Source organism: Glycine soja, chromosome 3 (assembly GCF_004193775.1).
Source record: "Glycine soja cultivar W05 chromosome 3, ASM419377v2, whole genome shotgun sequence".
NCBI lineage: Eukaryota > Viridiplantae > Streptophyta > Magnoliopsida > Fabales > Fabaceae > Glycine > Glycine soja.
Window position 1 is genome coordinate 44611877 of NC_041004.1, and position 72089 is coordinate 44683965.

At 29.7% G+C, this 72089-nt stretch overlaps 6 protein-coding genes across 11 annotated transcripts in view; 4 read left to right on the plus strand and 2 right to left on the minus strand.

The window, feature by feature from the left end:
- Positions 1 to 20219: 20219 nt before the first annotated feature.
- LOC114407483 (transcription factor MYB61-like) lies at positions 20220 to 22225 on the plus strand. Its single transcript, XM_028370593.1, has 3 exons — positions 20220 to 20541; positions 20640 to 20769; positions 20900 to 22225. The coding sequence occupies exons 1-3, from the start codon at positions 20409 to 20411 to the stop codon at positions 21894 to 21896; spliced, it is 1260 nt and encodes a 419-aa protein (XP_028226394.1). The 5' UTR covers positions 20220 to 20408; the 3' UTR covers positions 21897 to 22225.
- A 14795-nt stretch (positions 22226 to 37020) lies between these two features.
- On the plus strand, positions 37021 to 38500 carry LOC114407484. The gene is made up of 2 exons (XM_028370594.1): positions 37021 to 37784; positions 38065 to 38500. Exons 1-2 carry the CDS (start codon positions 37148 to 37150, stop codon positions 38148 to 38150), a joined length of 723 nt encoding a protein of 240 aa, XP_028226395.1. The 5' UTR covers positions 37021 to 37147; the 3' UTR covers positions 38151 to 38500.
- A 3264-nt stretch (positions 38501 to 41764) lies between these two features.
- Positions 41765 to 47519, minus strand: LOC114407486 (pectin acetylesterase 3-like). 2 transcript variants are annotated; one of them, XM_028370595.1, is made up of 14 exons: positions 47272 to 47519; positions 46357 to 46439; positions 46024 to 46153; positions 45837 to 45910; positions 45451 to 45537; positions 45247 to 45371; positions 45100 to 45160; positions 44852 to 44905; positions 44686 to 44763; positions 44163 to 44268; positions 43912 to 44057; positions 43289 to 43392; positions 42318 to 42356; positions 41765 to 42229 (listed from the first exon to the last, which is right to left on the minus strand). In XM_028370595.1, exons 1-14 carry the CDS (start codon positions 47447 to 47449, stop codon positions 42115 to 42117), a joined length of 1380 nt encoding a protein of 459 aa, XP_028226396.1. In that variant the 5' UTR covers positions 47450 to 47519; the 3' UTR covers positions 41765 to 42114. The 2 variants fall into 2 exon arrangements, with proteins under 2 accessions (XP_028226396.1, XP_028226397.1); XM_028370596.1 differs by lacking the exons at positions 41765 to 42229; positions 42318 to 42356 and having other exon boundaries at positions 43128 to 43392; positions 47272 to 47516.
- A 5018-nt stretch (positions 47520 to 52537) lies between these two features.
- LOC114407487 (uncharacterized protein C24B11.05-like) lies at positions 52538 to 56978 on the plus strand. The gene is made up of 8 exons (XM_028370597.1): positions 52538 to 52951; positions 53442 to 53510; positions 53914 to 53979; positions 54078 to 54175; positions 55477 to 55602; positions 55681 to 55962; positions 56085 to 56150; positions 56253 to 56978. The coding sequence occupies exons 2-8, from the start codon at positions 53459 to 53461 to the stop codon at positions 56400 to 56402; spliced, it is 840 nt and encodes a 279-aa protein (XP_028226398.1). The 5' UTR covers positions 52538 to 52951; positions 53442 to 53458; the 3' UTR covers positions 56403 to 56978.
- LOC114407488 (peptidyl-prolyl cis-trans isomerase, chloroplastic-like) lies at positions 56557 to 59668 on the minus strand. Of its 3 annotated transcripts, none has more exons than XM_028370601.1 (6): positions 59513 to 59668; positions 59115 to 59306; positions 57499 to 57612; positions 57304 to 57358; positions 57128 to 57208; positions 56557 to 56918 (listed from the first exon to the last, which is right to left on the minus strand). In XM_028370601.1, exons 1-5 carry the CDS (start codon positions 59570 to 59572, stop codon positions 57165 to 57167), a joined length of 465 nt encoding a protein of 154 aa, XP_028226402.1. In that variant the 5' UTR covers positions 59573 to 59668; the 3' UTR covers positions 56557 to 56918; positions 57128 to 57164. The 3 variants fall into 3 exon arrangements, with proteins under 3 accessions (XP_028226402.1, XP_028226400.1, XP_028226401.1); XM_028370599.1 differs by having other exon boundaries at positions 57128 to 57232; XM_028370600.1 differs by lacking the exon at positions 57128 to 57208.
- An 8270-nt stretch (positions 59669 to 67938) lies between these two features.
- LOC114407489 (protein phosphatase 2C 32-like) overlaps positions 67939 to 72089 on the plus strand; it is a 7063-nt gene continuing 2912 nt past the window's right edge. Inside the window, exons 1-3 of one of the 3 annotated variants that reach the window (XM_028370603.1) lie at positions 67942 to 68291; positions 68384 to 70841; positions 71255 to 71368. In XM_028370603.1, coding sequence (XP_028226404.1) covers positions 68673 to 70841; positions 71255 to 71368 — 2283 coding nt within the window. In that variant the 5' untranslated portion in view covers positions 67942 to 68291; positions 68384 to 68672. Of the gene's footprint in view, positions 70842 to 71254; positions 71439 to 72089 lie in introns of all 3 variants that reach the window. The other 2 variants (XR_003665650.1, XM_028370602.1) reach the window with 2 other exon arrangements.

Sequence of the window (72089 nt, forward strand, 5' to 3'; positions counted from 1 at the left end):
GGCTTGAGTATGTAATTTATTAAAATTTTGACTTACTATACTGGACCAATTATTGCAGCTATTATCCATAATATATATTTGTCTTTCTTTCGACAAACTACTAAATAATGATGTTATTTTAATGTAAAAGTTAACTTTAAAATTAAAGATGAAACATTTAAAATGCTAGTATAACAAAATTGAGAGGGGGTTTACTTACGCGCATGGAGTCATAGCATGTGAAATGAATAGAAAAAGGCTTCCTTTTGTTGATGGGCAAACATTATATAAGCCCAAATCCATACCGTTTGTCAAGGGTGGGTTGAAATATAGGACGGCATTGATCAATAAGAAACAGTAGGCTTTTGCTATTTACACGTCCTACTTTACTTTTTTCATTTTATTTCATTACAACTTTTTTTCCCCATTTCTTTTTCATAATCTTGTTTGTGATATAAAGTGTGATTTATTTAAAATTAAAGATACATTTATTTTTATTACACTGTGGTAGCTGCACTAACTAGTTTATATATCCTTATTTTAAAGTGAGTCGAATTCATGAGATATTTTATTTTATTAAAGATACATATTTTGTGTCACTTTACATACTTTATTACTTTAGAACATGTTAAATCAATTTTTATCTATACTGTATCAAATTGGCTTCATCTTTAAATTGTCAATGCCCATGGCTGACCAAACATTTCACATCGATCAGAAATTAATTTAGTGTGGTTGTAATGAGTGTGCTCGATCTGCATGCATCATCGGGTTTATCTGGGTTGTTATGTTCTGGCAAGGAAGGTTAATGTATTGCTTTTGTATGCAGTAGGGTTGGTTGTTCTACCTTAATTGGCACATTTTCCTGTTCTACAAACCCATTGGTTCTTTCATACACTGTCATTATATCTTGAAGAACCGTGTGTATACATATGTGTGCATGTTTGGACATTCACTCGGTTTGGTATGCACACTTCAATTCAGAATTCAGATGGTTAATTCGTGGACAACCTTTTGCTCTCTTCATAAGTTTCAGTATAGCTAGCCACTGTTGTTTTTAGTCATATTCGGTCCCATGTACGTGAAGGGTGTGTTATTAGTTGTGTGCATTTTTCTGTTATGTTCATCTGAGTATTCAATAAATTTATTTTGAATAAAAACAGATAGAGAACGGATTAAATAAAAAAAGAGGGAGGGGGGAGGGGAACTTTTGGAAGAGAAAAGATTTCCTAGTGTTTAAAGAACATGACAATTGATAACTAATTTTAATTAATTGTGCTGATAAAGAGAGATCTTAATACTCAGATTTGACAAGAAAATAAGAACAGAAAGAACTTTGAATGTGAAGGGAGAATGAAGAGGAAAGAAAAGAGAGAGTGGGAAAAGGGACTACGAGAGTAAAGGAATCATTGGGGAGGATGCATATTAATTATTTCAATTTAATTTAGTGGATATCCCTGCATTGAATGATTGAGATTTTTTAGATGAATTGAGTGATTAAAATGCACGCGTACAAGACTTCGATACGCACATTAAATATATAAAGACTTTGATTAGTCTCCTAATATTAGCATCATCGATGTAGTTTTCATTCTCCCCACTAGAAAGCTCACAAACTCAAAAAGCAAAAGCAAGACTCACGTTAAATACCACAAAGAAGTCAATCAACTCAAGTCTATGTCTGAATACGTATTAAAAAGCACATTTCATAGAGGTCTGTAAATGTATCAAAAACATAATTTTTAATATTAAATAGCTATAATTTTTAGTAAATTAACATTTATGTATTAAATAAATATATCATATATATTAAAATAAAAATATTAAATGCATTATATTGTAAAGTTTTAAATATTACTAATTAAAAATATGTCGTAGGCTAAAATTATATACTTTATTAAAAGATTTAGGTTTTGTTGTAATTAATTAAATTTTTTAAAAAATAAGTTTTCCATAGACTAAATTGAAGTAGGTAAAAATAAATTAAATTGTAATTCCGTACGTCATAGGTCGCACATCCTATTTCCATTCCTTCTCCACAGTGAAATGGTGACGCACATTATGTATAAATCATTAGTTGATGAGACCAAACCTTGAGCATGGGAAATTAAGCCTACATCTTCAAAGTTGATATCAGTGAAAATGATGTAATGTTGATGAGAGTTGCCTATCATTTCCCACTAAACTCAAAAAAGTTAACGTGGTCGAACTTTATTTTTAATTAGTTATTGATATATATATGAATTAGGTCGTTCAATAGAACAAAAAGAAACTGAAATAAGATTAAAAAAAAAAGATTACTTAAAATAGAAAGTAAAAAAAATGTAAATTTCATCTTATTTTATTGTTTTTTTTTTCTGCAAACGAAAGAATTATTTAAAGATGCTCCAATCCTCTTTTATTAGCTTTCTTCCTTCAAATTAAAGTCATTTTGTAATAATGACTGCGTGCTATTCTCCCTCTTTTCTCGTCTAATTTTCATTTTTCCCATCAAACTTGACTTGATCGTACATACTCATGAAAAAAGTGAAATGCCTTTCTCTCCTTAAAAAGCCGAGCATTCTCCCTTACTTCTAACATATCTCACTGTAGTACATCAAAATCGGGGACGTGGGAAAATAAAATTTTGACAAGATTGTAAGAATAGCATCATTATGACAAAAAGTAATGGACAGTACGTCACTAATTATGGTGGTAATTGAGTCTATCTGCCTGATAATTAATTCGTTTAAGATTTGATACATTGAATATGACCAGGGATTTCTTTCTCTTTTTCTTAATTGCCAATTATCTTTTGTACTATAAGCATATTGCAGTTATAATTAAATTAGACAATATCAGTGACACATGCATGTGCTAAATTACCTTTAACACTAATGGGCTTATCCCAAAAAAAAAACCTTTAACACTAATGGATCGTTATTAACGAGTTATATTATAATTAGGGCTCTTGTATACAAAAGTTCAAAATCCTTAAAATGTATAATTATAAATTTAATTCCAAAATTTATGTGTATAAGGAAAATAATATTAAAAGAAAAATGTATTTTTTAAATAATCTCGTATTTATCAAATATGAATATTGTAAATAAAAAAAGGGGTTCAACTCACAACTCACAAGTTAAAGGAAGGTCTTCTTGAATAGACCCTTCTATGTGGTGGAGCTTATTAGCATTGAGGAACATGGGATGTTTCCTAAAATAAATTGTGGGATTTGAGAGAATTAGATGTTGATTTGTTGGACGTTAACATCAAGGAGTCCATAGTAGCTAGAGGCCTGGGCGATGTAAAATGTCCAATAAGGCAATGGCATGTGAAATTATTATTAGCAATATTAATAAGAACTTAGCACAATGTCTAATCCCATTATCTCAAGGTGATGGTTGATGTTTCTTGTCAATTGGTTGTCATCCTTTAGGAAAGGGATAGGTTAAAGATAATGAAACGAGGCAAATGAAGGCACCCTCACTTATATATATTCAAGGACACGTTAATGATGGTCCCTTCAGACTTCAAGTAACCTGTTGATTAGAATCTACAAAGTTAACGATTTTGTAACTTCCCCCTACTAATAACCCATCCCATCAACACCCAAATAGCACTGATTTTCTTTTCTTTTCTTCTTTCAGAGAAGAAGTTCGTGGTTCGGAATCATTAAGAAATGGTAATTACTAATTAAGGGAGAATGAAAATTTATGCTTATTATATTGTGGGTTTAATTCATTGGACTCGCGTACATATCTCATCACAACTTTAATGGTTTCAGGAATATCAAGAAAAAGTCAAGATCTTTCTAATTTTAGTCAAAATTTTACTCACAAGAAAAAAAAATTAAATCCTAATGAGAATGCATGTGAAAAGGATAAGAAAATTATACTATCAGTAAAATATAAATATTATATCATTAAAATTATTAAATTATTTAAAAAGTTATATTTAAGATATTGTCTAATTTTTTTAATCTAATTAAAAATGTTTACATTTATAGTCTATCAAAACTATTTTTAAATATTTTACAATATGTCAAATTAATACTCTATGTTCATAGAGTAATGATCAATTATTTGCAAGGGATATATATATATATATATATATATATATATATATATATGCCGATTCAATACCACTATTAATAGCATGTCAGAATTATTTCAATAATAAACAAAAGATACATGTAAGGAATAGTTTTATAAACAAATCAGCAGTCACGTAAATCATCCGAATGCCAACAAATCAAAAGATTATTAGTAGCTAAATTTCTTTTTTCACATTTTTATCCCCTTTCGCAATGTGTGCGCTTGTTTGGACAATATATAGCAAGTATTTGCTTCCTAATAGATACGGTGCAACTCAGCATGCTGCAACTGATGTGTATTAATTAGTTGCCTGCAAGAAGCCAAAAGCTAGCCAATCTTAATGATTGAAGTTAAGGTTATCATCCTCCCTCAGAGTCCCACTTCAAGTTAATTTAGGATTCGATGAAGTAAAATCTTGACCAAACAAAAGAATTACGACCAATATATATAAAGATCATTTTAAACTGATCAAATAACTGAAATGAATTGTCTGAAATATTAAATAAACAGTCCATTAGTAGTTTTTCCATGGTGGGAAAATTAGTATATTTTTTATATTGGTTATGTGTTGATGTAGTGTAGAATAGACTAAAGTTGGCTAAGAAAGTCAACAATGTCCGTTTTTGACAAATAAATACACTTTTTTATGGAAACAATCTTTTGAGTTTACATTTTTCACTATGTAAGAACCTTTTGGTATTTCCTTATATCTTACCTTTAGGTTTTCCTAGCATTAGTTTTATTATTATTATTATTATTATTATTATTATTATTATTATGTATCTAAGATCTCTTGTGAACACAAACTTTGATTGAATTAAAATTTGAGAATTTTCTCATTTTCCCAACCTCTGGTATTCTTTCAAATCAACAAATTGTTGAATTATTCCATCACATACGATGCATCATGTGTGCAAATGTGGAATATGAAAAAGTCAATATTTTCTAGATGAATACTACACCTAATATAAAAAAAAATAACTTTTTTACATCAATCCTAATTCCAATTGACGTAAAATTTGGCTTTTTTTATTACTTATGATCACAACCAAATGATCAATATAGAAAATAGACTTTTATCATTGTATATACATCTTGTATATCAAGATACATTTGAGATAGTTGATTTTTTTTTTCTTATTGATTCCAATGAAAATAAAAATTAAAAATAAAAAAAAGGTGAGAATACACATTGATCGGCTCAAAGATAGTGCATCTAAGAATACCGAAGATGATAGGGTTCCATGATGAGGTTTATGATCAAGTAAGGTTTACCATGTGCCTGTTAATTTAGACAAGAAAATAACACAAGATAAGCAAATGGAATCAATAAACATGCCGATAAAAAAAAAAACATAGTTAAAATGTAAAATACAAAATAGACAAAAAAAAACGAATTTACCTATTCAAATTTCACGTAGAGATACTTTCCTACATAGCAAAAAAATTATATATGTAATTTTTTAAAATTAAAGATATCTCATACGAGTTAAATTCGAAATCGACCGCTAATTAAGTTAGAACATATATCTCACAGCAATAGAAAAAAAGAAAATACATATAAAAATATAATGGTGTCATGGCAAATATAGTCATAATACGGTGGAAAGACCACAAAAAATTTGATATATATCGTGATCATAACTGCAGTTTTTAATCACAAATTTACATTAATTTTTAAAATGTCGCAGTTCTTGATTATAGTTTAATTTGGCGTCAACAGCGTACCCTTTGAGCGGAAGAAGTAAGCAGGTAGCAATTACATGAAGATAAAATAATGATAGGCAGTGCAAATGCAAATTCACCCGTTCTTCACCGGAGAGAATATAAATATAAATTAATTAGCCTCGGTTTCACATCAATTGGTCGTTAACAGTGAATAATTAAAATATTTAACAGATGGGTTAAAACGGATTTGCCGACAGCCACTGTGTGCGATAAATTTCTTATCAGGGGGCAAGGCATATATATCAACGGTAATTAACTATGTTCACATCAAGTCACTTCAAATCGTAAAAGAATTGAAGAAAAAAATAGTCATATCAAGAGACTTTGACTTCCAATAAAAACTGTCACTTGATCATATATATGATCAAATAGTTACACAAGATATTCTGTGACGCTTACAATATTGGTACAGTAAATATACAGGTATAAAACCCACTTCCTAGTTAAATTTGCAGATATCATATATCACCTATTGCGCATCTAGAAGTTTGCTGGAGGAGTCGAACGATGACATGGCAGCTTGTTACTGCTAAGCAGACGAATACCCGGATTTTGGCAGATACGATAATGTTATAGAAGTATTGTAAATTATTCTAGTATCATATAAATAACATATAATAATTCAAATACATGGAAATGTGCATGTGAATAAGTATATTCTATTCCATTGGATGGAAATGATGGCTATGCCATATAAGTAGATGTACAATCCCATCAGCCCTATGCATCACGTCCGGAATTACTCATTGGCGTAGGGTTTTTCTTATGTGCAGCATTGGGTCCTGCATGAGCTAAGCTATGTCTAAAGACCAATAATTGAAATCCAAAGGTTTAGCTTTCATGTATGGCTCAGCTAGCTGAGTGGTGCCTAGCTCTATACATGCAACTTATCCTCTTTTGAAAATTGAAGATATCATCACATATATTGCCCATGTGCATGTGTACTCATCCTGAAGATTTCGTGACATTACCTTTTATATTGCCTGTCTTGGCTTCTCTTCCTTATGTACCCACCCTTGAACTTTCGAATCTACTTAATGAAAAAAGATAAAGAGAAAAAAAAAATTGACTTGCTGATTAATAATAGTAATGTTACATACAGCCACATTTTTAATACTCCATGTGTATATGTGTGTCAGCTCGATCTCTAGCTATCTCTTTTAAAATCACTAGTACAAAAATGCACTTTTTCTAAGAGTAGGTATCACTTATTAATTATAATACGAGTAGTTATCACTTTTAATATAAAATATTATTTTCATGTAATATACTCCTAAGATGCTAGCAAGTATAAAATTATTTAAAATACTTTTTAAAAGGGATAAAAAAACATTTTGTTTCCAAAATAGAAAAAAAATAATCAATAATCAAATTGTGCTTTATTCAAATATGATTACTTGCTTCAAAATTTAAAAGTTTGCCTCTTTAACGAATTGATCTTGGCGAGTTCAATCACATCATGCATACCTCATTCTGCAATCGATCTGAGCGCATAATCAAGAGTGAGGGATACGAATTGAATTCGGTGAGTCACTTTGTTGGATGCCATTCTAGCTTTCTGGGAGACACAGATGCAATGTACTCCAAATTTTGGCTAAATATGATTGACTTTTTAAGAGTTTGTTTTCACCTTAAGTTACTTGAGGAGAGAATAGCTGATTAAAAACAACTTGAGGAGAGATCTAGAATAGTACAACATGCTTATAAAAAAAATAGTACAACTGACATAACTCAGCTCAAAGAAATAATGATTCTATCTCTTTTTATTTAGTAAACTTCACATAAGGCAGTTGATTTTTAATTTTACATCTGTGGAACAATATATAAGAAATAATTATATGGCTTGAAGATGCTATCTGATCACAATAACATTGGAGTTATTAAGTTCCCGCAATCCTCCTTTCGTCTTTTCGTGTAACTCTCAATGATATTTTTCATAAATAAACGCGAACAGTGTATTTAATACTCTCAAATAGATTTCATAGTCATATATGTATAGCTATATGCATGTATCTTATAGCTAATTGTTAAACGTTTTTTTTCTAGAATCATCAATTGTTTGATTTGCATAGCAGCATTAACTCGATCAATAAATACACTAGATGGAGTGCTTTCATCATCATGAGACGTTATTGTAAGGAACCACACACACACACACGCACATATATATATATATATATATATACACACACACACAAAAGGAGAACGAAGCAGTTTGAACTTTAAAGGTAATAGCGTGATGAAGTTGTCTCTCTTTAATTAATTCAGCAACTATTGTTTGAATTGACACCCGGTAGTTACCAGTTATTTGGGGATCCAGCTTCCCCTGTGAAAGTAGTGCTTCTCTTTTTGGCATTATATTGCCTCTAGCCGGAGGATGATCATTTTGGTCCTTGTTGGGCACCCCAATTATTTAAGGGAAATGGCCCTAATTATATAAAGCAATAAGAAGGGGACCATATTTGACACAGACATTAATTATGTTGATCGATTAGAAAAATTCTAAACATACTCATTTTCTCTTTCATGTTATTTTCTTATCATCTTATACTCATTAATGTTTCCTTCACACACTTATTACATTGGAAAAAATTTATGGACACCCCAAACCCATGTGCGTGTGCAATAACTAGAAAGAGAAAAAAAATATAAATATAATAGGATTTATAGTGTGATAGAAAGAAAGATATAAAAAAAATAAAAAACATTGATAATATTTTTAAAATAATAAAGTATTTGTGTATCATTATTAAAAAAAAATCATAATTTGAAGATTATGAAATACCTTAGTTCTAGATTAAATGTCAACCTTGCAATAAACAATTTTTTATGAGAATTATTGGGGTGTTTGTAGTGTGGTCGTTTGATTTAATTTTAAAATAAAAAGTTATCTAAATTAAATATAAAAATAGCTTGTGATTTATTCTAGTTCAATTTATATATAATATTAAATCTCAACTGAATCAAATCAAATTGAATTTTTATAATATAATTTAATGATTTTTATATTTTTTAACATAATGTAAAAAATACACGGTTTCTGAATAAGAAAAATACAAGGTTTTTAAGTTTTTCAATGTTTTATCCATTTAGTGATTTATTGCAGTTTAATTTGGTTTTTAACATTCCTAAAAACTTATACTTGTTAGAAATTAAAAGAAGAAGAAAGAATAAATAATCATTTATTCGTGGAGGTCTTTTTTTCCACCAAAAATAAATGTATTAATATTTATATGGCACAAGTTGTACCATAATTCATGTACAAACTTAACCAAAATGCACGTCAAGCTTCCAACCTATGGTTGTTATATATTTATCCCACACTGATGAGAATAAATATCTATTAACCAAGAGGAAGAGCTGAATACACAAAAATGCCAACCAACTATATGTTTACGTATAAAACTACTAAATTCATCCTAGAATATACCAAATCCTCGCATTAAAAACACATCAATCACCGAAATCAGCCACCAAAGCATTTTTCGTGCAGTTCGATATTTCCCATTTTCTTTATGAAAGTTCATTTCATCAATAAAGTCCTATACTTGGATTGTTTTGCAAAATTTACATGTCAAAATTTATACTCAAGTGAAACTACATATTAAGTAATCAATTGCATTCCAAAAAAATATTAAGCAATTAATTAATAGTTTGTTTGCGGGATTGCTAGCTGCCTCACATTTGCGGTAAACTCGTGTAGATACTAGATGGTTTAAAAGGAAAGACAAGAAATTTAAATTCTTATGAGGATTATTTTAAATTTATATTTATTTTCTCTTCTATTTTTTCTATTCTTTTTAGTTTTTACTATTTCTCTTCTTCTTTTTAACATATCACTTATCATGTCATTCATTTTTTCCTGTGTTTTCCCCCTTATTAACTCTCTCTCTTCTCTTCTTATCAATCCATCCCAAATTAGGGTTTAAGTTTAGATTGTTCCTTCTTGCAAATATGAATTCTATCCTTCTTTTTATTTTGTGTAAAATTCACATATATGTACAATGTACGCCAAATCAATATGAAATGCTATACAAGTCAGCTTCAATTTACAATTTAGAAGGGACAAGTAAAAAGTGTAGCAAAATACCAAAATTTGGAAGTGATAGGACCCTATCATAAAGCTCATTCGTGTGATGTGATTTAATCGATCAGTTTAAGCAATGCATATGCACATAATTGAAAGGTCATGCAGCCACATCCATCTACGTCTCGCCTGGACCTCATTAAATGTTGACATGCATGTTGGGGGCCATATAGCCAATTAATTAATGTTCCATCCTCAGCTGGCTAACAATATCTCTAATAATATTAATATAAGTAATTTAATGTATCTAATTTATGTCACTTTAATTTTAAATAATTTAATTATTTTTAAATAAATATTATTATTAACAAATTTTTTAGTTTATAAATATTTTATTTTTTCTATATTTAATATAAAATTAAACAACTTATAAATAATAATTATTTATATAAATAATTTAAAATCACACGTGATACATTAAAATATTTTTTGTTAAACAATTATCATGTATATGCTTTAATCCTTACAGAATGCACACAGCTGTAATTACCTCATATTTTCCCTTTTCACTCTACTAATCAGTTGGGAGATCAAGTTCTAACATCATTTTTTCATGTGGTGATTTTCATTTTTCAACAAAATATTAATAGTGGGATTTGAAAACTTATCGGTTCTGTGACGACTTTGAAAAATGACATAAAGATTTTAAATGAAATTTTAAATGAAATTTTAAAGATAATACTACAGATATTTTTTAAAGCCTCAATTTACTTTTTAAAATAATAAAAACTACTAAAGAGATATTTAAAATTAGTTTTTAGTGATACTAAAAGTTGTAGAAAAAGGCATCATATAATTGAAAGACACTTTCATGATTATTGACAAATTGTTAAATGATTTATTTACGGATATGTTTGCAAATTATTTTAGTTAATTTTTTTACTAATTTATTTTTTACTGTTTGATAAATAATTTTTTTAATAACTTTTATTATTTTTTAAAATATAACTTGTATTTTTAAAATGCTATTTGCATTTTAAAAACATTGAATTTTAATTTTTTATATTTATTCTTTTTTATCTTTAACATATTGATAAAAAATTATTATTCTTTTTAAATAAAATAAGATTTTATTATTTATTTACTCATTCACATTACAGTATCCTACATCACGAATTGAAAATAATAAATGTTATTTTTTTAAAAAGTAATTTGTTGTAGATGATTTATTTTAATTATTATACTAATTAGTATACTAAAAATATAATGTTTATTTAAGGGTATATTTTTTATTTTAGAATTAATTAAAAATATTTGAAGATATAATATAAGATTAATAGCAGAATACACCATATGAAAAAATGTAATAATTAAAACTAAAATAATTTATCTAAATAAAAATTAGAAAAAATTTTAAAAATAAAAATGTAACACCTTAAAATATATTTTTATCCATAAAATAAAATTAAAATTTATATAAAATAATACATAATATATTATTTTATATTTTTCAGATAATCAAAAGATCATTTTTAAATATTTATGATTTGATAAGTTAAGTTAACATCTTTTAGTTATTAATTACTAACTTTCTATTATTATCTAACTTTTTAGTTAATTTTTTTAAATATATCCTAAAAAAGAAATAAAGTGAAAATAATATATATATATATATATATATATATATATATATATATATATATATATCACTTCGAAGGGGATAATATATTTTTTTAATAAAAAACGAAAAATTGTGATTTAATTTTTTTCTAAGAGAGAAGTACGATTTACTCATTTAATTTTTAACATCATTTTCCTATAATCCGATTGCTCAATATTTCCTCTCGTTTGTTTGCATATGACGTTTTCATCAAAGTAATTGTAAGGGTCCCATAAATTCTTTTTTTTTTTTCTTTTGTTATAGGTCTCCCATAAATTCGTAGTGTCTTTCTCTTTAATAGAAAAATTTAGTGTGCGTTCGTTTGCATTATAATAATGTGGGACTCACATTTTACATTATATTTTAATTTAAAATTTTTATATTAATTTTTTTTCTATTTCTTTTCATTCTACTTCTACCAAACGTACGCCCATACTGGAAAAAAAATATATAAAGGGAATGATTTTGAAAAGCATAAAAAAATGTACATAAAGGGAATATAAAAGTCAAACATGTCTGCAAAGGAACTGACCAGTTAGGCCTGACAATTCGAAGCACCATGAACTTAGTAATAATAACAATATAAGGCACGTAAAAGTATTTGATTGGTAAGTCAATTTTATTCTCATAAAAAAATTATCTGTAAGAATTAAAAATAATATCAAAAAAATTATTATAATTCTGTGTTGAAGGAACTAAAATAAACCCCTAAACCTACTTTTATGATCTGAAAATACAACTTAATTTTAGTGTTAATAATGTTCTAATATTATATTTTTTATTAATTATTTTAATATTTTATTAAATAAGTATTAAATAAAACGTGAGTATATTTATATCTTAAAAATATATATTGAATTTTTTTATTTAATAAATAAAAATTTATAAAAAAAAAGTTGTTGGTGTATTTAACTAAAATATCTTTCAGAAAATAAAATATACGTAAATTTTTTTTATATAAGAAATGAAAAATCTCTTTATTTTCAACACTAAATAATATTAATAAATTTGTCCAGTCTTATTATTTGTTATCTTATTTTCCCACTGTCGGTAGCCCTTTTAATATTCTTTCTTATTCTTATATAAATAAACGATATTTTGAATGGTTGTTAAATTTTCTGTTCAAAACACGTGCTACTGTTCTATTTCAACAATAAATTATAATATTGAAGAAAATGTAAAATAATAATACTAAGTTTTGAGAAATATTTATTGGATGCCATTTACATTTCATTTTGGTTGTTGTCCTATGTAATAATTAATAGTGAGCATTCTTTTAGACATTTTGTTGCATATAATGAGAAAGGCAGAGATAGACTCATAATATTCCATCGTGAGTTGATGATTGATATTTTGATTGAATGTATGTATACATACATAATAAATTGTAAATTTAATATTTAATTTTAAAATAAGAAAATATACTTTATTTTTCATCTCATGGCCATTGGCCAAATCCAAAAACTGAACATCAGGGAGTTTGAATTCGAACGATATTTAAGAAACAAGTCATACTCCATCCATGATGGCTGCAACTAAAAAGGTTAATATAATTGAATCTCCCATTGATGAAATTAAGATTCCGAGGAATGACATAATGCGTGGAGGTACAATGATAAACCAGTCCTTCAATAATCCATCTAGGGCCCAAGAACAATGCCTACACATCAATCCTTATCTATGGTGATGGTGGAGCAGCAAGGACATGTTTAGATCGATGAGATAAATCGAACCACTCAAAATTTAGATCATTTTTTTCTTTGCATCATGCGTTTCTTCCTTTTTATGTGTTATCTTATTGTTTTTGTGGTTGCTAGCCATATTCAAATATCTTACTGGCAACATAATTATTTGGAGGGCAAATTAATAAGTGTGTTTCACAAGTTATTTTAATTAATTTATAAATTATTTAATTATTTTATAAGTTAATTAGATTAAATATATGTGTCTGGTAAATGTATTTATTTTATTATTTTAAAACTTTATTTTACATACTATTCCAAGTAATATTTGAATGAAACACTAGGTTGACCTAATAATGGATAGTTAGGATAATATATATGAAGTCATAGGTTCTCTATTCACTACAAACATTGTGCTCACAGAGAGTAATATTGGAACTTATAATTTATAGTTTATTATCATTTTTTTCATAAAATTTCTCACATATTTCAAAACTGTACTATTATTTTTAATTATTCTATTATTTATACCAATATATTTTAATAATTATTAAAATATTTAATCTGGAAACAGAAAATACAAAGACAGAAAACTTAAAATATAAACTATAACTACCTAAAAATCGTAAAAAACACTGTCTAAAAATATTTTTTGTCTATAAATAGAAATATATTGAAAAATAATAATATAAATAAAAATATTTTACAAACAACTGACATAATGTATTATTTTTCGTTTATAAACTAATTTAACAATTAATTTTATCAAATACTTTCAAAATTTAATAAATTAACTTTAAAACTTTTTAAATTATTTTTTTTAAATTTCAATTATTAATTACACCTAATTAGCCAATCGCACCCTAAATCAAATTAATACCATCACTTATAATTAGCATCACGTGATATATGTCACATTGTTTGTTTTTATCTCTTTTTCTTCTATAAAACAATTTTATTCCTATTTAGACATGACTTTTCAATGAATATAAGATATCACAAGTTTGAAATAAATTGAATACCAGTTATGTACTCAAGCTTTTTTTTCTTTTAAAATAAATACACAAATTCGAAATGTCAATTGGCTTTGTACAATATCATTGTCTTTTTGTCTTTATATTATCCTGGGCACTCATATAGCAAAATATTATGAAATCTTATCAATAGTCACCTTTTGAACTTTTGTTTTGTTCTTGAAACTGCAGCTCATTTGTCACTATGCATCCCATGCTTAGTTCCTTACCAATTAATTATACAAAGATCAATTTATTCACTCTTACTATAATTTTAAACTTTGAATTTTAAAAATAAGAACATTTCTTTTTATTTTTTTATTATATATGAATCCAACGCTTATTTATATATGTGTGTGAGGGAAAGATCAAATGACTTTAGTGTAATTTATATCAAATTATTACATCATTTAATAACTTGATATAATACATAAATTTGATCAATCAAATTGTTGAATTATCAATATTATCTATTTTGGTTGTGTCAAATTTTATGAAAATTGATCATTAATATATAAAAAATGATCAAATAATTTATATTTTAAAAAATATATATTATCTCAATTTTGATTTATGTAAATGAGATATCAAATAAAAATTTTGATTAAAATAAAATTTGATAAATATGATGTACATGAATAAAAGGAAATTTCAATTTAATAGTTGGTTTTGAGATATAATTATTCAATTGAAATTGAAAGAAAATTATTATATGGTGCAATAATCAATGTAAGTTACACTGATGTCATTTATATATATATATATATATATATATATATATATACTATTAAGTTACTAATTACTTTTAAATTATTCATTTACAATTAAAATATAACAATAATTGATTTATAAATTAAAAACTCTTGTACTGTACGAGTTACTACACTAGCAAAATAGAAATGAGTGCTAGGAGCTACTTATAAGGAACCCTATAATATTATCTTGAAATGAATGTTAGCACATTTTATCTGGTACTTTCTTTTTAATATTTTTATTGTAATTAGTTAAAATTTATTAGAAATGATTCATTTTGGTGGGTCATACTTCTCATAATGATTATTTCTCCTGATTTAAAATTATGATAAACTAAATTGATGGTTTCTAATAAATTTTAATCAATTTTATTTTTAAAAATATTAAATAAAATTATTCATTTTAATCAATTATAAAGAAGATATTAAAAAGGGTGTCGCTTTCCGTCGAAAGAAAAAAAGAGGGTCAAGTAAAATTCCTCTTAATTATTCTAATATAGTAGCTAGCTACTAGCTAGCCTAACAACTACACTAGCTAATTTATCCTATAATCAGATGCTCGATTGAGAATATAACTCCTCTAATGCCTTTTTTTTTTTTCTTTCACGAAGGACTCCTCCAATACTTTGATTCACAGGCTACATCTACTATCTTTGACTAATATTAACATTATCCATTTAATTCCCGAAAAAAAGTCTCTAGCTAAATCTATAGTGTCGAATAACTACTTTTGATTTCATTTACTTTAATTTTCATTTACTATCAAAATAATGCTTAGAACATTGTGCGCATTATCCAAACTCCCCTCTAATAGACTGACCGTAGTGAGTTGCTTAAAAGTTTTTAAATGAATCTCCAAAATCTATCTTAATTTTATAAGATTAATGCTTTAGAATTTTAAACAGCACATACTTTAAAATAAAATCTCCATTTCTTTTTAATTATTAGTTTTGGGAAAAAGGCTACTGTAATTTGTTTATTAATTTAAAAATAAAAGATAACATTAATAATTATTATTTGTTAGAATGTTATTTTCACTAACTTATTGGATATTAACTAAGGTATCTCTATAAGTATTAAATACCTTGAAACTAATCCGTAATATGGTGTTGTGACAAGGAAGGTATCCAACAATTACCTTCTCAAAGGGAGTGAAAATAACAATTTATTTTTTATATAAGAGTTAAAAGAAAAAATTGATAAGAACCATACGTATGCTTTTTTTATCCAGACGTTATTGGTAATACGTCCCCTTATTTCACATTTTGATTTTGGCCAAAGTACGTACAAAATTAATTGGTCGAACAAAGGTACATATCATTGCTCCTTGTGTAACCACGACACCATTGTTTTTAGTTTTCTTTTTCTAATTCTGTCAGTTGTACTTCAAAGATGTTGACTAAATTATTAAATAAAGGGAAAAGGTTATTATTTCATGAATAGACAATATTAAATTTTAATTATTAGAAAATTAAATAGTTTTTAATCAAGCAACATTTACTGAATACTTAGTTAACAAGACTTCTATTATGGGAAATTTTAATTGATAAATTATTGTAAGTTGAAGCTTTGGGGACCACAATGTTGGCATCCAAGCACAAGCACAAGTCCAGATGCAGCAATGGGGGGAAAATTCAACTACTAATCAAGCAACTGCATTGTATAAATTGATCTATGTTCCTAAAATGTACTATAAAATATTACTGAGATATAATTGGGGAAGAACCGTAATGATTATGATTAAAGTTATATAAAATTGTTTGTAACAGATTGATGTTGTGTTTCATGATCCCATACTTTGATATTTTTTTTATTGTTGTTTTTGTGATTCTTAAAGGTTCTACAGTTCGATGTGGGCCTCATATTGGACAGTTAATGATAAGCAATAATTCATAATGCTTCTCCTTTCCTTTGTTTTTTTAAATTAAATCTTATATATGGTTCTCTTTTTAAAAATTTAATATATAAAATATATGATGTTGATGAGTTTGTATGTGCTGCAGACTAGGTTAACGTTATTTCCCTTTCTAATTGTAGAGGAGTTAATGTTGAGCTGCAGAATATTTTTTCCATTTTTAAATACAGAAGCTTCTTAATTCTTATCCTTACCTGAGTTTCTGAGTAAAAAAAGACGCAGAAAGCACGAATGGGGAGGCCTTAGGCTATAAAGAAAAAGAAAGAACAGAACATGGACAGAGAGGGTCAGAGAGGAAGAACCACAAATACAAGACCATTCCATTGTGCTTTAGTTTTATTATAATATATATAAATACAAATATATCTGCTTTTGTGTATTCCTGTATGGGTACATGATAACATGAACTTAAAGTATTATCACTGTCATGCTTTGTTCTTTCTCTTTTCTGTTTTCCTTTTAGCTTTTGATTATTCAAAAATAATAATTTAATCGAAACAGAATACATTTCGCATATAATTACTTATCAAATGGGGAAGTGCCATTTAGGCATTTATATAATGTATTATGCTTTTTTTTACTCATTTTTTGGTTTTTCACACGAGCTCAGTTTCTTGTATGAAATGATAAAATACGAAATCAATGAATATTTCAAACCATACATGGTGCTTGATTGGTCGATGAACAAAACCTTTGGATTTGGATACAAAATGAGTAAAACCTTTAGTTTATGTTATGAGTAAAGCTATATTTTCTTTTAAAATAATATCAATCTTTTTTTAATTACGTTGTATAATATTAATATTAATCTTTTTAATACTTTGTAAAAAATGTATAAAAAAAACATTTACTTTTTCATTTGGTAAATATAAGAATTGGTATTTATTTTATAGACTACAAGTATTTTCAAACTATAGTTTTGTTTAAATTACCTGTGGTATGATTATGAATGATAAAACTTTTTCCAACATTTAACACAAATACGCATCTGAATTAATTCAAGATCACTCGTAAAAAAATAGTAATGTTATACTTGTGTGCTAATATTTAATGACAAATACGACTATATAATAATATTTAAAGAAGAAGGAATTTAACGATTTAAATAATATTTTGGCTAATTAATCTAAGAAGTAAAACCAAAGAACTTGCGTATCATTTGTTCAGAGAAATATTGCACATGTGATGACCATACATGCCGGTGGGATGGTTGTGGACTTAATAATAAGATTTTAATAAATCCATTGACAAATTATTATCGTCTGAATCAGCTAATGCGCCCAAATGTTAGTTGTCCATAATTAAAGCTTTGCTTAAAAGTGGCAGGTTAATAATTGAGAGAGAAAAAAGATACTTTCGTTAAATAGAAATGATATAAAACCCCGTAATATTCAAAATGGTTAGCTTATATTTTTTTCTTGTAGAATATTTTCTAAATTTCGTTGCTATCTGCTAGCTACTGTAGATGCGTCTATGTGACCAATATCCATATATATTTTTATTTAATCTAATCATTTCTTTTACTCTACTTTCCTTTTTTTCTGGTCAATTTACTCCATAGAGTAAAGTTTCCATATTATAAATGAGTTCAACAAAAGAAGAACTGAGAGAAATCTATACTTGAAAATGGAAACTATGTCAAAAGGAATTAATTAATTGACAAACACTCAGTGGATTTCTACATATAAAGGGTAACGTGCATTATTTGTAATTAAAAAAAAAGAAAAGAAAAACATTGTTCTTTCCACGTATTGATGGAACTTTTCAAAGAAATCATGACAATGGATGAATTACACATAAAGCTCAAAGCATAAAGAACAGACAGAATCCTATTTTATTTATTTATTTTGTCATACCCAAGTTTTCCAGCTCTAGCTAAAGGGGTATGTCACTATTTGACATTTCGCTTGTCACACAGATGGGTAAAAATTAGGGTGCTTGTCGTATGGATTTTGATTGAACTTGTGTCTCACTCAGTCTTAATTCTTAAATCATCAGGCTAATTATTCAGAATCATTTTTGTTCTTAAATTCGAAAGAAAGGTGGAAAAAAAACACCTTTGATAATGTGCATATCTAATTGATATTGAATTTAAGTAGGATCAAATTATATTCACTCGAACTGAAAATTAACAGGGATTATAATTATATCTGAACTTATGGGTATTCATTCATTCAATATCTTTCCAACTTAGACAGAAAAAAATTGCTTTAACCCGGAGTAAGAGCGGATTCAAGCTTTCTACTTGTAAAAATAGCTTGTTTATTACTTTTATTTTAATTTTAAAATATAAATAAATAACTTAGCTAATTTCAGTGTGAGAATGGTAAAACTATTATATATTATATATATAATATCTTCTGTATCCCTCTCAACCTACAACAAAAGATGTCATTGAAAACCACGAGCCAAGTAACGAAGGTGAAATGAAAGAAAATAAAAATGAATAGCAAGTCCTAAGTTAATTTTTTTTATATAAGTAAATCCTAAGTTAATTTTATTCTACTCAATGATTAAAAATATATTTTATACGTGAATTAGATCATGTTACACGAGTATCGCCCTGATCTTTCCTCACGAGACACCGAACCAGGACATAAGGAGGTGTACGGATCTAAATTAAGTTGAGGCACAAGTCTGGTTCATGAACACCTCGTACAAATTGTAGTGTGTGGCGAGGAAATTTGCTGTGGTTTCATTTTAATTGTTTCATTTGTTATAATTGCATTTTTTTTTTCTTCATGAGGGGGTCCGTAGTGGTGCTACGTTATAGGATTAGTCAACACACACTGTATTTTGTACCTAGCAAAAGATAACTTGTAACGTGTTCAGAAGAGACGTAAACTTCTGCCACTTCTCATTTCGTTCCTTCCTCATATAACTCTTGGAGTATCAATTTTTTCATGCTTCATTTACAAGCATGGATTGTAATCAGATAAATCTTTCCCTCCATAAGACTACCAGCGAAATTGCCCCACCATTACTACAAAAGACATCAACACTCACAAGTCATACCTCTGATAAGACATGGTATACTGTTTTTTTGGGTAAACCTAGATCATCTTAACCAACAGTTTGAGACTATTCTTTAGGGTATTGATATTTTTAACAAATGTTTTTCTATACATGACATGACAATTAAACTTCTACCATATATTTGAAATACATGATTATCTGTTAACTGATGTTGGTACATGGTATATTTATTGTTTATTAACCCCATATTTTCTGATTTTCTCACTTAGCTAAAATGAACCTTCCCTGAGTCCAAATCCATTCCATACGTACACATACTTTTAAGAGGAAAAAAGAAAGAAATAGAAGGAACCTTACTACCGAGTACTGACTATGACATCTCTCATGGGGCCTTCATCTTATATTAATTCAACTCCTTTTCTTAGCTGCCACTTCATTTTCCTGTAATCAATTCACATAATCTCTCTCGCTCTCATATTCTCCCTATCAGTGCCCCTCCGGCTGACATTTCACCTACAAGTTCTATTCAATAAGCCATCAGTTAATTGGAGAGGTAGTTCACCCCCTTATTTTTGGTGGGGAAAAAAACCACAATACAAGATGGGAAGGCACTCTTGCTGTTACAAACAGAAACTTAGGAAGGGTCTTTGGTCACCAGAAGAAGATGAAAAACTTTTGAGGCATATCACTAAGTACGGTCATGGATGTTGGAGCTCAGTTCCTAAGCAAGCAGGTACTCCAACACTGTATAGTCTATACCACCCCATTTAGCATAAAAATCAAGGGAAGAAAACTGTAGTTCATTTTCCCGTCAATGTCCTTTATTGGCAGGTTTGCAGAGGTGCGGCAAAAGCTGCAGGCTTAGGTGGATCAATTATTTAAGGCCTGATTTGAAGAGAGGTACATTTTCACAAGAGGAGGAAAATCTCATCATTGAACTTCATGCAGTGCTAGGGAACAGGTAAATCTAACAATCCTTCTTTACATGATTTTATTAGTCTCTGACTCTCGGCCGATGGATACCTGTTTTCTTGTGATTGGGTCATCCTAGATATCTTGACATGGATATCCTTTTGTTTTCTTCTTCTCAGATGGTCTCAAATTGCAGCACAATTGCCAGGGAGGACTGACAATGAAATAAAGAATCTGTGGAATTCTTGCTTAAAGAAGAAACTCAGGCAAAGAGGAATAGACCCTGTGACACATAAGCCACTGTCAGAGGTTGAGAATGGAGAGGAGGGCAAAACGAGGAGCCAAGAATTATCCAATGAACTGAACCTCCTGAATTCAGAGAGCTTCAAGTCAGATGAAGGGTCCTATGAGCAGAGAGCATCATCAATTGCCCCCAAAGCCTATGAGATGGAAGGCTCTTGCAGCTCCAAGATTAACAACACCAAAAACGACACCAACTTGATGTCCAATTGTTCCAACAAAGACATGTTCCTAGACAGCTACACCACTAGTTGCCAACCCTCAGATTTGATGGGAAATTACCCTCTTCATATCACTGACACTCTCCCAACCAATTCAAACTCTTGCCATTGGTTCAGCCAAACTGCAAGACCCTTTGATATAAACTCAAACTCTGAGTTTACAATTACTTCCAATGTTATGTCCATTCTTCCACCTACAACAACCTCATTCCTCCCAAGTACTTCTTTTTGCTACAAGTCATCACTTGGTGTCCCTTCAGAAGATATTTCAGCACCCTCTTTTGGATTGAATGGTCCCAGTTACTGGGAAGCAAGTGCCTCCAACAACAGCAATGGAAGCAACAACACGAGTGATGGCAGCAGAGAGTTGACAACTACAAGTAGCAAGAACAGTGTGCTCTCTTCTTGGGAATTGACAGAAGAAGCAAAGTGGTCTGAGTACCTCCACAACCCAATGTTAATGCTGGCAGCTCCTGAATCATTGTGCAACCAAATTAGGCCAGCCACACATTTGATACCTGATAACACTTTAGGGGCAATAATATTGCCTGATTCCAAGAATCAACAACAACAACAACAACAACAACAGTCTCAAAATTCTTGCATCTTCTCCAAGGACGTGCAGAAGCTAACAGCAGCATTTGGACATATATAGCACCAGGCTTTGACACAATGAAATACTATTTTAGAAGGGCTTTTCAAGGGATTTATTTGTGTTCTTGGTACAGGTGTGTGAAACCACAGATTAATTTTGCTCTTGTATATAGATAAGGTCAGTCACAAAAAAAAACATTTTTCGTTTTGGTAATATACTTGTGAGCCAAATCATTTGTCTTTTTTTACCTTCTCGGGTGTGGGTGGAAAATAGAATTGCAGAATAAGGATTGCTCTGCTTTGGTCTTTCTACTCTTTCTTTTCTTTTCTTTGCGACACTGTTGACTGCATTGCAATGGTTCATTCATTAATTTCCTATACTTTTTACCATCACAGATGTTTATTAGCACACGGGAAGTATCACTTTTAGATACTTTGGCTACACAGTATTTACCGAATCTCTTTCGTCCGTTATGATCTTCTATTCTTCTCTCACCACACTATCTTTTAGAGTACTCAAAATGGCATCAAACTTGTGCAGCCAAAACATTACCTTATCCAATATCCTAAGGGTTGCCCATCATCATGACATAAGAATGATTTATTTATTTATTTCACTTACATACATAAATAATAGCCTAAGCATTGAGACTTTCCCATCAAAGTAAGTTTTAATTTTACTTGCACAAGGAGGTGGCTGGTGTTGTTCTCTCTAAGAAAAAACTACAAGTGAATAATAATTTGCTTTATTCATCACAAAGAAAGGGACAGGACCAAAAATTAAATTCAGAAAAAGATGCCCCTGGGTAATCTTTGACATTTGCGAACATTTTGCTATTATTTTTATAAGTTCTCCCTCTTACAAGTCATTGACGCAAGGGAAGACTAACAAGTAACATGATCATGTGCGCGTTATGTAGAGTGGCACCACTAATGAATTGAAGTTGAAAGTTGGTCACTTAGTTACGGTCCGTACAATGAGACATGGACCTCTAAGTTAATGTGCGCCTTATGTGTGTGGACGTGTCTTTTAGCCCTTTGAACACACTTGAAAAATATTATCTCATCTCAAACTCAAACTCCAACAACCACTTTGAAAAGTGAGAACCTTTCAATTCCAAGAGTGAGGTGCTACAGCTTAAATCCAAGGTAGTTTCAGAAAAGTGGCTTGTGGCTAATCACATCCCCGCCACAGGTGGCAACATCAATATCCCTTTGGCTCTCGTGTGCAAATCCACCCCACACCCTCCACCGATTCTGCAGATTTTATTTCATTGATTCTCTACGATTTACTTCCACAATTCCAAATATATATTTACTAAAGTAATCTAACAGTTTATAAGTTTACTTTACAAAACTTTTATTTTAATCTGATTCTATAAAATGTTACAAAGTTTCATTCTCTTCAGTTCTTAATATCTGTAAAAATCAAACGACAAGGGATTAAAGTAAATAACATTTTGTAAAGTGAAAATTTTGTAAAATCTAGAGTTAAAGTAAAAGATATTTACAATTTGAGGATTAAGGTAGAGGCTTACTAAGTTAGTTATAACCGTGTTTTAACATTGACTTAGGTATTAAGTTACTGGAAGGTATGCGTGAGAGAGTGACAAGTACCCCATTTTCCTTACAGAACACTTGGACAAGAATGATATAAGAACTAAATTATATTCGATCCACACGTCGATTAGTCCATAATTTGTAGGGAGTTCGAATACGAGGTGCCCCAATGGTTTCATTTGAGTGAGTTATAAGCCATCGTCAACAAATGCATGTGTACACAGTACACACTAGTCAGGATATATGAAAAGCATAACTGCTACAGTAAATAATTAACAAAATATAAAACTGGATCATAAATTATTTTTTACTTTCCTGGCATACTAAGCAAAGGTAATAAGTACAGGTTACTGCAAGGATGCAATCAAAATGCACCTTTCCTGCTGTAAGCAGCCGTTTAGCCAGCATATCCAAGTTTGAACTTTATCCGAATTATGAAAACCATTTAGTTTAAAGGCAATTATAAAGTAAATATCAAGGTGGTCAGATATGAATGCCTTTGGATTACACGCTGGACTCAGATTTATGTGGTACACATCTAGTTGGTGTGTAGAAATATTTAGGGTAGGCTAACTTCTATCCTCATCTCCTGTTTGTATTTTTTGTTTTCGCTTTTAATTTATAAATTTGTTATTTTGTTTCCTACTTACAAATATATATTTGTACAAGAAAAAAGTAAAAACAGAAATAAATTAAAAACAAGATGACAGTTTTGTAAATTAAAAGTGAAAATAGAAAATAAAAATGTAAGTAGATAGACTCTTTTAAGTATTTGACATGTTATTTTACATATGGGAAATATTTAACATTAATTCTTGCTTAAATAATAGTATTTCGAAATGATAATAGCACACTGCAAAGCTAGCAAACCAGAGAATAACTTCAAGTTCAAATTAGAGTCAAAATGTGAACTTCCAACACAACAATGAAGTGTTGAACACCAATCCAAGTAGTAGCTAGATGTTAAAAATTGAACTTGACAGTGAACTATAAACGTTTCAGTGGTGTTGCAGATATGGTTACTCGTTAGATAATTGGTATGCACAAGGGCAAAGAATTAATCATCTAAGTACCTCAAGTTACCTTACAACATGTCAAACTACACGATGTGTCCTACACTTGAGTAGTCCATAGGTTGAGTTGGACCCAGCAAAAAAAATTGGTACCAATAAAAGGCATGCATGTGGCTACCAGTATTTGTATAGCCTAAAGAGGACAAAGATATAAGGTATTTAAGCTTCTAAAGTATGAGAAATCATCGAAGAAAGAGAGTGAGAATAAATGATTAAGTTGTGCGCGGCTTTATCTTATCCCAACTGTTACCGTGAATTACATGTAAGGAATGCTTTCAAGTTTCGTGAATAGTGTTACAGTTGCGGTAAGCACGTAACTGCATGAAATCTCCACCGTTATAAGAAAAATAAAATAAAAAATATATATATATTAAATTATTCAAGTAAAAAAACTGGACCTTTGGATTATGATTGTGACTGCAAGGCCCTGTGATTGCTTTTAATTGCAGGCAATCCGGGCCCGTTTGTTAGACTCTGAATTGCGTTTCCTATTTTTGGTCAACGATTCGCTCTTGTGCGAAGAATTCACGTTTATTGATTCTTGTTTGATTTTGGGCCTATGAAGAGCTTATCCCTGTAACAGTTATTTGTTAATACTGATGGAAAAGCCCATCTGGTTAATCTGGACTGTTTCAAAGAGGCCCAAATTAGATTCTGCCTCAGTGTTGAACAAAAATATGTTAGCCATCCATGAACATAATTATTAGAGAGGGTAATGGCTGACCAAAAAAAAACGTCATATACAGCTAGAAATAAATCATTTGAAATTTTGACAGAACTCACCTAAATTCAAGTGCAGGTGTTTGACCAAATAAAGTACTGGCATCGTGTAACTAGTAGCATATCATCGGATTTTTAACATCCCACTGCAAAAAAAATAAAAATATTCGTTTGTTTAATTTTTTTTAAATAATAATAAAATAAACAGATTTATATTTTTATATATTTTTTTAAAAAAATTATAAAAAATGGTTTTCAATTTTTTAAAATTATTTAAAAAGCATGTTTTAAAATATTTTTTTTAAGTTTAACCATACTGACTCTATATGGAATCATCAATATTGAGTCACCCATTAATGTCTAGACATAGAACCCAAAGAGAGGGGGCTAGAAAAATATGTTTTTGATAAAAACAAAAGGGCCCAAAATAAATAAAAAGGTCAAACCAAGCGAAAAGGTGGGAGGGGGGAGAAAAAAAACACGAGCCTAACTTAGAGAGAGATGTAAATCAAGTTACAGTTGACAATTGTTTTTTTGAAGGGTACAACTGAAAATTGTTAGACTTGAGAAAAGAATATCTCACATTGGTGGATTAGAAAAAAAAATTGAGAGATATATAAGTAAAAAACCTACACTCTTTCATATTCATAGCGTGAGGCACACATATAATTCAATATTTTCTTCTAAGATAAAACTCGGGGTTGTTAATATGTATTTCGTATTAAAAACAAGGGCTAACAACAGATATCCTTATACACTCATTTTAGCATATCATTTTTTATGGATTGAATTTTTTTTCTAATTACAAAAATTATGAATCTTGCATCTTATTTAATGACTACCATTCTTTTGTGATTTCAATAAATTTTAATTAATAATAAAATGTGTTAGGAAGAATATGTTTAAAAATGTGTTACTAACATGCCTTACTAAAGCTATCACCATTTTACAATATATACAAAATTGGTAATATTTGTAATTTATATTTTGAATGATAAATAAATAATTATATTAAACTGATAAAAAACTTGAAGAATTTGTATAACACTATTACATGTTTTTTTTAGAGGAACACTATTACATGTTGAAAATATCATTTCAAGATATTCATTAAGTAAAGACTTAAAATATTTAGTATAAATTAGAAAAGGATTTAGAGACTGAAAAAGTCTCTAATTGATCTCTATGGTCATTAAAAACCGAAAACCAATTAATTTGATTAGTGGAATGGTGAAAATAAGATAAATCGGCAAAAAGACTTCGCCGTGGAGGGTTGATTTGTGATCATCATGGGACTTGGATTGTTGGCTTTGGAAAAAAAAACAGAGGGGATTAAATCAACTTTTGTGGTTGGGCTTTGGGTGTTCATTAGAGTCTTCTAGTGACTCGATAAAAAGGAATTAAAATTTGATCTTGCAAATTGATTTTTTGGTCGTGGTTCAATGTATAAAAAGGAATTCGTTAGGATGTGTCTTTGAATTGTGGCTAATCCAAGCCATTCAATGGGTGGTTTCAGAAATTCATAGTGTCAGCATAATGCATCTCTTAAAAAGAGCTAAACAATCCACTGATGCTCTTGTCAGTTTTGCGTGTGAGATGGATTCTAATGTTGTGAGTTTTGAGCATGCTCCAACCCTGTTGAAGTCTCTGCTTAGTTTTGATTCTAGGGGTCTTCTTTTCCCTCCTTTAATCTCCTTGCAGTTTTGCGCTTTTTAATTGTAATATTTCATTTTTTTTAAATAAATTAAAAAATATTTTATTTTAAAATAAATAAAATTTTAGAAAAATAATGGTTTTATAATAAAATAGATAATAAAAAATAGTTTTATTAATTAAAATAATAATTTTAAAGTAAATAAAGTAAATATGTGTTTTTAGAAAATAAAAATGATATTTTATCTATTCATTTGATAGGAAGTAAAATAAAGTTCATTTTTATAAAATAATAAAATAAAAAAAAAATAAAGTAAATAATAGGTTCAAAGTATGATTTCTATAAATAGAAACATATTAGGTCAATTTTTACATTTACGATAAGTTTTTACATTCTCTCTTCCTCTTCCAAAACCTTCTAGTTTTTTCGCATAAACCCAAACCTTGTCTTGTAAAACTAGGATTAAGATTGGGTGTATGTGATAAATTGAGTATATGTTAAAATTGTAAGATACATGTGTATTGAGATATTGTACGCATTGAATTGTAAGTTATGAACTGTACAATCATACAACTATACAACCCTTTAAGGGAGACGAATTAATGTATGACAAGTATTGTGATGAAATCCACTATAGAAACCCGACAAGTTTAATCACTTTGAGACACAACGAGTTAAAATGATTTTAAGAATAATTCAGGAGTCATGTATTTTGTATAGTTTATAGATAGAGACCGTGTGTTAAAATATTTTGTGTGTGTGTTCATTTATCTTTACCTATTTAGGAATGTGATAACTCTTTTTGTGTGTGTTGTTTATGTTTGGATCCTATAAAATGATCTTGAACCTTATGTCTGTGGGAGTAGATAGTTAAGTATATGACTTTAAAAAATTTCGTGCTAAAGGACGTTGGGACACAACGCTTTAATAGGATGTGACTTTGAAATTTGAGTTTTTATATAATTTGCATAATATTCTAAACATGTTACTTTATGTTGTTTCATTACTTAACTTGTTTTCCTTTTGTAAAAAAATTTTATACCCTTATTTGATAAGTTTTAAACTTTATGATTAACGTGGATGTGATCCTTTTATGGACTTAAACTCTTTTATGCTTAGAAAATAACATTTATTTTATGTAATTTTGTATTTCTATATATTTTATTGTATAAATATGTATATCGGAATAGATGATGTCACATTAGTCCCTATTAATGTAAAAAAAATGTATCACAAAAGGACATAAGTCATTTAGTTTAAGAATTTAATTTATTTATTTATAGAAATATTATTTTATTTTAAGAAATATATAACAATAATAAAAATATGGTTTCTAAATAAATTTTCAAAATAAGAAATAAAATAAAATAATTTTTTGGTAATTAAGTTAAAAATATATTTTTTTCAATTGATTTTAAAGAAGTCTAGTTAAATTGATTTTAAACAAATATAAGTATTCTAAACCTCTTGATATCATCTCTCATTAAAAAAAAAAAAAAAAAACTAGCCTCTTAACACATCATTATCGTTACCCTTATAATATTTCCCAAAGATAACGCTCGTGATCTGATTTTAAGATCAGAACAGAATTCTACACATTATTTTGCACTTTCCTTTCACCGTCCTCAATCTTCTATAATACTTTTTATTCCAATCAAAGTTCAAAAGCCTAAAATTTGGGGTTGCTTATTGATTAATGGATGGAAATAAGCACTTTCTCCAACTTACAATGGTACTGGAGAAGAAAATTTGCGGATAGCTAGCTACTCTTCTTTTTTATTTTTACGCAAGTTAGCTACTTTATTAACATTACAAAATCTTTTTATTATACTTTTAAGAAATTAATTTATATTTCAATGAAAAAACAAATTAATATATATATAATATATTTATTGGTTATTTTGCTATTTTTGTTTTCGTGTATGAACTGTGAATTAATTAAAAATATTTTTAGTAATGTTAAAAATTGATCAAATGCATTTTTATATAAATCAAGGAATTACATTCCTAATTATACTATTTTTGGAGATGTGATTCTCGGGATTGTAAAATAATTTGATGAAACAAATGTTCCCTGATAGTTGAAAGATTAATTCTTTAGTAAATATAAAATTTTCATAATCAAGACTAAGATATCTTTGATGAATTAGTTTACATTGTGATAGTAGATATTTTTTGAAGTCAGATTCAACTACATGTTTTTTATTTTAAAATGAAAAAAGTGCATGCGTAATTTAACAAAATTTTCACTACTCAATAATATTTGGCCACTTAATGTATAAAAATAGCCATTTTTATTCATGGGTATTGCATGCAAGACTTGAAATTTTGGTGTTACTTTGTTGTCATGACAGATTTAGAAGAAACTGCAAACTAGGGTCCCATTTGATTTGTATTGCTTAGCAATGTAGCTTTCCTCTAGATATTGAAGTTACAAAAAACCACCACACGTTTTTTGGTTGCAAGCTACCGATCAGTGATCACTATTCTGATGGGTTTCATTTTCATCAATTCAGACAACTCTGTATTTATTAATTGACTTTAATTACTTCTGAATTCTGCTGTTCTATCTTTCTTTTCTTTCATATGCGGAAGATGGGAATATGCTTAAATTGGTTCCGCTATTGGAAATAATAATAGTTTGCTTCATTAGCTAGCACTAGCAATTATTTTCCACGACATTTAGTCTAGAACTAGTCTAAAAACATAAATTGAAAATGATTTTAATAATAGCTAGCTTTATTAGTATAAAATAAATTAAATATGAAAATATAACTATTTTAAATTTTGAATTTAAAAACTAATTTAATTAGGAAAATAAATTAATGTAATTTATAAATGTTACTTATTATATAAAATCTTGATGGAATAAATTCCATCAAGATAAAAAAAGTAATGATTTAATTCAATATAAAAAAATAAAACCATATATTAAAAATAATAAATTAAGGCATTTAATTGTTTACAAATAAAAATACATAATTTATGGTTATTATAAGAGGGAATTGTTATAATCAAATGAGATTATATATGGCTTTTTTATTTATCTTTTAGTTGTAAAACACACTACTATTGTACAAATAAAAAAAAAACTTTTTAAGACTTATTTTTCAGTAATGAATAAAAAAATATAGTTTTCAGTAACTTTCTTTTTATAGCCCCTCCTAGTTTTTGTTTATTGCAATTTACAAAGGGAAGGCTAACAATTTCATTTGCTTTTGTGAATCACCTCAATTTAAAGGGAGAGATATCATTTTCCATCTGTATGATTTTTATTTTTAAGATGTAAAAATAAATAAACAAGTAAACAACATTATTTTACCCATTCTTAATTAAATGGCCCAAAATCAACTACCGTATTTTTTTTCTTAGGCTGTTCGTGACGAAGAAATTATCATGCTGTTATCAAAATCAATATATATATATATATATATATATCATGCCGAAACCTAGGGACACCCAAGTCAAAGCCCAAAGAAATGCCTATGACCTAAACATGTGACTTTGTTTCGTGATGACGCTACCTATGTTTGATGTTTCCTCCTTGCACGTCAAAATTTCAATGCAGTTCAGATATTAATGGAGCGTTGATCGTAAATAGCATTGCTATTTTCCAGTTGAATTAATTAATGTGATTATTTCTGAGATTTTGCAATGCATCTTTCGCATCAGTCTAAAACATTATAATATATTATATGTCTGGCTTAATTTCTTTTTTAAAAAATATTTTGTTGATGACAATAATTATTACCAAAAAAATAATTATTTAGTTTTGTTATTTTTTAAAGATTTTTTAAAATAAGTTATTATTTATCCAATGTTAATGTTGTCAATATGCCACTTAAGTTGTAATTTATTTTAGCTTTTTCATCATATGCATGATTAAAAAGATAAAGTCATTAAATTTCAAAATCCCTTAAAATCTAATTTGATTTGACCAAAAACCAACATCTTTTAAGATTCTTTCCATATTTCAATGATTATAAAAGATTACAACTAATTATTTTTAAAATTCAAAAGTTTAGATAAAAAAAAATGTTTACTTTAGATTTGAAACACTTGATTATGTAGTTCAATTTAATTTGTGAGATTTGAGTATGGTCTTTGAAACTCATGTCTTACTTGTGGAACTCAAGTTTTTCAATGCAGACTTTAGTATAGTCGGGTTTCTCATCCATAAACTCAAATTTTTCACTTCAAACTCAAGGGTACTCGTGGGACTCAATTCTTCATGTTGAAAATCGAGTCTTTTAACTCTTAGCCCAAAAACAACCTTTTTAAGTGTTTAAGTCTATTCCTTTAAAGATTTGATAGATTTATGACTCAATTATTAAGCCAGTTTTAGTTTTAAAATCTCGATGGATCATTGGAGTCTAACTTGGTTAAAATAGGAATAGTTTACATTATATACCTAACTCTTCAGCTTTGGTCTTTAATGTTTGGGTTGATTTTTCAATATGACCTGCTTGTTTTGGTTATTGTTATTTAAGTTTAGAAGATCATGATTTACATTAACATGACGTTCCTACTGCTGTCACTTGATGCACATCAATGTAGAGTAAAATAAAAAAATTTCTAAATGAAATGACAATGAGAATATTTTTTAAAATTGTTCCTTTTTTTTCATGTCAACAATGACAAAAATAAAATATTTGGAGACTAGACTAAAAGATTTAAGGACCAAAATGAAGCATTTAGGAATCAAATAAAAAATATTTTAAAATTTATCTTCTTATTTTCTCTCATTCTCTTTAAAAATTTATCTTCGTATTTCTGACTTATTAAAAAATTTACATCTAAAACGAGTTTTTTCAACACACACCATTGACTTTATAATTTTAAAATATTTTTCTAGATCAAATTCCCAAAAAAATACCAAAAATACTCTTAGTATCATCAAATTAACCAGAATCATGTCTTTGGTCTAAATATTTTTTATAACCCTGTATGGTTGATAATTAGGTTTATTTGATATGATGGGAATATAAACGACATAATAAAAAAATGAGTAGGTCTCACTTTCACATGTATTTTTTATGGATTAAATATTTTTTTTATTGTAATTCAAGTTTTTTTTTTAATTTCTGTCCATGCAATTTTTCTTCTTCTTTATTTAGGTTCTGTAAAATATTTTTCGTCCTTAAAACGTTTTAAATAACAATAAAATATTTTAAACAATAAAAATTACTTTAAATAGAATTTTTTTTATTTAAAGTGTTTTAAGAACTAAAAAATATATTTTGTAAGTAATAAAATAAAACAAAAAATTATAATAATAAGAATGAAATCAAAACTAAATTGTAAGAAATAAAAACATATTTAAATATTTTTATTTTATTTTTTCACCTATTTTTATTTATCTTTCGGTCTCTCTCTTTCATCTTTTTTCTTTAATCAAATATCTTTTGTTTTTATGACTTAATTACTGGTTTAGTTATTGAATTTGAAATATTTATTATTTTTTCCTAAAATTTAAAACTATTTTTTATCTCTAAATTTTGACAAATTACTTTTTAAAGTATAAGTCATAATAAATTGATACCTTATTAACGATTTTTAACTGTCATAAATTAATTTTTATTTTTTAGTCACTTAAATTTATATTTTAAAATTATCATAAATTATTAAAAAATTATCCCAAAGTATTGAATATCGTTGTAAAATATAGATTTATTATATTAAAAACTAAAAAAAATATTTATCAAAATTTAAAAACTACTTTTTTAAAAATTTCAGAAACGAAAAAAAATAAACCCTTAAATTGAAGAACTAAAAAGGGATTAGAATTCCTGGTGAATTAGCGAATATTCACCAAAAGAAATAAATAAAGAGTTTCCTATGAATATCAATTTATCACGTCTTCTTGATAGACAACAACTCTTACTCATCAAACGGCTAGGGACCCAACATGTCCATCATGTCCCTTTTGTGATCATTGTACAATGCCATCCAGCTCCACATAAATTTCAACCAACATTTCATCGCCACACATTTCTTATTTGATTATCGTGCAAAATTCAACTTCGTACGTTATTGTTTAGTTTATTTTTGTTTTTAATATTTTAATAGTTTGCATAAAAATAATTATGCCACCCCTTAATAACACAAGTATAAATAATATTTCTAAAAATTATAACTAAAGTACATTAAACTAAATTCAAAATGTATGTAAATATACAAAGTTTATATCTAACTAATTTTTTAATTCACTGTCAAAAAACTAATTTGTTAATTATTCACCTGCTTCAACACGAAAGTGTAAAAGTGATAGTTCTTCCTATATATTGTATAGGTACAGTGTTGTACACAAGTAGTTAATTATTTGGAATGAACTCTCATACTTTTTTATAAATGAGTTGGATTTCTTCTAAAATTATTAAGATTTTGTTTAATAGGTAACTCCTTTTATGGAAATCCTCTAATACTCAATGAATAATTAAGTATTATATAAAAAATATTTACAAAATTTTATATTAATCTAATATTAGTTAATACTTTATTGATATACATAAAATGAAGTAATATTTTTAAAATATATAAGATAAGAATTATTTAATTAGATTGCAATTATTAAACCTTATAAAAAATTAGATATAATTACATTTTTTATCTTCCTAATTATCTTTAATTTCGATTTTAGTTTTACTTTAAATTTATTCATGAATTTAGTCCTTAATAATATCAAATCCTGTAAATGTGGTTCTCAAGTTCAGATTGTCACAAAAATATTCACGGTCACACATTATATTCTGATTAGAAGATGAATACAACAATATTAAAATTAATTTTTTAGTACATTTTTTCATATTTAATCAAAACGTTTCGCTGGGATAACATTTGACAAAATTCCTAAATAAATTTAAAAAGATAATAAAATCGAAATTGGAAACAATTTGAGAGACTAAAAATACAATTTTATCAAAAAATTAAGATAATATCTAATAATTAAATTGATAAAAAAATAATATTTTTTTATTAAATTATTAATACTTGAAGAGTTAATGTAATTTAATACAGCATAAGTTAGAGTGTTTTTATTTTTGAAAATATTCCAATCCAATTTAAGTTTACCGCAAGTACAATCTCATCACTTCATTGTAACAATAGCAATCCACAAATGCCGCAACGATTTAGGTAGTCGCGGTACGTAGTTGATTTAAAGATAGTTAAGTGAGACTTTTGATGTTATAAATAATTGAATATACTTTGAGGAATTAGAGCTGAAGATGTTTCTAAACTAATACGTGTAAACAATCTAATGGCAGATTTAATGCGCTCCAACCGTCCAAGTCCCCTTCCCAAAATTAATCAACGGTCGATGAGCGTTCCAGCGTTAATCAACTTTATCTCACCAAAACCCCATTGAAATGCCTTCAACAATTCATTTAATTACTCATAAAATTCAATTTTGAAGATCTATTAAATTCTTTTAGGAAGGGTTTGATGTTTGAACTTGGAATGGAAGACTCAACCCACAATGGACAATGACAAATTGTCTTATAAAATATATAAAGAAGAAAATGGGTGGCTGAAAAAAACGTTAAAAATTGAATATCCATGGCCTTATGGCCTGCAGGTTTGCCTTGTGCAACTGTACACCAACAACAAGAGTGAATATCAGGGACCCACTTTCTCCATCACTCCTACTCACAACTTCTTGAGAAATTATTGCATGCTTCACTCCACCTTCATTATTATGATTTGTGTCAATTTATATTGATTAATTTTTCATATGTATGATTGAAATAATTTTATTCGATCGAGTCATTTGGGCACTAAATAGGTATTTCTTTTTATATTATCCACTAAATGTGGACATTGTCGCTTAACTTTACATTTTACAGTAATTGGAATATATTAACTTTTTCATAAATTTTTTTTAAAAAAATTGACTACATATCGTGTAAAAATTAAATTACGGTAAATTACTTTCAGTTGAGGAATTGATCTTGAGTTTAAAATCAATTCTAAGTCTAGAGTTTATACTAATTTTAAAAATAAAAACATCCCAATATAAAATTATATTACCATAAAAGCAATTTTATAAACACAAACAAGAGAATATACAATAATTTATCCATCTTCTTCCTTCTCATCATGGGAGTGAATCATAATGATGACAAGCGTTGGATGCAGCGATTAAGAGCCACGTGGTGCAGACTCTGAGGGAAGGAGACAGGGTATGGATGCTTGGTCTGTTTTCTTCTGAGACAGTGTTAACTTCGTTATCCCCAGTGAGTATAGTATATATCTGCATTCCTTTTTCTTACCTTTAATTTTATTATTTATGTAGAAGGTCACATTCATCATATAAAATTAATTCATTGTTTTCTATAAGGAATATTGAAAATGAAAAGCGTAATAAAACGTGTACAGGTGTCTACAATCCCTTGGGAACAAATGGGGAAAGGTCGAAAATTATATCATCAGAGTTGCACGTGGAGAAAAATGAGCTTTGTTTATCTTGTGTCTGTGTTATATTTAATAATTATTATAGTAAAAAGAAACCCCTGGGCTAAGGTAATGTATTGGAGTGGTCAATCCCACAAAATTTCCAGGCTATTCTATTCTTTTGCTGTTTATTTGTTGGTTGAATGATTGCGGCCCCAAACCAAACAGTCATCATTTCATATTCCTAATTCTTATCTCTTTTCTATGATTCTATCCTACCCGCCACCCGGGTTAATATTAAAAACAAAGATATGGATAAACCAGGATTATAATATAATTTAAACTTTTAACACAAAGATGTGGGGTTATTTACCATCATTGTTATTTACTACAAGTATTTGCTATATATGTTCTCCTTTTCTTCCTACTCGTAGCATTGATCACTTTTTCTTTCCCTTCTTTTAACCGAATTAGAGCTAATAAGTCGTATTACATTGTTTAACTTAATTATATTGGAAAAATATTTTTAAGAATTTAATTTTAATATACTATCAATTTAATTTTACAATAAATTAAAAATTATTTAAAAATGATTATTAAAATAATTATTATAAAAATCAATAATTCTATTAGGTGACAATTTATTATGATTAAATAAAGATGAATAAGCCTTGAAATTGTCAGTATATTTTAATTAAATCCCATTTTTAAAATGTCATATTATATTTTGTATAAACTTATGAATAATTATGGGTGTGTTTGGTTTGCATTTTCATTTCCTGAAAACTGTTTTTATTTTTAAAAGATTAGAATTCTGAAAATATGTTTAGTTTGACTTCTTGTTTTTTGTTTTCATGAAATAAAAATACTGAAAATTTATGATATATTAACTTTTTGTCTTTTTGTATTTTTAGATTTGCTTAAAATTACATTTATTGTCATCACAATTTCATTTTACCGGAAATGAAGTTTCTATTCTCAATTGAAAACACTGAAAACGAAAATTTATTATTTTCATATTCTGGTTGTTTCCTGTTTTCATTTTTACTTGAAAATATTTTAAAAAAATTTAACCAAACACATTTTCAAATAAAAACAGAAACAACCAAATCAAACACTCAGTAAATAATTCTGTTTTATTCTAAATGTTTTTTTGTTAAATATGTGTCTGTGGACAAGAAATACTACTTTTTCACTAACCCGGCCCGTCCCCCCAATCTTGAAATATTTGGAAGTAGTAACATTTGTCAAAAACTTTTCATATTAAATAACATAGGACGTGGTTTATACTACTACTACATAATCTAAAATTAATTAACTAATCTTCAGTAACCATCAGCCTCATCTACATTATCCGCGTAATTTCCGCGTTTCTTGAAAGTAGAAATAAATTAGTGGCAAGAATCAATGGTAAACTGCAAACTACCAATATACTAGTAGTATAGTATATAATATATAGATAAGAATATAGTAAAATATTTAATAATAACCAATAAAATGGAATCACATAAAAGTTAAGTTGATGTCCGAAACTTCCTGCCACATGCTGAGAAGAACTGTTAATCAAACCTTTTCCTTTAACTAACCCAAATCTCCTTCACTTTCCAATTTTCCTCCATTGATTGACTGCCAGATTATCACTTTCCCGGACCCAAAACAAGAGTATGATATGATGAGATCAATCAGGTTTAATTTAATTTATTGTTCTCGGAATAAAAAAAATTGAAATAACAATATTAAATAATAATAATAATAATGTGTATAAAGTTTATGCATAAATAGGGTGGTTGATTGAAGGTTCCCTTCTACTACTTGTTCTTCTCTAGCTACCTTATCATCATAAAAACGAGAAACGAATGATTCACATTAGCCAAAACTAAACGCCGCTCTATTTCCGTCTCATTTTCACTCACTATGGCTTCGGATGAGACCATGAACTTTCACTCTTGTTCGTTACACGAAGATGACTTTGATGATGATGATGATGATCACCCCCACAACTTGTCGAGGCTCTCCGTGTGCACTGGCAGCACCTTTGGTGTCGACGACGATGTTGACAATCTGGCCTCCATGTGCGTGTCACACTTGTCCATCGAAAGCTTCGACGCAGATGGTGAGTTATCATCCGACTCAGAAAACGAATTGGGAAGTTGTTACTCTCTGCCCTCTACGCCCCCACGAATGAGGAAACAGCTTAAGGACTATGCCAGTGACAATGGGAATGAAATTACAAACAAGAGTGATCCACGGAGAAGGAGAAGATCCTTTAGGAGGGAGAGGTGGGGGTTTGAGAAGACTAAGATCAGGAAAGAGGAGGGGCTTAGTGGGGATAGTGATCAAAGTGGTGTCATGCTCATAACTAGACCCAAAGGTGGAATTAGGTCTCTTTGCATGGACTTGGAGGAAGTTAAGGCTTGTAGAGATCTTGGATTTGAGTTGGAACACGAACGTATGCTTGAGATCCCTTCTCGTCTCTCTTTTTCCAATTCCACACTTGACACTAGCAGTGGTAGCAACTCTCCCATCGCCAATTGGCGTATCTCTGCTCCAGGTATATATCTCTGATTAGAATTGGAGGATGTGGGTACATAAAGTACGTTTTCCGGAGTTAAAACTCCAAGTCTGATTTAACACAAATACTTATGAAATTGTATCTATGTTTTTTTTTTGTCTTAAGTTTAACTACCATGTTACATTTTTGGTGAAGTTTGATTTGGTAATTGAATGGTGTTGGCATGGTTAGTGATCTTGTCCTTATAAGGAAGAAGAATGAATTAGTGATTCATCTCTCTAATCAAGTTGCATGTTTCTTTCCAAATTTTGTGATTTAGGTGATGATCCACGAGACGTGAAGGCACGGCTCAAAGTGTGGGCGCAGGCGGTGGCACTTGCGTCTGCCTCAAAATACGGCACATGAATTCAATTTTCTTCTAACTCGTTCTTGCTTTTTGTTCGATTGAGACTATATGTTATAGCGTATTAGTATAATATAAGCCTTTTTGTCTTCCCACTATGATTGGTGGTTGTATCATTTTGTTGTAGATTTTAGGTTGTTTTTTTCCCACTAGGAGTGTTGAGGTTTCAGGTGGAAGTTCGTTTTTTGAGTGATGGTCACTTTTGCTCTGTACAGTAGTAGTGTTTGAATAAAATGAAGAGGCCGTGATTGGAGAAAGTAAAGTAGTGTGTGCATAGCTAGTGAAAATATGTAGTACCAATGTGAACGCCCAAAGAAAAAACACTGGTGAAATTTTTGGATTCATTTTAGCATAAGTTTGGTTATGATTTTATTCATCGCAAATTATACGAAAAACGTAGCAAGAGAGGTGGAGATATCCAAAGATTTTTTTTCTTCTTGCAAGCAAACAGACGTTTGAAAAGTTTCTGTGGGTAAAACAAACAGACAAATAGTCATTTATTAAACACTGTAAATGCCGAAACTGAATATTTTTATTTGGTTTTGTGTTTGAACTTTGAAGCGTCAAAAAATAAAATTTACAAGAGAAGCTCTCGCCTGAATCGTGGTTTAATTTTTTAAGAGAAAAAGTAAACATGTCCTAAATGACATTAGAGAGCACTTAGATGATCTGGATTCTGGATAGCGACGAAATATAACATCAGAAGGTTTGTCAAAAAATAAGCCGGCGCAAATGCAAAATGGAAATGATAATCTCCACAAATAAAGTGATATATAATTGTATTATTTTGTTATTTTATATAATGTGTAGGTTTAGACATAAATCTTCAGTAAATTTCATTTGACATACATTCTCATGCGATTTTTAAAATATTATTAATAAGTAAATAAGAAGAAAAAAATTATTTTCTTTTTTTAAAAAATTCTTTATTTTTAGTTTACTAAAGAAAAATATAGTATGATTTTCAATTTTTCGAAAGTAATAACTATCTAAATATTAAAGAAAACCCTTTAACAAAATAAACTTTAATTCAAATTATTATATTCACTTAGTTACCTTGTCGGCAAATTATTATACTTGACAGTACTGTACAAGTATTAAGATTATATTAATTAGAATTTTTTTATCAAAAAAAGACACACCACTGCTGCACTACCACTATGCTGCATTGAAACAGATTTTTTTTTTTATCAATAAATCTTAATTGTTAGATTTTGTAAAAAGACACGCCACTGCTGCACTACCACTATGCTGCATTGAAATAGATATTTTTTTTATCAATAAATCTTAATGGTTAGTTTTTGTTAGAAGAAAAAATCAAACTCACACTTTTTTATATTTTTTTAACTTAATCATCAAATTAATTTTATATTTCTGAAAACATTGTCGATTAATTATAATAACTCCACTATCAAAAATAATTGATTACAACTATTTTAAAAATCATATTTATAATAGTCTATTTCCAGTAGTTGATAATGTAAATTTTATATTGACAAAATATAAAAATTAAACTCATTATATTTTCAGATTAAAAAAATAGGGTATGTAAAAGTTATAGTAGTATTTTCTTTTAGTCACATCATATGTAAAATAAATAGTAATTTTTTTCAGATCATAAAAAGCAAATTTAATATACAACTATAATGATGGTATCAGATGACTTGAACAGTATATTCGATTCTAAACCTTCGAGTGCATCTATAGTTCTACACCCACTAAATATGAGTTCTGTTGTCGCATCAATCGACCACATGTTGAACTTTTAACTAAACCCACTAAACACGTTAGACTTGGATTTGCACACGTGCTCCTCGAAAATGTGTCAAAGTTTGATTCGTATGTCCAAAAATTGATAAAAATAGAAAATATTTTGGCGCTGCGTATGTAAAGCTTTAATGCATGACAATGATATTAAGTTATAGACATATAGGACATGGACAAATCTATCGACTAGAATAGAAAAATTATGGCGGTTCATTAATTTGATATTAAAGAGTCGCGAGCGATGTTAATAATTTTAGGTGATTTACTGGTTTTTCCTCAAAATTCATGATACTATTGATTAAGGGATAACTGCCTTTGAGAAAAGCATCACTTGCCTTTCCGTATTCTTCTTTTATTATTTTTTTTCAAAATAAATCTTTCACTTATGCGGTTGATAGAGTAAATATACCTTTATACAATAAATTAAATTCACCACTCTTAAAAATAAGATAATCTTGAATGTATTATTTTTCTATTAAAGACATTACTTGGTTAAAAACCTCCCATCTTTGTTTATTTCATTTTATTTTACATTTTATGATCTCCTTATTTTTCTTTTGCATGCATGTATGTATAAAATACATAAGGCACTTGTTAATGGTTAGTAAAAAAATCATGAAAATAATTTTCAACTAAATCTATAATTTTATAGAAAAATATAGGTGGTTTTTTTTTCTTTATATAAAAAAAGTGCACATTTAATTAATGTGCACCTTGGACCTTGCGGTGGTCCATGGTTTGTAAAAGAAGCGTGATTCGGATCCATGATTCGGGGAATCTGTATGGTGTATAGGTGTAGTACGTGCTCAACTCATTGAGTCACAGCAACCAGCCCACTCCAGAGGCCCACTTTGAACCAAGTCTTCAAATAGCCTGTTGGGATCATGGAATTGACTCTAACTCTAACTCTTTGAAGCCAAGGTACATTTTAGAAGACAAACTAAATTTTAACTTCATATTTCATAATATGTTGCATATATACATTTTATTTTATCGTAAACTTAATTGTGGAATTTTCAATTAAGGTTATAACTCCACCCTTTACACCCTTCAATTCAGTAGAGAATTTGGTTTAAGAGAAAGGAGAAATTTTTTGGTAAAGGGAAGAGCAAGAAAAATAAAATCAAAGGAAGGAAATCGACAGAGTCGAGATATATTTCACACAAGTAACATGGTATAAAATAAAAGGGGAGAGGCAAAAGTTAGAAGTGAAGGATTTTGCTTCCCTTATTTTCACTACCTAGACATTCTAAACCAAATAAGGGATATTGCCTCACACCTACCTCTCTTTCATCAACCTTCAACCAAATATTATATAAATGAACTAAATCCTGAGAGGATGATTAAACTAGGAGACCCTTGCAGGTGAAAGAAAAATTCTCTCTCTTAGTATGATTAACTACATTAATCACTTCAAGGTTTCGTTTGTTAACATCCAGCATGTCGGAGTGCTTTGCTTGTTAACAACACCTTAATCATAGGATTGTTGTCACCTTTGTAATCTTCAAAATCCTATTCTTATATTAGCTTAAACATCTTTCATGGTCTACAAAAGACAATTTTATTTGAACCGAATAAAATCAATGTGGACGACAATCTACATCCTTTTTACTAGTCAAGTTAAAACAACTTCATATAACCTAATCCGCCCACTCGGTGGTAGTTTAAATCCATTTCGTACCCCTTGTGTAAAACTCGTGTTATACACACACATACACGCCATCGTGATGTGAATCAATCAAACTTCAGTAACACAACACTTTTCTAAAACTTCTTAATGGTATCGACCTCTTGCTTCACTCCTATTGATTGCCTGCCTAGATCAAGCTACAACTTGATATGCCAACCATTTCATTTTGAACAGCATGCGTTTATATATAGCACCTTGATGTAATTCAAGTTTCGCTAACACTTCCCTTAAACTCCTTTATAACGAACTTGGGATTACAAAGTGAACCGTGGTAATTGGCTAAAAGTATTTAGAAGATCGGAGGAGGTACCTACATAGTTACAGGTTGTTCTTCCTTAACCAAATTGGTTCTTCTAGTCCTAAAGTATCTATTGCTGAATCCAGGTCTTGACATGTTATTACTAGCTGACACAGATATCCATAAGTGGCTTAAATGGAAGATTGAATAGGGACTAACGAATCTGCCCATAGTACATTTGTTTTTCTGGGCTAAAACTGTCCATAGTGCACTAGGAACATGTAAATGCCGATAAAACACGTAGCATATATAGGCCAGTACTAAAAGTCAGCCTCGTGGAGTGGGAATATATCATGGTCATGGTATTGGTAGGTATGCCATCATCACTGCAAAGGAGGAATGAGAATTTCAGTCTCACTGAGGAATTGCAAAGATGGCATTCAGAAAGGAATGGAGGGTGAAATAAAAGTCAACCTTGTGGACTGGTAGTCCACCGCAGCAGATTTACCAGCACTGCAAAGCAGGAAAATGTCAATCTCAATTTCACAGTGGAATTGAAGAAAAGACAAAGGGTGCAATTGTTGATATACTTGAAAGGGACAAATAGGAAGACAATGTGAAAGGTTTTTCTTCGTCTTAGTTGGAAAATTTCAGTGAAATATCACGCCGACACCAACTTCAACTTTCAAACTACCCATTTTTGCTGAGTTCCATCTAAATCACCTAGGTAGTGGTGGAAACTAGAAAGGACTTATGACCAGAATACCGCACTGGTCATGATGTTCAAGGGATTATAAGCCAAAAAGACAAATTACAGCAGGATGCGCACATGACATGGGAATTCACCTTGTAGAGAGAGAATGAATACAGTAACTGAAATCTATTCCATTTTACCTAAGTTCTACAATGAGATGATCAATATAAGGCCTATTATCAAAGTTTATCATATGTAGAACCCTGTTAGTAAAGAACAACTGTCAGAAATCAAGTTAGGACTCTTTCAGGTGGTGCCTTTCATTGCAACTTCTATGAAACTGATCTACAGGAATCACGTTTCAATCTTTTTCTTTTCTTTCTAAAGACTGATATATCATTTTCTAGGAACCTTGAAAGGTGGTTTGGTTTGATTAATTGAAAAAGGGCAGCACCCTTAAGGCGCAGGTTTGGGGTCCTTGCTAAATATTAGTATGAGAAAATATAATACCTTCAAAGATAAAAAGGCAGAAGAACAAGCTCAATTGCTAATTTTGGATTTTCAATCCAAAGAAATCTTATTAAAATGACTTATTAATAAACAGATAGATCTAAATAATTGCAACCTCAGCCAAGAGTGATATTTATTTCCATTACAATTAATGAATGTTAAATACACAAATGGCAATAATAATGATCATATTGATAAAATGTCAAATTACCACATGAAAAGACAATAAACTCCCACTCACTTGAAGACCAGATTATGGCAGGTATTGTCACAGGGGTAAGCACAGTCGATAGCTTTGACAGTTTTCCGATCCAAAAACCAGTCTCCAACAGCAATTGCAACTGGCTGCAGGATAAGATATATCAGCTTATCAGATTACTCTTTTCTGAGAGCAATAAATAGTGAATAATTTCGCCCAAGGCATTAACGTCACTTTGAAGTTTGAAACACACAGATTGTAAATGAAATAGGTTTATGTAATCCAACACTTTAGCAGCATTTCAACAAAATTGAACTAATATAGTAATGATACTCGCATCCCAGAAGATTTCTCAGCATACAACTTGAAATCTTTTGTTGTTTCACTTTTTTATTCTATACAGAAATGGTAACCACTAACCGCAAGGATTTTGATTCTAAATGAACCAGTGCTTTACAGAAAGTTAGTATTGGACTTTAGTGATGCCATGTTATTCCTATTAAAATCTTTTATCATAATGAAGATTTTTAGAATACTTTTGGAATCTCTATCCATTATCTCTTGCTAAGTATTTCCAATACCTCCAATTAGAAGAAAAAGTTAGTCTAAAAAACTCACATTCAACTGCACAGTTTTAGAAGCATAGAAATCTAAATCATGCATACCACGTTGTTAATGAGTGGAGAGTCATCAGCAAACCATGTATCTTGTCTCTCAGACTGGCAATGAGCAAAACAAGAATTTATGAATAACCCAGTTTGAGATGTCTCAGAGAAGCCTTTCACATCATTTAGCATTTGATTTCTGAAGTCTGATGCAAAGGAGATATTATATTACAAACAAATCAGATGATTGTAGATATACATCAATTGCTATGCACAATTCACAATTTCACATTTGTAGAAATCAAAGTCACCTTGGAGGAACTGAATTTGAGATGAGTTACAGTGTGCATGATTTGCTTTACAATCATTCCAAGAGCCATGGGGATCTGCTGAATGTGGGACCAAACTTTCTTGGACCTAATGAAAACAAACAAGAGAGATTTAGTCCATAGCGAATATGGTTCCTGCTTTGCTTGCCCTATGGACTTTTGCTTAGACATAAAAAATCATTGACATTCAAAACTAGTTTACTCAATGATGGTTGAATTCAATGTGACTGCTGGGCCAAGGCTTTTATGTGGATTTGGTGTTGGTAAAAGTCAAAACTAAATTTATTTTTCTTGTACAAAAGAAAAAAAGAGAAGTGGAAAAAAAATTGCTACTAGAACCATTTGAAACAAAGGAAAATCGTAGACAACTAAATAGTCAAACGAAAAACCATAACATCCATGATAACACTTTGAGGACAAATAAAGAGACACAAGCTTGCACATATAATTATGCACATTATTGACATAAAATTACAAGAGAAACAATGAATTTCATTAATATTACCTGCCATGCATCATAAGCTGCATTGAGCAGAAACAGTGGAGTCTCAACATAGTTGATCAAATTCTGAGGAAAAAAACACTGCCCAAAGAAAATTTGCATGTTTAAAGTTTGCAAGTTTAGCATTTTCATGTTATCAATAGAATGAAATCCAGAATAAAAAAATTACCGAAGTTGGGTCCAGTTGGTTGAGACAACTATTTGGCAGATTTTTTTGCACCTCCTACAGTTTCAACAGCATCAATGTCAAGGCATATTAAATTCAAAATTTCTAAACACTACCAGAGTAAAACCAGTAACAAGAAAGTTCATTGCAAGCTTGAACCAATTGACTCTTCGAAGTTGAGCCAAGAACAACATAGATCCATAAGTATATTCTATTTATTAGACAATTTTATACGACATTAAATATACTACCTGTAACTTAACTACACCTCCAAACAGATTCCTCAGTGTGTGACCCCCAGATACATCAACTCTACATGATTGAACATATAATCAATTATATCTAAGTTTCTAGGCTAATGGTGCAGGCCAGTAGAATTCATATAAAACAAAACTTACGCATCTAGGAAAAACCCGGCATCACTCAAACATTTCACTTTGGTAGATGTAGGAAACAAGCTCCGGAACTCATCACAATGTATTATAGATGCCAGACCACCTGCAGAGCATCCAGACAAAAGGGCCTAATATACAATTTTTTTAATTAGCTTCCATGCATATTGAAGATGTATCGAAATATAGAGAGTTAGAGACATGGTAAACCTGGTTGGCCTTCTGCATTCCCTTGAACAATAATTCCTGCATTGCAGCTTGCCATATTTTTTGTCCTCGAAATTGAAGCTGTGCAACCTGAAACAAATATATTTTGAAACTATGAATCATTGTGTCACAAGAGTTGCCTGCAAGAGATGCATGGCATATGAGTGGGAGAATGGAGTAATACTAGGACCGTAATTTTAACTCTCCCTGCTCTCACAAAGAAACTAAGCTCTGCTTCTTTGCTATTGATGTATCAGACATTATGTAAAATAAATAGCAAAACTCTGCTTCTTTACTTCAAGTGACAGCTAATTTTCTGAATGTACCAATAACTATATAGATAAAAGGTGAAAAAATGTATACTATTATACTGCCATACTCTCACTAACCTCGTTTTGACTATCTCCACTGAAAGATGCCCCATCACAGTACCGTACTTTAACTCTGTTCCAGTTAAAGAAATCTGTGCACACAAGAAAATATACGCAAAAAAGAGAACACACAAGACTTGAGTAAGCATATCTTGTAATCTCCAGAAGTGAATAAAGCAAGCATGCGTAAGGTAAAGAGAAAAACCAGGGTTTTCTTCAGCTTTATTGCTCAACAACCCTGTGAATGCTAGTTGCTTTTCCATGTATTTTGAGGAACCACGACGAGTAGTTTTTCTAAAGACACAACTACTGATGGTATTACACCATCCTCCTCCCTGCAGTAAGATAGATACAATCAAGCAAGTCAGGTAGGCTAGTATTCAAAGACGTGTATACATTATAATAACATGCCTATGAATTATCACAGTTGCATACAGATTTCAAATTTTAAGAAACTGTAAAATCTCAAAAATATTTTTAAATCTCTTATTGAAACTCAGTGTAAATAGTCAAGACACTTGGACATTCTTTTACATACCTCCAATTGAATGAGCCAACTATTTGCCCCAGATCCAAATCCAGGATGAAAGTGGTAACCAGGCAATGTTCCATCCAAACAGACTGCCAATACAGGACAAAACAAAAATATAAATCTTGAGTATGCAATTGAAGTGGAGTGAGAGATTGGTGCATGTTTGATTTCACGTTGAGTCATCTAAAATCACATTGAAATACCAACTAACATAATTTTAGATAAAAGTTCACATGTTTAATCCCATGTTGAAGAATAGATTCTGGTCCATAATTGATTTTTAGCCATAGCCCATAGCCACTCTAGGCAACTTTTGTGTAGAAAAAAAAATTATAGTATTAAGTTCTACTACTAATTTGCTTTTAGAATAAAAATACCCAAATATAAATATTTTCACTTCAAAATCAATTATAATCAGAATCAAAATCAACTTAGTTCAAAATTAGTTTTGCAAATGTTTATCTAAATACCCACATTTTTTTTTATCCATGCGCTTACAACACTTACAACTCTACTCAATCAACTAAGTTACACCCCCTTGGTAAAAGCACACATTTGAGACCGTCTTTACAACACAAAATATGCTATGACATCAACTAGGAAGACCTCAACTAACCTAAAAAAGCATACAGATTATGTTGTCCATCCTACTGCTACAAGTACTATGTTAGTCCATAAACACATTCAAAGACAGTAAACTAATTACAAAGAAGGCCAAAAGCAATACCAGAAAAAGAGAAAAAAAAAACAAAAACAAAAACAAAAAAGGGTCAGAAATGATAACAAAGTGGCTTAAGGTGAAGGCAGCATTGAAATCATTACAATACAGAGACCATAGCTATAAAAAAGAATGAAGCAAATTAAAAATGCTAAAGAAATAATTTCACGGAGAGAGAGAGAGAGAGAGAGAGAGAGAGAGACCGGCTCCTTTGGAAGCAGCTCCCTGAATGAGAGTGAGGGGGACCATGAGAGGTGGAGGTCCGGGCGGTACTTCCACTGCCAGTGAAACGGCATCGTTTTGGAACAAATGCTCAGCCTCAGATCTAAGTACAGAAACAAAGGAAAATGATGCTGCTATGAGTAATAGAATCACCTTCATTCTGACGACACTATTCACTCTCAGCCACCCACTCCTATGTTTTGTGTTATTTATTTATACAGAAACAGAAACGACGATTATTGATCATTGATGTTTTTTCTCTCTTTTCATTTATTTATTATTTATAGTAACTAATAAAAGAGGGAATATTAGTATTTTATTGCGGAATCTAGTTCCTATGTCAGCAGCAACACTCCTTCTTTTACTGTCAGTCCCTTTTTGTTTTTGTCTAATTATTTTTCCCATGTGCCTCATTAACTTGCATTTGTTGTCCAGTATATTTTCATTATTTTGTCCCAATCAAACTAATTATCTACTATCTTTTTTTCTCTCTCTTTTATATCTACATTCTTGTGTGTACTCTTGTGATGTATGAACTTTTTTTACGTTAGACGTATATTATACTAAATATTTAAATTATAATTTATATCTTCCTTACTTTATATTATAAATTTAATGTTTTTATTTTAAAAATTAAAACTCATAAATCTAATAAGTGTATAATAACTAATTAACAAATGCATTGATCTTAAATATTCATTAATGACATTGTTAAAAGTTAAAACTCATTGTTCTTCTCCGCATATGTAATAATGAATGTGTATTTAAAATTAACTTTCTATTAAATGTTTTGCTAATTAATATAATTTATTAAATAAATGAAAATATAATAAATATGCATTTAAAATCTACTTTATATAAAATGTTTTACTGATTAATATTATAATTCATTAAATAAATAAATAATTTTGTCTAAGGTACCCTTGTATTAGACAAGGAAAAAAGTATGCCAAAACTTCACTATTTTATTTAATATTACATTTGTTCTTAATTATAAGACTCAATTTATCTAATTTATGTTTTTCATTTCACATGTATTTATAAATCCGCATACAAAATGCTTGTTAATAAAAAAAATCACATAGTAAAAATGGGAATATAATAAATGTTAAAACTCATAAGAAACAAAACATCTAACAATTATAGTATAAGATATAAATATAATCTAAAATTAACATAAACATAAAAATATTTAATTGTAAGAGAACATTTATATTTTGAAATAATAATTTATAAAAAAATGATAAGATTTATCTAATCATTATGGTATTTTAATTTTTATTTGTATAAAAAATAAAAATAAATAAAATATACTACTATCTAAAATAATGTTTAATATTACAACTACAATAAAATACAGTCTGTACTTAGAAATGTCACTAGCACTAGCTACTTCCTACCTAAACAGAAGAGAAAATATTACTTTTTGAAGAAAAGAAAAATCACATCTCATCTTTTTTTAGTTACATATAAACATGAAAGGGTGTAACAAATAAAGACATGTACCCCTTCTGCCCACAAACTTGCGTTTTTGTCTTTTATTGTTCACACTATGTACTGGCCGGTTTGATTAGGTTTTTTACCATTTGGATCTTCTCATTGCCACTAATGCCATTAATCGCGATTATGTTGTATTCAATTTCAAACCTTAGTAATCAGAGTAAGAGGAGATTTCGACACAAATCATTGTCGTTTTCTTGTGTGTTCATGTACGGGACGTTATGCAATTCACCAATTTTATACTTAAGAGCATTAGTATTTCTAAAATTAATTACTATTTTTTTTATCAACATTGTTCAGTCTGTCGTTACTCTCGTTGGTATAAGAATCTGCAAAACCTCGCAATATTGATGAACGTAGATATGAGACATACGGCATCGACAAAACTGACTCCGAAAATATGAATGAGATTATAGTTGTAGCTAGCATGGTTCCGTGTGCAACTTTCTAGGAGCCGACGATGATGATGATGGTCAATTGATTGCAGCTATTCGAACTTGCTTAACGAGGGTTAATTAATTCATGACAAAGAAGATGATATATACATTCAAACGAGGTATGGAATCAGAAAAAAGTTACACTGCTATATAAGAATCAATGATCTTGTCAATAACAAATTGGGAAGTATATGTTGGTAGTAACTTTACTCTTTCGAAAGTTAATATTTACGGCTAAATTAAATGGATCACACCTCCTAAACACACACACACAAGGGCCACACTAATGGTTAATGGGAATGTAAATGACTAAATGTGTTTCATATGTAGGTTTGGGGAAGAAGGAGATATAAAGAAAAAGATAAGGCTTCATTTGGTATAAAATGGAGGATGGATCGAAAAAGGAAGAAAAAATCTCAAATATTTTACTCTTTCCTTTATTTGTTTGAAACTAAAGAGACAAAGGAAGAAATGATTATGCAAGGGAGTCTCATGCTATTTTTATCTTCCCTCAAATATTTTTTATCTTTCCTTTATTTCTTTTATATATATATATATATATATATATATATATATATATATATATAATAAAGACAAAAATATTGTATTTTATTTTTCATATAGAATATTTATATTATTTTTGTATACATATTTTTTTTCTACTTTCTATATAACTAAATAAAAGAAAACCTTTATTTTTCTTTTCTTTCTTATCCAACAACATAAAAAATATTTCATTTTCTATTTTTTCTTTCTTAAATCAAACATACTATACAAGAAAGATTAACAAATATGTGATTAGAAAAGAAAAGAGAAATACAAAAAAAATGAGATGGAAATTTGGACGAAAGAAAAAGCATTCATTATAACTATTGAAGTTTTTATGTTATTTCTTGTTTGACAATTGACTTACAACATAAAAAATGTGTTGCATATTATTTAACGTGTAAATATAGGAGCTAACAACGTAAATATTTCTATAACATTCTTCGCATTACAATATTTTCATTATATAATTTAATGGTGATGTATTAATAGTATTTGTGATCCAATAAAAACTCACTATTTGTATAATTTTAAAGATAATTATTATAAAAATTAAATTAATTTACCTTTTATATGATAGATTTGTGACTGAATAATTATATACAATTATTTTATAGTATCCGTACGTCAATCTTTTTCTCTACATTATAAAAGAAACAATACAATTTTTTAATTATTATAATATTTATTAATATCTGATTTTTTTTATTATATAATAGCAACATATTACATCACAATGTCATTAACATGATTGTGAACACATACGTTACGTGGATCTGGCTGTAAGAGATGGCCTTATGTTGATATGGGTTTGGTCCATAGGATTTTATCCTCTCAACGTATATACTGCGAAAAAGGCTTTGTTATTACCATCTATTTTTTCTAAGTTCACTTCCAATGTTTTCAAAATATATTTTGTTTTTGACAAAATTACTCTTAACGAAAACATGTTTATGTTATATACTGCAGTTTCCCCTCGACTTAAATTTTATTCAGGCATACTCAAGTTGTATTTGAGTAAAAAGGTTAATTAAGTACTTATTTAATAAGTTTTTTTTTGTATGAGAAATTATATTATATATTAACTATAAATTTTATTTTAAGAAAAAAGCTTACAAGAGCTATATATATTTTTTTATAAAGAATTTACATTTTTTCCCTATAGGTATTCTCCTTCAGAGAATTGTATCTGAAGAAGGATATTTGATGGGGGGGAAATATTTTTTATGTAAATTTTATATAAGTTTTTTAAAATTAAACTACTAATATTGCTAAACATGACACAGTTTTAATATTATATGTTTATCTCAAGTGATACAAATTTTCTTTGGCTTACTATTATCTCTCTTGTCAGTACTCGTAGGATTAAAACTTGTGGATCAATCCAAGCTAAAGCTTGATACATAAAGTACAATGAATGAGATATTACCTAACCGTCTTACTACTTATTCCTTCCAAGTGAGAAGGAACATGTTACATTCTAGTAATGCACTTGTGGATGAATTGCGGAAAGAAAAGACCGAATTCAAACTTATTGATTTTGTCATTAGTTTAAACTTTAAATAATTTTTTTGAAAGGCAATTTAAACTTTAAAATAATATCCGAGTCATTTAATTTGTTTTTTAAATGTTTCACTTAATCAAAGCGTAATTAATAATAGTTCCAAATCCAAGTATATAAATATTCAAGAATGAGTATTGTAAATAGTGAGTTATAATTTTATTAAAATACACTTAAAGTCTAACTTACTATAATATATATATATATATATATATATATATATATATATAATCAAATTATATCGATATAACTTTAACTTTATATAACTATTACACAATCTAATAATTTTAAATTAAATAATATTTTCTTAAAATTCACTATTTGATTGAAGGTTCTACTCACGTAAATCATATATACAAAATTTCATATTAATATAAAATTGTTTGTTATCTTATTCATACACATTAAAACCCACCTAATATAAATTTTGTGAAATATATTAAAATATGAATCATTTTATTATCTTATTATTATTGTTTAATTTTGACAAAATTTGATATAGACCATCTTGACGGTGTGTATTTTATATCAAGTTATGAAATAGTGTAATAGTTGGTTAAGCTATACTGATATCATTTTATCTATTTTCTTATATATAATAATAATGATGATATTTTTAAAAAAGTGAGTAGACATTAATAAATTTCATATACACTTATATGCACATAAATATAAATCTCAATATAAGTTTATGCATGGAAAGTTTCAACTAATGGGAGTTGGACTTAACAAAAAAGACTAATCTATTATAATAAAGTGAACCAAATTTCAAATTTTCATTAAAAGAATTATTCATATTTAAAGTTTTTTTTTTATCATATTTAGTATCTGTTTGTGTTATATGGCGAACATAATTTTTTCCGAAGAAAAGTATACTTAGAAGTAGAGGAAAAAATAAATAAAAACATGTATTTGGACAATGTCCTCCCGGACAGTCCCCCATGACAAGCCTTTTGGTTTGGCATCTGATTTGGCTGCAAAGGACGTCAAGAAACAAGCATTTTGATGTTGATATGCTTTATTAGAATTACAGATAACAGCATTGATGCTTATAATATTCCTTCAATAGAAAAGAATAAACCTCATCTTTACCATCCCATCTCTAGATTATGCCTCCCTTTTTTTCTTTTGGCATTGAGATTCTAAACAAACAAAAACTTAACTTATTCATATGACAAATTTATATATATATGCGCGCGCGTGTGCGGAGAAGATTGATTGATGTCGAATTTCTGCTTTTCTTCAAGTGGTGTTTGTGTTTGTAGGGCTAACACAAATGGGCAACAACATGCATTGGAGCATAAAGTTATTATAATTATAATTAAATAATACTAAATCCTACCTTCAAATTTGTGGACTCGATCAATGAGAGCAACAAAATTACTAGTGGCGGAAATCCTACCAATCCAATTGAAAAATATCGATGGTCTCCACCTCAAAGATTTCAACCATTCGTGAATTATGCGTCACCTCGCACATTTAAACTTAGTGGCGGGTCCCCCTACAAATTCATGCACACAAATATTATAAATAGGTTTTGTGAGCCACTGCTTAATTGTTCGTGATACAATCAAACACCAGCAGCACGAGTGTTGTTTCATTCCTTTGCAAATTATTGTACTTTCCTTTTCTGTTCTACAATAGTCTATAATGATCTGTTCCTGTGCATAACCTTGATAATTATTTGTTCATAATTGACTTTATGTGGTTCACATTGATGATTGATGATTGATGATTGATGAGAATGCTTCATGTATTGATTTTATCAGACCACATTAAATAACTCACTTAGCTCGTCGTTTTTATATTAGGCTGAATTGATATATTGGGCTATATATAAATTGAAAGTGTTTATCAGGTCTTTACACGTATACGCCATTAGTAAACTTGTGTTCAAACTAGTTTGTTACATATAGTAGTAGTTTTGTTTCAATTACTTTTATGATCAAAGTCAAACTGCAACCGTTAAGCTATACCGCAACTGATGATGCTTGCATAAGATTTAAATGCCACCAAAGAAAAAAAGTATTAATATGTCGTTTGCTGAGTAGGGTTTTCATAAACATTGGAACTAACAAATTCATTGGATGTTGATGACTTGATGCAGATTAGAATTTCTTTAAAATGGATACTTCTCGCAGAATTTCTGGATTCAAGTACGATTGTTTGCTTTTGGGTATGATTGGTGCTAATCTATTAGTGCACTCTTACATCTTTCACGAGTTGTACAATTTTTGTTTAAGTATTACGAAAATTGCACATTGAAATTACTATTCTTTAGCCCATGTTTTGTAAGCACTGCAAACATTATAATGGCAATAATGCTTTTTCTCCTAAAATTTCTAAATTGAAAAGAACAACTTAAGAAAGAGAAGCTTTTTGGAGATTAGGTGTCACAACTTGGTTTTCTTTAACGAGTTCCAAACAAAAGAGAGAGACAATGAAACCATTTTTTCCTCTCTTCTAACCCCTCATTCTCCCCCAACCAACTGAACCAAGCCATTGCAGATGTGTTCTATTACCATTTTAAAGAAGAAAATGGGAGTGTTATTTATTTATAGCTCCAATATTTTCAACAGATATGGACGATACTCTCTACCCATTGAGCACAGGTCTCAATTTGGCATGTCGAAAGAACATAGAAGGTACAAACATTAACAATGAAAATTACTAAAACTACAATACCTCTAGTGTTAAGATAATATGCAAAGTAAGTCCTTTAGCTAACCAATCTTGTTTACAGGGTATATGTTGAAACATCTGCTGATGGAAGAAAGTGAAGTACCAAAGCTTTGCGTGGATTTGTACAGGGAGTATGGGACAACTATGGCAGGACTAAAGGTATATATAAAAAAAAATTACAGTTGCATCCCTTGTATATTTTTCAAATTACATTTCACATCTCTTCTTTTTTATACCCTATAAAAAAAACTCCTTAGTTATTTAGCTTACATTACACTTGAACTCATTTCCTCTTAAATATCGTCTAATAATTTAACAGAAAACATGCATGGGCTGGTTATATGACTTTTAATGAAAATTTGTCTATAATACCCTTATTTTTTTTCTCACACATACCCCTGTATTTTTCTCAAATTACACCCGACACCCCTCTTTTTTTTCACCATAAAAAAAGTATCTTAATTGTTTAACTCACATTACACCCATACTTTCGGCCTCCTAAACATCATCTAATAATTTAATAGATAGACATATATTGGTTATATGACTTTTAATGAAAATTTATGTCTAAGATACCTTTATCTTCTTCCTCTTAACTCTATAAAAGACATGTCATCATTTTTAACCTAAAAATATTTTAACATTCTTCCTTCTTTTTCTTTTTTATTTAATTGAACATGAACTCAACTTTTTGTTGAACATGAATCTCCATTGTTGGTACATATGTGTTAACATCTTTTTTTAAAAAAGTTTAATTTTTTGTATGCATGTTGGGTCATTTGGTTGTTGCATTTTTGTTGGATATGTTCCCAACAATGTCTATTAATTGAATATGATCATTTGCTTCAAATTTTAGTGTTTTGTTCCTGTATTTTGTGTTTTTAACTTCTTTCTTTGAAATATTTATTTTTTATGGTTAGGTGTTTGATATAATGTCTCAATCAAGAGTTTAATCTTCTTCAAGTGTTAACAACAATGAAATAAGAGTTAAATTTTAAAGAAAAAACTGTTATTGTCTTAAGAAAGGTTCATTCAAAGGGTCAATTGTTAACTTGTTATCAAGTATTTAACAAAGATATTAAGACAATTTCATCAGCTCATATATTTCAATTGATGTTACTACGTTAGTTAATAATATTAAAAGAAGGAGTGTAAAAGTAATGTTAAACAGGAGAGGAGTATCGGATGCAATTTAAAAAAAAAAACATAGAAGATGTGAGTGTAACAAAAATGTTAGAATAATTTCTTCTGCTCACGTATTTCAATTGATATTAGTTAAGAAGTTAACAAAAGTAATGTAAAAAAAGGGATATTGAATGCAATTTAAAAAAAAAACACATAGGATACTAGTGTAATTCACTAAAAAAAATGGCATTATTCTATGTTTTATCTTCATCGTTCTTTCTTTATGAAATACCAAAACCAATTCATTATCAATGAGTTTCCGTCCTTGCTTTCAGGCCTTTGGTTATGAGTTTGACAATGATGAATTTCATGCCTACGTGCATGGAAGATTACCATACGAGAAACTGAAGCCAGATCCAGTGTTAAGGAGCCTTCTGCTTTCCATGCCTCAGCGTAAAATAGTATGTAACTCTTTTATATTAGTTTGTGCAGTGGAGAGCATTGCACCTAATTCTAAGACATGGAAATGGTCATCACAGGTATTCACTAATGCAGATCAAGCACATGCACACCAAGTTCTCAACAGATTGGGGTTGAACGATTGTTTTGATGGCATCATATGCTTTGAAACGCTTAATCCGCCTAATTACACAAATGTACCTACTGATACTCACTTGCTAACATGGAGTAAGTCGTTTAACAAAGACTGTAACCAAGTAGAGAGCGGATGTTTCAACTCCAAGACACAAATCCTATGCAAACCCTCTGTGGAAGCCATTGAAGCTGCCATTCAGATTGCTAATGTAGATCCAAGGAAAACGGTAAAATCTATTACGTAAACTGAAAAGTAACATGCAAAAATTATGCATTTATGTTTATTTTGGCCATTTAGTCTTGGAATCAACTTACTACAGATTTTTTTTCCCTCTTCGATCCTATGCAGTTGTTTTTTGATGACAGTGCAAGAAACATTGCAAGTGGGAAAGCTGCTGGACTTAACACAGTTATTGTAAGCTATAATTTACTATATATACATCTTATTGGGAAATTTAAAAAAAATGGCTCCACAATTCATGTACATATCTAAAGCAAGTTAACATTCTGGGGACAGGTGGGACGCTCAGATTTGGTGCCTGGTGCTGACTATGCACTGAATAGCATTCATAATATCAAAGAAGCATTGCCCAAAATATGGGAGGTTGAGGGAGAGCTACAGCAAATGATCCAATCCCCAGCAGTTGAAACCATGGTCCTTGCATAGATTTTGCTTTGAAAAGAAACAAATTTTACCTACCGAGCAATCCCAACAACCATGGTCCATAGCAATTGTCTCCCCACAAATGGTGATGCTTAAAAATGTAAATCATATTGTTGGGAGCATGTAAACACAAATAACTAAGGCAAAAATTAAGAAATGGAAAAGAGAATACTATTCTTATAAGGATTAAGCATGAGTCTAGTCATACAAAATATGGATGTGGTATCTCCGCTGTGTCTCCGGAAGTCAACCAATTTGGCAGCCACTAATGATAATTCAGACACATTAACATGATTAATAAGGGACAATCAGAAAATTGGAAATTGAACTGAAAATCAGAAGTGATGTGCTTCCACGTAAAGATCAACCCTCTATAGGCAGTTCTCCGCAATTAACAATTCTGCAAGGTTTCCGAGGGACATCTGACCTACTCGTCTCCTGGGATTCAAGTGTCTTCACAACATCCATTCCATCAATGATATGTCCAAATACAACGTGCCAATTGTCTAGCCATAGAGTCTGCATCAAAAAAACAAGACACTTAATGCTGAATAAAAGTCAAAATTTTCAAGATTCGAATAGTTTAGTTAAATAATTGAGCACTGAATATGAGAAATAACGTCCACAGCAATATGGTCCAGTCTATTAGATTTTTTACTTTTACATTCACTTTAGTTTTTATATATTAGTAACTTGTAAAATTTAGGATGGCAGTACATGTCTCTCACCTTTACAGTGAAAATGAAAAATTGACTACCATTATTATTAGGACCAGCATTCGCCATGCTCAGAATTCCAGGACCGACATGCTTCACAGCAAGAAAGTGTTGAAACTAGAAATTTCAGAATATTATTAACAATACTATTTTAATATATTAATATCCAGCCAGCAACAGAGACTTACAGGCAAAACTCTCATCTTTAAAACTAGGACCATAGATACTAATTCCACCAGTTCCCTGCAGCCATTAAAACAAATTTAAAGTGAGAAGAAACATTACGACCCTCACTGATGCATATACATGACATGGCAGTGTGAAAGTAAATGCCCTCATCAGTACATATATGCAGGCATACAAACAACTATAACAGAGCTCACATTTCCTTCTGTAAAGTCTCCACCCTGAATCATGAAATCTTTGATTATACGATGGAAGGAGCTTCCTTTGTAACCATATCCTTTCTCATCTGTACAAAGACTGTTCAGCTTGATCTATAAAATTCAATGTCACACAATCCATTTCACAGTAGTAATTCAATTACAACAAGAAAAATGCTGCAGAAAAAAAGTTGTTTGCTTGCATGGATTGGCAAATGGACCAATTCATCTCAAGTAGTAAAGTTAAAACGAAAATTCTAGTGTTAAATTTACAAGGACTTTATTTGTACTTAGATAGATAAATATTTTATTAATAAAAAAAAGTTAAAGAAACTTGACTTGAAAAGGTTACGAGAAAAATAATAATTTAAATTAGCAAAAAATTAAATCAAATAATAAGAGAAATTAAACAAGAATTTAAATTAATTAATTAAAGACAGAAAAGATGAGAAATCCAATATTAGTGTGGAAGGAAATTTAGAAGATAAGAATATTGAAAACTTAATCTATCAGAGTTGGTTGTCAAGTTCACAGTAAAGGTGGTTTAGCATCTCATTTTCATGAAGGCTTTACAATTGGAAGAAGAGAATATTTAGTAAAGGAAGAAAAGATAAGAAAAGGAATGAAGAGAAGCAATGCCTCTTGCTTCTCCTTCTTCTAGTCTTTGCCTTAATTAGTTCTATTTTCATTAATTAGTCATCTTTTCTTAATTAGTCTTACTTTTCTTAATTAGTCTCATTTTCTTAATTAACTTTGCTTTTCTTCATTAGTCTCTTTTTCTTAATTAGTCTTCTTTTCTTAATTAGCCTCATTTCCTCCTTAATTAGTCATGGTTTTCTTAATTATCCTTGTTTTCTTGGGCTTTATTTATCATAAATTCATCACTCTTAATATTCTCTGTACAAAAAATTAAATGATATTAATTTAACAATTATTTGCTCAAAAAGGAAAAATTATGAGAAAATAATTACAAATTTCTGTATAATTTAACTCCAAAATATACTCATTATTAGTTAACACCTGTATACAAAGCACTGAAATTTTGAACTGTTTTAGGAACAACCTCTCCAAATAGGCCCAAAACAATCCTGCCCACAGGTTCACCACCAACTTCTACATAAAAAAAACACTAGGTCGTCACCTTGGCTTGAAGCTCTACAACCTAAAGGTAACAAAACCATGTAAGAAAAATCATCTTAATCACATCAGAATAGATTATTGAGCATCACCAAGACCTTTTCAGGTGAATTCAATGAATCCAATCCCAAACATGCAGTTGTATGTTGTAAGAATCAACAATCCAAATACTGAATGGCTCGTACTCTACGAGCAACAAGCGGTTTAACAAAACGTTATCTCCTTTTTTTTTTTCTATTTTTTCATAATTACAAGAATATCACCTTGTTTTTACTTTGTTTCTCATTTTCAAAAACTTGTTTAGGAAATGGTGAAAATCATGTCCTTTTCACACTCTTGTAACAATGACCAAGTGGAACAAAGAGCATAAGTTAGAAATGCCGAAGGTGTTATCCTTTAACTTCTCCAGTGTTTCACATTGGCTTAGTATTATTCTGTAAACATATTCCCAAACCACAAATTTTAAATGACAAACTTACACTATCTGCAGCATTGACACATGTCATTCTCCTATATCGAATTGACCTTGCTTCAGATTGTTGCGTGACAGAAAACCTCAGGGCATTATGTGATCTTGATGTCAATGTTTTACCATAACCAATCGGTGATTTGGTACCGCAACATACCACATGTGACCTTTGAACCTTAGACACATCTTGGCTAAAGTTAGCCTGAAAAAATGGCAGCAAACTTATACCGTTATTAATATACACAAACAGTTGTAGGAACATTTGAAACCCAAAACCCCATATGAACAAAGGTGTGAAAAATCATCCCTTTCATACATTAATGGAAGCTATTTGGGTGCTTCCAAAAAGCAAAGTCACAACAGTGCACCTAAAAATAATGCCGAAAGAGAAAAGTAGGAAGCAGTGACCTGAAGAGGTGGAAGTGAATTCTGACATTGAACCAATTGAGCAGATAATGAAGACGCCATACTCACTCACTCACTCGAACCTTCCCTTGCTGTTTTGATTGCGAATTTGCCCAAAACGAAGAGAAGACACGGCGTGAAACTGAAAGCCGTAAGAGATAAAAGGATTTAAGTATGCGTATTTTTATATGTAAAAAAAATATGTATAGCTTTTTTTTTGTGAATGTATAGTTTTTCATTTATTACTACATAAAAAATAATCTCGTTTCAATTAAATTAATTTTCTTTTAAGTACTCCGTTGCAGTATAAAAAAAACTTATTGCTAGTTTTCTATACAATTGTGAGGCTTTGATTTAGTTAATTATATAAGATATAAGATGAATACCAAATATTATTTTTGTTTTGCTTTCTAGTGCTGGTCCTACCACGGCCTGGACTCGCATTGATTTCTCAGTCACGATCTGTGAATTAAACTGTATTGTTGATTAATGGCAAAGAGAAATGATCAGCACATCTAAACAATTAATTATTCAAATGTGCAAAATATTTGTTCTGTTGTTCAATTCCTAACGAATTAGTTATTTTTTGGGCTTTTACCAAAAATCTAAAACAAGCAGGTATTTCAGCCCATCATGGATCATGTTTCCAATATTATAACTTATATTGAGTAAAACTTCATGCATTCCCACTATTACTACCTCTTGCGTCCCATGGCTTTTGAAAAGTTCAATTCATGGGACACAACAGAAAACAATAATAGGAGTGCTTTTATGCTAAAACTTCCTGCACCTCTATAAATTTTTACTAGGAAACAACATCTACCAATGCTTTTGTACTAAAACTTCCCGCACCTCTGTAAATTTTTACCTGCACCCCATTTCCAAAACTTAAGCGGCTGCTGATAAAAATTTATGGAGATACAGGAAACAACAGTCATGCTTTTTGTTACAATCTGCAGAAGAAAAAAAAAACTCCTTAAATAAATGTGTTTGATTTGGAATCATATTATACTTATTGTTAATACCATGACTCTTGATTAGAATGTAAGAGTGTATGAAGTGTAAAATTGAATTTAATTAGATTTCCGTTAGTGGTAAAAGAATTGTCTAGATTATTGCTTTTATTAAAAACAAAAGTTTAGTTGGGAAATGAAAATAAATGAGTTACATGTGAAAAGATTAGTAAATATTTTTAAATATAGATTTTTTGATAGGTTGTAAAACATAAATAACAAGGAAAAAGAAAGGAACACTTTAAGTATGGGATGTTCTCTAATCTTGATAAATATAAATAATATAGATTTATAAATGTTAGAATTAAGATGAGTCTCAAATAGAAATCAATTATAAATTTTAACATAAAGACACTTACGCTTAGAAATTTTTTTTATTTGATTTCAAATCTAGATGATTTCTTAATAATTTATTTTTATCTTTAATATTATAGTACTTAATTTGACGTGCTTAAAACTAGGGTCGAACTTAGACCTAGACAGAAGGGGCCATTGCCTAAGACATAGGAGTGGGAGCTAGCAGACAAAAAAAAAAAAGTTCACATAGGTGTGAAGCCAAAGAAAAAAACTTTGATCATTTTTTTTTTACATTCTCGACCTTTAAAATTAATGTTCTTTTTTGACAAAAAGAAAACAATATTTTTATTTTAAAATTTAATTTTTCATTTAAAAAATTATACATGATTAATATAAATTTAATTAAAAAGAAACTAAGTTTCACTATTATTCTTGACATTTTCAACTTTTCAATGGAATTAATATGTTATTTTAAAATTTTGATTTTAATTTCTAAAATTATATACGATAAATATAAATTTTAGTTAAGACCAAACTAAATTATACAATTCTACCGTTTATTATCTACTGACTTTATTTACAATTTATCATTTAGATCAAACTTTTTTACTATATATATTATATCTACAAAATCTTATATTAATCTAAAATTATTTGATATTTATTGATACATGTCAAAATTTATATAATAATTAATTTTAAAAAATATAAAAATAAGAATTATTTGATTATGTAGTTGTAATTTTTTAAATTTTAATAAAATTAATATAAGTAATTAAAGTAATATATAATTATAATTCAACAATTAAAACTATAAAATTACATTTTTTTATAAAATTATTGGTAATTAACAATTATTATAATCTATAATAATGTAATTTAATCGTTCGTTTCAATTAGTATGCAAGATACTAACCTCAATTGAGGCCTCACTTTAATATATATATTATAATCTATAATATATATATATATCACTTTGTAAGATCTGTATCATTTTTATCTCACAAAAACCATAACCGGTAAACAACATGAGTTTTTTTTAAGATTAACTGGAATTGAATATTTTTTTTCTCGAGCCAGTGATCACAAGTTTGAAAGGATATGCTCCATCTAAAGTCAGTGCTATGTTTTTTATATTTGATCTTTGTTTAATAATACTTTTGAAAAAATAGAAAAGGGTGGCTAGTGAGTTTGTCTCATCGTCATTGCCTATGCCCAGTAGGTTTGGCTAGTCGTGACTCGTGAATATATATTGTGGAGAAGTTGGTGCCTTTGCTCATGGAGGATCAGTCGACTTTTTATGTCATTGTTCATACTGTATATATAGTATATGCTTTTTTCCTTTTTTTTATGATTTAATTACATATTTAATTTTTACAGTTTTTAAATTTATTTCTTTTAGTTGTTATAGTTAATAATTAAAATTTTTTATTTTAAAAATTTAATAAGTAGATTTTTTAGTCATGAAGTTTATATTTTAATTTTCAGAAACTTCATTTCGTTATATTTTTTTAATTTGGTTAACAGGAAAATTTTAACGATAAAGATATCTTGAGACTTAAAATATAAATTGACAAAAAATAATTGAATTAAAAATGATAAATTTAAAAATTATAGAAATTGAATGCTTAATTAAACTTTTTTTATTTTGCATTAAAAATTACACCTAAATCCAATGATCACGCAGCGTGTGTTGGACGGAGTAGTTAGTGGGAAATCTGCCCGATTTACATTCACTTGTGCTGTGCAAAATTTTAGTCGTCACACCAATTATGTTTATCTAAATAAGCCTCGAGGAAAAAATGGTTAAATGCCTTCTCATAATTTCACCTCTTCTTTTGCTCCCATAAAACAAGCATGACTAGACAAATTCTCCAAGGATAGAAATACGCGATTCGTGTTGTGATTATAATTTTGAACTTTGATTTTTGTTTTTGGGTCTTAGAATGATATAAATGATAATGAATGTAAAAAGGAAGTGCTGCGCATGAGTAATACATGGTCCCCTGCAGTTTAATTGCAGGTGCAATAAGAGAGAATGGAAGAAAGGATGCATTGCTTACTTGTTACTGTTGCTGTATATTACGAAAATTGTAGATACCTTATGATTATTGTGACTACTAATTTTTAGGAAAATATTATTCGTACATCCACTTTCTCTATCATCTCACTTCCATTCCATTTCTTTTTCTATCATCTCATGTCCTCACTTATCACATTCATTTATTTTCTCTCAATACCTTTTTCATTTTTTTCCTTCTAATTTTTGCCCCAATACACCTAGGAATATCATAACTCTTTTTTTATTTATTTATTAGATCAATTGATATAAAGTTCACTCATTTTAAATTTGAGTTTTAGATATATTATTTGTCAAATGCTTAGAGAAAAATCAAATCAAAACAACATAATGAGAGTTTAGGTAGGATTGGGTTGAGTAGGATATATTGGATCTAAAAAGTGAATATTATTTTAAATTTTCTAAAAGGTTATATATATTAAAGAAAATTAAAATATCATGCCAACCACTAGGTTGAAAAAAAAAATTGGTGCCCAAACCAAAGCTCACCAAGTTTGAACGACTCAAACAACTTCATATTTAGAATCAATGTGTTTAGGTCAAGTCAGATAGATTTGATTTCACAGGGTTACTTACTTAAACATGTAATAAGTAACCTGTAAACACACACAAAATAAATCATCATGTATTAAATTGAACCAATAGACTAGAGAGGTCAACAAATTGAATTAATTTCTTAAATTGTTAGTGTAAGATTTCATAGATAAAAGTTTAAATTTTCATATTTTCAATGCTAGTTATTTAACAAGTTACCTATCTTAAAGCATGTTTAATATTTTTTAGCATTGGAGGAGATCTATGTGTGATGAGTTACTTAAAATTAAACTTTGATTGCTTTTATAAACAACAATTGCTTGTGATTATTTTTTTTTGTCATTTAAGAGTTATCTAAGGAGGGGTAATTTAAGGATTGTTTAAAGTTGTATCATTGAAAAAAAAATGAATTGTTTAATTATGATATGACAAAAAAACTAACAAGTTGTTTAAATTCTACCTATTGGAGATCTCTAATTAACTCAAATTAGTATCGATTACACGTTTAATCATTAAAATACATACATACATATATATATATATATATATATATTATAGAACAACATATTATTTTGTTCGGATTTCATGTTAAAAAATCATCTTTTCGCTAAAATTAACTGTTTTTAATTGTTATTTTTAATGTTAAAATTTGTATGTTTTTGTTAATCGTAATTATTTTTAATCTAAAACTAATGTTTAAATATAACTATATATACAATTAACTGTTTTAAGAATAAAATAATTTCTTAGTATGTTATTTTAATTTCTAAAAATTATGCACTATTCTGTTTTTTTTATTAATTTAGTTTTTAAAAAATAATTATACATATCAATGATATGATTTATATAATTTTAAATATTTATAATATATTTTTATATTCTATCAGAATCTATAAATCATGAGGTTATATTTTTTTCTCTTCAAAACCTAGCAACTCATAATTTTACATGAATTTTTAAGTTCATTTTATATATTAAATTAAAGTGCACTATTTAAAGAACAAATTAATCCCTTAGCATGTCATTTTTAAAATAAATGTACATTATTTTTTATTTTAAAAAAATTAAAATAAGTCATGTGTATGACGTATATAATTTTAAATATTAAGAAGTAGTTTCTAAATTACATGTTTGGTATTTAATCTAAATTATAAAATATAGTGTTATTTTAGTTTCAACAAAACTTTCTAGTCGATTTTGTCACTTGAAAAATATGCCAAGCAAAAAGTTTACATGGTTGCAGACTTTTTTTAAGACTTTGTTTTCACCTTGCATGTGAGACAAAATGTAGTCCCGACATTGGGGCCTTACAATTAATGACGAACACTCACAGGGTAAAGAATTCAAAAGGAAATTGAGTATTTGAGGAAATATTCAAATAAAGGAAATAAATATAAGCAATGAGAGAATAATCTTAATGTGTTGGAATGGCAGATCCTACTCCTAGTGTGGAACAGAAAGCAACTTATGTGACAAATGCATTCTCGACCTTTTCCCACTCTCTCAATTATAAGAAGCCACAAGTCAAAGAAATAGAAAAATAAGACTATGATTACATTTTCTTTTCAAAGGTCTTCGGATTGATTGGTTCATGTCCGTAATTCGGGAACTATTCTCTTATGCTGTCAAAGATTGAAAAATACCACTCATATTCAATTATACTTACGACACCTCAAATCATACACGGAAGATCATTAGTTAAATATAATGTGAATGGAAAAATATTTACATTTCTTTGATACAGCACTAAAATTACTCAATGAATCGCCAATAAAAAAGATTAAATGATAATATAAAAATTCGAATGATTTATTGAAATTAAAAATTTACAATAAAGTACCTTATATTTATTGGTTGATAATATTTAATATAATATATCAAACATTTATAATTTTTCATAAACAAATAAACTATTTTTTTATACTTTCAATTCATTTTTTTATCATTCAGAAAATACTTTCAATTCATTTACCTGTACTTTTGAGTTTTGAAACATTAATTAACAAATTTATTAAAATTAAGCTCGGTAATATAATTACATGCAAGAAACATTATATTTAAGTTGTCTTATAAAGTAAGCTTACGTTTTTAAATTATCATAAACCGCCGCTAACTTTGAAGTGAGAAAATATCAAAATTGTTTTTATTTGACTCTTTTACTGAAGATTTAAAGTCATTAAAAATAATTTTAAAGAATATAAAAAAATATAACCGATGCTAAAAACTTCCGAGGGTATGTCCTACCCATCCAATTTCATTAATGAGAGTGATGATGGGGCATAGCTAAGTTATTGACTTCAACAGCACCAAAAACCAGCAATCATATATTATATAGGGAAACATTATGTTATATCATCAAAGAAGAAAACGACCAAACCCAGTATACAACGCCCCACCCTGAACTCTCTAATTTTTAACTCTATTATTATATTTTGTATTTACCTCTCAAACCCAAGGAAAGAGACCCTCTCCATATTGAACCCAGATTTGATTCTTATTCTTCCTAGTCCAACCAAATCCCTACTCCTACTCCTATTACTAAAGACTAAAGTTGTATTTTCTCATAATATCGTTTTAACAATTCATTTAATATGTTATGAAAAGAATTAAATACACACTAACTTTTTTAGTTTACCGTCAAGTCACATACAATATTAATTACGGGTGAAAAAACTATTTCTTCAATATCAAATTCAATTATTTATTTATTTAAAGTTTTATACTTATCTCATTTAAAATGAAAAGATATATAAGTATTGTTAAGTTAAGACTTGATACTATAAAGTTTTATACTAATAATTTTTTTTTTCATGAATTGTAGTGGTAGAATAAAAAGACATCCTTAATAGTATAAAAAAAGTGTGAATTCTCGTGAAATCCTTAAAATACCTGTCAACCTAGCTACATTCATTATTTTGAGTTATCACGATGATATTGATACTGTTGTTAGCTTTGTCAATTACAGTAATTTTTATTAAAACCTACCGATCATTTTTAGTAGATTTTATCCTTTCAATTATATTTTTTTATTTATAAAATTTGAAATTAAAATTTATTTAAAAGATTTGAGTCCGATTTTATTTATATCAATCACATATTACAGAGTATTTCTTCCAAAAATAATAATTGTCATAAGTTAAAAAAGTTTTTCTTTTAAAGTCAAACCAAGAAAAGTAACAGATAAATAAAAAAAATAACAATTTTATAAAATTAATATTATATCGTCATTAAATTATTTATAAATTTTATTATTAATTATTAATATTATAAGAAATATAACTGCAGAAACATACTTAATATTATATTAAAAAACATACTTAATATTACTGAATGAAGTAGTTCTTTTAACTATACTACAATCTAATCACGAATCCCCCTATATAATATTTTTTTTTATAGGGTAAGTTGTTTTCTTTTTGGGCTGAATATTTTTTACAGGGTAAGTACTTCCCTATTAAAGTAACCCATAAAATTAATGATTTCAGGATGAAGGTTACGTTGTCATAAGTTAAACTTTTTATGCATTGAATTAGTCGTTAGATATATTGACATTAAAATTAACATTAAGATAAATATGAATTATGATCAAATTGTTCACACCAGATAAAATAAAAAAATATAAGATTTTTTTTTCTTTTTTCTCACCTGTTGAAGCTTCTCCCTTAAGTCTCCAATCAGTCCTCTTTCTCTCACACCACCCACATCATCGCCACCGCATAATCCTTTACCGTCGTTTAAAGGACTGTTATCATTATTACTACTTAACGGAAGGAAGACAAAGCTTTTTTTCTTTTTGACCACCGAACATCAAGTACCATCACTAGATTTGTGATCGAAAACAAAGCGATCGACAAAATCTCAAATCTGAGATGAAAAATGAAACAACCACTAGATCTGAAAACAAACCCAATGTAGGTTGCCTGGATTCGATACGAAGGACATCATGAACAAATGGTTCCTCTCTAATGACAGCGATGATGATCCTTTAGACGGCGATAATGGAGGGTTTTTGCAGTGGTGACTGTAAGGATGGTGCTAGAGAGAGATACGGGTGGTTGAAGACGATAAAGGAAGAAGGGCTAGTGAGAAAGTGCAACAAGAGTCGAAGCCTTTAAGCTGGGAGCATAGGATGTGGAACAATACGGTGACGACTCTCATGATCGTGAAACCACAAAGACAATGTCTGAACATTGCCATTGATAAGGTAGGAGAGCAAGAACCTCGCCCGTGGCACAAAACTCGAGGTAAGGAGCAAGCAGAGGAGGAGGCAATAGGAGCCGACAGTGAAGTGGAAGTTCGAGTGGCGGGTGGCGAAAAGAAAAAGTTAATCTAATATGAATATTTCTACTATATGTCAACTATCAATTTTAATCAAAGGGTAAATATGACTTTTGCACCGTGTGAAATATCTTTTACTTTCGGAGGATAGCCTAGATCATCATCTCATTAGTATTTATTTCTATTTAATACCGACCTATTTAACAGTTAATTTAATGTTTAGGTAAACGAAACAAAACTAAAACACTAAAAACAGCAATTAAAATTCGATAGCAAACAAAACCCCACACTATCTCATCTTCTCCTCTTCTTTGTCTTCTCCCTCAGCTCCCCCGTTATTCAAACACACACTCCATTTCACACCCTCTTCCCAATTCCCCTCACGAGGGCGTGCCCGTCCATGATTCAATTCGGGCACGCTTTTCTCCATGTTCATCTGTCAGATTCCGCGCAGAAGAAGAAAAAAAACTCTCCTTTCTAAAATGGGTCTCTCTCTCTCTGTTTATTCCCCTTGATGTGTGTTTCACTGCACCGTGTTTGCTGGCGCTCTTAGATCTGTTTCTTAAGCAGTGCCCACGAGGTTAGATCGCAACATTTCCCTGCCAAAACTTCGTTTGCTACTTTACCCCCTTTGGCGCTGTTTGAAGGATTTTTTTTTTTTTTTTGATTCAGACCCACTTTGCAAGACAGTGTTTTGGCCTCTTTTTATGCTACTTTATCCCGAAACAGCAAATGGGTCGCATCGCTTTCAGCCTCGGAATTTGATGACGACGATGATGATGGAGCATGGTGGTGACATGTGTAATCATGGGGTTGTTAATAATTAGGGGTATATTAGGTTTTGGACTGGTTTGTATTTGTATCTGGTAATGGTGCTTAGGTTCAGAGACCTTGTGGAGTTGGCATCTCTGTGTCAGGGGTGTTTGCATTTGTTGCAATAATAATAATAATAATAATAATAATGGGCAACGGCACTTCTCGTGTTGTTGGCTGTTTGGTGCCATTTAATGGCAAAAGTGGGGTTGATTTGGAGTTTCTAGAGCCATTAGATGAAGGGTTAGGCCATTCCTTTTGTTATGTGAGGCCATCTATTTTTGAATCTCCAGCCATTACCCCATCAAACTCTGAGAGGTTTACTGTTGATTCTAGTACCCTTGATTCTGAGACGTTGAGTGGCTCATTTAGGCATGAGAGCATTGAAGAGAGGCCTGGTAAGAATGTTGCAGAAACCACGTTCAAAACGATATCAGGGGCTTCGGTTAGTGCCAATGTTTCCACTGCCAGGACTGGTAACCAGAACGCGTTACTTGCTAGCGGTGTTCTGGAGCCTGCAGCATCGTTTGAGGGAACCTCGTCGTTCGCTGCAATCCCTTTGCAGCCTGTTCCCCGGGGTTCTGGACCTTTGAACGGTTTCATGTCGGGACCTTTGGAGAGATTTTCTTCTGGTCCGTTGGATAAGGGCGGTGGTTTCATGTCTGGGCCGATAGAGAAGGGTGTTATGTCGGGTCCTCTTGATGCCACTGATAAGTCCAACTTTTCAGCGCCACTTGCTCGTGGTCGTCGAAGGCCGCACCTGCAGCGCCTCATGAGAAGTGTAAGTGGTCCTATGAGAAACACTTTTTCTCGGACTTTTTCAAGGCACTCCATGGGTGGCAGTTGGGTGCAGCGGTTATTCCTTCATCCGGTGTCTCAACTAGCTTGGAATTCCAAAGAGGCAAAGTTTCGACAGGAGGTTTCTAGAAACTGTGCTGAGGTTGGATCGTCCGAATTGGAGTATAAACATACACAAAATTTGCAGTGGGCACATGGTAAGGCTGGTGAAGATAGGGTTCATGTTGTGCTTTCTGAAGAACAAGGGTGGCTGTTTATTGGGATATATGATGGTTTTAGTGGACCAGATGCACCTGATTTTCTGATGAGTCATCTTTATAAGTTTATAGACAAGGAATTAGAAGGGTTGCTCTGGGATTATGAGGATAATCCTGTTGATCCACTTAAACCTGAAGTCCTTAAAAATGGAAATGATGTAGTTGCTCTAGAATGTGATAGGGAGGAAATGTCAGATGCTCATACCATTTCAAATGAAGAAAGTTCTTGCTGTTTAGAAAATTCTTGTACCGTAATGGTCAAGGATCAATCATCTAATAGTGAGATAGTGGAGGTAAATGCTGAAGTTAAGGTAAATATTGAACAGAGAAATTGTGGAAGTCCCAGTATTGTACATACTGATCCTGAATCTGTTCCAATTGGACAATTGAGTGGTCAAGGCAGAAGAAGTGTGCGACTTTATGAGCTACTTCAGATGGAATCTTGGAATGAACAGTTGTTAGAACAAGGCAAGGATTCTGTGGTTCCCAGGGAAATAGCACAAGAGAGGCAAATGAGATTCTGCTCACCTGATGGTAAAGAGGATAGATCTAGACATCCAGACGAAGGTCCCACTACTTCAGGGCAAAATGGAGGTGCTGGGTTTAATTCAACCAACCAGGTGCCGATAGCTCCTTTTTCCATTTCAGGACAAAGGCAGAATTCAAGAAAGTCATTTATTGGTACAAAAATCAGAAAAATGTACAGGAAGCAGAAGTCCTTGCGTAAGAAACTTTTTCCTTGGAGTTATGATTGGCATAGGGAGGAAACTTTTTTTCACCAGAAATTAGTGGAATCCTCAGGACCCATTAGAATATGCAAGTCTGGAGTAGATCATAATGCAGTTTTAAGAGCAATGGCTCGGGCTCTTGAAAGAACAGAGGAGGAATACCTGAAAATGGTGGAGAATAATATGGACAAAAATCCAGAGCTTGCCTTGATGGGATCATGTGTTTTAGTGATGCTGATGAAGGATCAAGATGTTTATGTTATGAACCTTGGAGATAGTCGTGCAATTTTGGCTCAAGAACGGCCAAATGATCGTCATCCTAATCCGTGTCTCATCAAAGATGATATGAGGCATAGGAATCGGTCTAGAGAGTTGTTAGTGGGCATGGAGCTGGATAGAATTTCGGAAGAGTCCCCAGTGCACAATATAAACAAGCATGTTAACATGATAAACAAAAACAGAGAGATATCCGTGTGCAGATTGAAAATGAGGGCTGTTCAGCTTTCCACAGACCACAGCACAAGTATTGAAGAGGTGTGTTTCCTCCTTTTTTGTGAACTGATGAACTATAAGTTAATACATTATAGTCAAATGTTATAGTTCTAAAATTTGATCAGCTAGGCTTTCATGAATCGTTGAATTGTGTTCTGCTTCTTGGTGCTTGCATGTATATGTTGATTTATCTTGTCTCCGCATATGTTTTTAACTGTTTTTTCATATTTACATACCTGAGAATGCTCAAATTTCAGTTTTTCTTATTATTTAGATTAGATATGTCTCTTTTGAAATTCAAGAAAAAAATGAAGAGATTACAAATTTGGGAAAAAAAAAAGAGAATTGGGTAACACCATATACAAATATATTGAAATATTTATCTTTAGTGGAAAGCAAACTTGATTGCATTTGTTAAAAGAGTTTTATGCAGTATTTTTCAATTTTGCTCGCAGGAAGTTTCTAGAATAAGAGCAGAACACCCTGATGATAATCAGGCCATATTTAATGATAGAGTGAAAGGACAATTAAAAGTGACCAGAGCATTTGGTGCTGGATTCCTGAAGAGGGTCAGTTGATCTTCTGACTTTAGCTATCTGAATTTTAGTTTGCTCCAGTCCTTTTGTCCATAGTTTATAGGTGGGATTCTACTTGTGTTCGTACTTTTCTTTTCTTTTTTTCATAACATGGAAAATTTAAGGAAAAAGGTATATAAAATATAATAAACTGTGAATGTGACAGTTTTTTCATTACCATTTCAGATTGAGCCTAAAAATATACATATTTTCAAATTCATCCTGTCTCCCTTTATGTGTATATATGTGTGTGTATGCTTGAAGGAATGAATGCCTTGAACAGAAATTTCATAAACATTTCTCTTGCAAGAATGAGTATCTACAATCAATTCATTAAGAGGGTTCCTGTTCATTAGCAATCCTATCATCCTCTCTGATTTTATCTCATTTAATTATCAAAATGTTAACCAAAAATGGAGTGGGTGGATAAACAGTGATGCAGTCAATGGTAAATTAGTTATATTTTGACTTCTTGGGTCTAATCTACTTTATAGGGGAGATAAAGCATGTTAAATGAAAAACATATTCTTGGAACTTCAATTTACATATTTTAAACTTAGTATATTTTGTTAGTGGTGGTCAGTGACAGATTGGTCCCTAAAGCATAAAAGGAGGTAGCTTGTTGAATTTAGTTATAATTATACATTCATTTGCTTTATGCTTGTTGTGTATGACTGAATTTGAATATTTATCCTTTATTTGTGTGATAACGCCA

Excerpts from the sequence above, each read along its gene's own strand:
- LOC114407487 (XM_028370597.1), top strand. The coding sequence starts at position 53,459 with ATGGATACTTCTCGCAGAATTTCTGGATTCAAGTACGATTGTTTGCTT. Across the intron at positions 53,511-53,913 it reads GTACGATTGTTTGCTTTTGG|ATATGGACGATACTCTCTAC; the intron begins GTATGATTGGTG and ends TATTTTCAACAG. Across the intron at positions 55,963-56,084 it reads ATGTAGATCCAAGGAAAACG|TTGTTTTTTGATGACAGTGC; the intron begins GTAAAATCTATT and ends GATCCTATGCAG.
- LOC114407488 (XM_028370599.1), bottom strand. The coding sequence starts at position 59,572 with ATGGCGTCTTCATTATCTGCTCAATTGGTTCAATGTCAGAATTCACTT. Across the intron at positions 59,307-59,512 it reads ATTCACTTCCACCTCTTCAG|GCTAACTTTAGCCAAGATGT; the intron begins GTCACTGCTTCC and ends CCATTTTTTCAG. Across the intron at positions 57,613-59,114 it reads GTGTCAATGCTGCAGATAGT|ATCAAGCTGAACAGTCTTTG; the intron begins GTAAGTTTGTCA and ends TGAATTTTATAG.
- LOC114407484 (XM_028370594.1), top strand. The coding sequence starts at position 37,148 with ATGGCTTCGGATGAGACCATGAACTTTCACTCTTGTTCGTTACACGAA. Across the intron at positions 37,785-38,064 it reads TTGGCGTATCTCTGCTCCAG|GTGATGATCCACGAGACGTG; the intron begins GTATATATCTCT and ends TTTGTGATTTAG.
- LOC114407486 (XM_028370595.1), bottom strand. The coding sequence starts at position 47,449 with ATGAAGGTGATTCTATTACTCATAGCAGCATCATTTTCCTTTGTTTCT. Across the intron at positions 45,538-45,836 it reads GTGGAGATAGTCAAAACGAG|GTTGCACAGCTTCAATTTCG; the intron begins GTTAGTGAGAGT and ends TATTTGTTTCAG. Across the intron at positions 45,372-45,450 it reads GAATGCAGAAGGCCAACCAG|GCCCTTTTGTCTGGATGCTC; the intron begins GTTTACCATGTC and ends ATTGTATATTAG.
- LOC114407483 (XM_028370593.1), top strand. The coding sequence starts at position 20,409 with ATGGGAAGGCACTCTTGCTGTTACAAACAGAAACTTAGGAAGGGTCTT. Across the intron at positions 20,542-20,639 it reads CTCAGTTCCTAAGCAAGCAG|GTTTGCAGAGGTGCGGCAAA; the intron begins GTACTCCAACAC and ends CTTTATTGGCAG. Across the intron at positions 20,770-20,899 it reads CATGCAGTGCTAGGGAACAG|ATGGTCTCAAATTGCAGCAC; the intron begins GTAAATCTAACA and ends TCTTCTTCTCAG.